We start from the raw sequence: 72089 nt of genomic DNA, 5'->3' as shown, positions 1-72089 counted from the left end.
ATAGCAAACCACTATACTATTTTTTTTCACCAAGAAAACCCCCAATGGGGTCATGAAGAGTTGGACATGACTGAAATGACTCATCAACCACAGCGATATGGAGAGGAGAGCTTGGATTTATCCTGCTTGGTCCCAAAGGGAAGAACTAGCAACAGTAGGCGGAAGTTGCAGTTGAATTTAGATTTGATAAAAGAAGAAAAATCTTCCTAACCATGTAATTTCCTTATCTAAAAGTGATTTAGGTTGCTTTGAAAGGTAGTAATTTCCCCTTCAAGATCTTTAAGCAAAAGCTTTTTAGTTGCACCATAGAGGGGATCTATTTTCAGGCATAGGTTAGACTACAGTCCCTTGAAATGCTATGATAAAAATAGTGTGATATGCCAACCCAAAGGTCAGAATTATTGGATTACATTAAGAAAGCCCTTGTGTCCAGAATGTGGGAGGCTGCAGTACTCTGACCTGATCAGAAGACATCTGATGTATTGTGTTCAGTACTCAGATATCAGTCCTTCTGCTTAGTTACAGAAGATAGGACTAGGAAGAAAAATGGATGGAAACTGGAGAGAAACAGATTTAGGCTTGACATATGAAAAAGAAAAGACTAAGGATTAGTGCTATCTGGAAAATGGAATGGGCTGTAATGGTAGGTAGAGTTCTCCAACTTGGGAGGTCTTCAAGCAGAAGCCAGAGGCACACTTCTCGAGGATGTTGTAAAGGTAATTTTTCTTTAGGTGCATGCTGAACTATATGGTCTTTGAACACTTTCAATTTTGGGGCTCCGTGATTCTGTGGATAATTCCCAAATGGCTATTCTCTACATTTTCGTGTGCCAATATCTTCAAAATGGCTGTCTCAGCTAACAACTACCACTTTTCAAATGACTTCATGTAGCTAAGAAAAAAAGCTACATGAAAGGAACGGCATTGTTTTTGGAACTAAGCATCAGGGCTGGCTTTTCAACTATCAACTACGTCTGATAGGCTGACAGGCACAATCCTTTTTTCAGCACCAAGCAGAGTGATTTATACATAAGTGGAGACTTATTGCATGTTGGTTGAATTGAGTTAGTGCCTTTCCTTCAGAACCAGTTTTGAGGTATTGTGGTTTAAAGAAATCCTGTGGCCTGCTTCTCCCTCCTGACTATGATTTTAAGATGGGATAGAAAAGATAAGGCAGCTCTAGAGATTTCAACTGCACTTGAGGTTAATCTCCAAAGGATAATATGATGGACATACCAATTTTTCCTGCCCCTCTCCGTAGGTTGTAATGAGAGTGTTGAAAATAATTAAAGATGCTGAAGATAAAAGAAGGTGTAAAAGATAAGATACACTCCCCTGTTTCCTTCTGCTATAATAAGGAATCAACAATACCAAAGAAAAAGAATATTGGGTTTATGTACACCATGTTGTACTCATATTTTCTCATTATTAAACCTTTCATCTTGCCACCACCTTTGGGGAAAGGAGAAATAAAAAACATCAATGAATGTTCTCTCTACTTTCTACTTTTCATTTTAATGAGTGCACAATATAATGTTATAGGGAACAAGTATATAAATGAGAGTAGATTAAGAATTAAAGTTCATTTGAAGCCCACACATTTAAATCAGGAGTTCTATTACTAAGAATAAGAATGTACAGTAATCTATTTCTTTTTCAACATTGTAACACTTTCTTGATGGGACCTTCCTTCTACTTGTGTTCTACTCCCAGCCATCCTAAAAATTTCTACCTGATTAAAAAATAATACTTCACAAGATCTGTGATTTTATAGATATGGATACTTACTCCATCAGTGCAGATTGCAACTCCCCCCATTTACCTACTCACCTACTGTGTAATTCTTGTCCAGATAATCCTATAGATCCTCAACAGATATTCTATTCATCATGATGGAGGCCTTTCTCTATATCTTTTACATCTCGTGGTTACCAGTGCAGCTACCCATCTATTATCCTACCTTGCTTTCAATTTCCTTAATAATATCATTTATAGTTATGTACCATCTTGTGCATGGGTCACTACTGAAATATGTTCTGGCCTACTTGCACATACATTATGTCTTTCCATTACTTTCTCAGTCACCTAAGTGTGAGGAGATTGTGGTATTCCAAGATTCACAATTAGATAGCACTACTGGGGTGGGTTGTTGATATTAGTATTAAAAGATGAATTTTTCACTCACAAGTAGGTTAGGATCATTAAAAGCACTTTACAATTTCCTATGTAACTCAGTCTACTTTTCCCCTTCTATTTTTTTTTTTGGGCTAGGCAATGGGGTTAAGTGACCTGCCCAGGATCACACAGCTAGTGTCAAGCATCTGAGGCTGAATTTGAACTCAGGCCCTCCTGACTCCAAGGCCAGAGCTCTATCCACTGCATCACCCAGCTGCCCCTTGAGAACCATATATTTTTTTTCCAGCCAAAGACAAGGCTTATTAGAATGTCCCTCATATTGGGCAGACTCTTAAGGAGTCTGAACATTAGTAAGCTATTGGCTAGATTTTAAGAATCTGAGCAATGGCTAGATTTTAGGAATCTGAGCCAAGAACCATATATTTTAACAATCTATTATGTTTAATAATTCCTTGAGAAAGGAAGGAGAATGACTTGGATGTTGGTCAAAGGATCAGGGGTTATTTGGCCTTAAGAAGCAAAGATTTAGGATGTCTCAACGTATTTGAAAAGGGATCCCATGGGATAGGAATTAGATTTTTACTGCTCGGCTCTGGAGGATAAAAATAGGAGGGTGAATGGAAATTGAAAAGAAGCAAATTTGTGTTTGATGTAAGAGAAAACAGTAAAGGGAGCTTTTCAATAGTGAAATGGGCTGTCTTGGGAAATAGTGGAGTTCCCTTCAATGGAAGGTTTCTAGTAAAGGCTGGATGGTCACTCATTTGGTATATTGTAAGAGAAGAATTCCTTTTTGAAGTATAGAATAGATGATTTTGGAATTTCCTTCTGACATTGAAATTCTATGACTTTTAAAAATTTAGTCAACTTGAGTAATCTCAACTGGATTCTTACTTAATTTTTCCTTTGCTCTCTCTCTCCTAAGACCTATAAATGAATAAGAAGGCAATGATTTTGACATCTAAATCATATTCCCCCAAATGCCAATGTCTCAGAGATCCATATTCTCACCCCCCCCCAATAAATAAACCAGAATGGTAAATAAGAGTTTACAGCAATCCCATCAAAAAGTCCATTGTGGCCCAAATGTTTTATTGAAGATTTGTATTTAGGGTAGAAATATCAGTTCCGTAATATTTGAAATACCATGATTTTATAATAATATAACACAGTTTTTATTAAGAATTGCTTGTTTCAAATGCTTGCTGACTAGATATGAGCTTGGACCAGAAGTTTTGGTCTCTCATTAAATAAGTATTCCTGAGTCCTTAGGTCAATTCCTGAACTTTTTTAGGTTTCTATTTTCTCATCTCCCAAATAAAGGAGTTAGACTAAAATGTGTCCAAGCTCTTGGCATCTCCCTCACTATAAAAATGCTGAAAAACCCAGTCCCTATGCTTCTGTTCTCTTTGGCCTAATTTTCTCCTCACAACTTTAGAATCTACAGATTGTGGACTAACTTTTTAATTTATGCTCATTTGTAAAGTGACATCTTAATATGGAAGAGTATCAACTTTTAGAATGCAACCAAATCTTCATGAATTTGCCTGCCGCATTGTGAGAAAAAACGAAAATAGACCCAAATTTGAGAACAACAATCTAGTAAAAAATTCTATGCATATCTAAGTTTTCTATAAAGGCTAATGGGTATGGATTTCTTAAAAAGGTAAAAGAAAAAAACCTGACAGCCCATAGTTTTGAAAAATAGGCTATAATTCTTGATCAATTTTGAAACTAATTCCTAAATTATTTTCATTTTTCCCCTCTGTCATAAAAGAACAACAAAGCAGAGGTTTTTTTTTTTTCTGATTTCATTCTTTTCTCTACAGATTCCCTTTAGGCATGGTCCCTGGAATTTACTGAGTACATAGCATTTTTTTTTTAAAAAGAATTATCATTGGTTCGGAATATAAAATATTCACTCAACTAGAATAAACCACAGAATCACAGAGGATCAAAACAATTAGAATTGTAAAGGACATGAGAGGTCATCTAGTCCAACCCTCTTGTTTTATAGATGAGAAAACTGGCTTCCAAGTATGGGAAGATTTTGCCTTAATATAAGTTTTTCTTTTGTGGAAGCTGATAAGTTACCATTATCTTTTTCAATATGATTATTAGTTTATAGAACAGACTAAATCAGCATTAGGAGCCACAATTTCTTAACTTACAGAGAAGATTTTAGGTCAGAGTTAGATAAATAACAATTTCAGAAGGATTAAACTGTTTATGGAGTCTTTGGGGAATTCATCAATTGGCTTTTGCAGGGTGACTTCACATTTCTGGGTAGTGAAGTTTTGAGCAGCCAATTTAATCATATGTTTCCCATAAACTGGAATCTTTCTTGTGTCATGTGACATCACTTCTCCTAAATGTTCCACCATTGAAAGTTCCATTCAATGCAAAATGGAACCTACCAATCTGCTTCATACGGGTAGTCTACCTCAGTTTCTTAATTAGTATCTTAGGGAACTTAGAAAATATCTTCAGTTTATCTGGGGCACCAATTTAGGAAATCCAAAGCATGATCTAATCCTGCCTTTTTTTTTGTCCCTTACATAAAGTAGATTCAAGAAAACAACTATTAGCTAGGCTTCAACCTGAAATGAGGGAGATGTTGCCAACAGAGTTACAAAACATTTAACCTAATAATGATTGGTCATTATATAATTGTTCACATTTATAGTGCTTTAAGGTTAGCAAAGTGTTTTACGAGCATTATACTATCATGCAGTACTCAGGATAACTGAGATAAATGCAGAGTTAAAAAAAGTTAAAGGCACTTTAGAGGCCATCCAGTTCAACCTCCTCAGTTTATGGAAGAGCAGTTGAGGCCCAGAGAGAAAAAATGATTTGCCCAAAGTCAGACAGGTAATAAGTAGCAGAGCAAGCATTCAAACCAAAGGGAAAGGAGCAAGAATTTATTAAATAACTACTCTGTTCTAGGCATCATTCTAAGCACTTGAGAAATACTACTTTATACCAAGGTCCTCTGACTTGAAATCCCATGTTGTTGCTTTTTTCTCCCCCTTGTCTCCAAGGAGTAAAATGGTCCTAGATAAGTTGGGACATAAGCTTAGAATGAGCTAAACTAACAATCAATGATAATTTTAAAATGGATATTTTTATTAGTGATATTGAGTCAAACATATAAAAGAAGGGGTAGGGCTATACTATTTAAAATGGATAGAATAATGATAATGGATGATGGAGAAAAGATGGAAAGGAATACTCAACTTTTTTTTTTCTACCAGAGCATTAAGATAGCTTCAGACCAGAGTGGAGAGAACAAAATTGAATAAAAGGGAATGACCTGAAATCCAGTAAAATAAGGAAATGATAACCAATCAATCAACAAGTATTTGTTCACTTCTACTATGTTCCAGACATTTTGCTAGATGTTAGGTATCCAAGCTCAAAGAATGAAACAATCTCTATTTATAGGGAGCTTACAGTCTAATGGGAGAGAAGTGAAACAAAATAAATAAATACATTGGCACAAAGATTATCATGAGTGAAGAAGGGAGAAGGCTAGCTTGTCTGTATTACAGAGTATGAAAAGGCTAGTAAATTCCAATGAGACTGGAATGTTAGGTTGGGCCAGGCTATGTAGGCCTCTATAAGTTAAATAGAAAAAGTTAAATTTGATCTAGAGGCAATAGGAAACCATGAGAGTTGATTGAAGAAGGTAGTCCCATACTCATACCTGCCTAAAGGAAAATTACTTTGGGTGCAGAGTGTAGAACAAATTGAAGTGTGAAGAGATTTGAAGCAGGAAGAACACTTCAGGGTCTATTACAACAGTTGAGGCAAGAGCCAATGAGGGCCTGAACTAAGGTAGTGCCTGAGTAAGTAGAGAGAAGGGATTAGATGTTAGAGATGTGAAGGTAGGGTGAGGGAGCATCAGGAGACCAGAGTAACACTGAGAGTTCAAGAAAATAAAACATATTTAGCCTGAAGAAGAGACATATTAAGGGCACATGATATCTATCTTTAAGTAATTGATAGGCTATTATGTAAGAAAAGAATTAAATTTATTTTGCTTGGCACAACTAGTAGCAATGGATGAAAGCTGCAGAAAGCAAGTTCTGTCATATGTATGATTATTATATTATGTTACATTACATGACATTACATGACTATATTATATCACATCATACCATGTCACATCACATCACATTATACTGTATTGTATGTGTATGTGTGTCTCTTTAGCTACATATATATTTATATTTACTTTCCTAATAATTATAGCTGCTGAAAGTGGTATGGTACACTTTCAAAGGTAATGAGCTCTCCATCACTGGGTGTCTGCAAGCAGAGGGATAGATGGTTGTTTATAGGAATGTTGTAGAGAGAAACTATGCTAGATAAATGTTTGAATAAATGACCTGTGATTTTCCTTCTGACTCCAAAATTCTATGATTTTATGATCTTAAATTTTTATCTGATAGCTGTAATTATATACATACATGCATACATACATATATCTATCTAGATATGTGTGTGTATGTATATTATATAGAGAGAGACCATTAAGATTGTGGTATATATATCTATATATCTATATATCTATATATATCTATACATGTGTATGTGTATATATATATATATATACATATATATATCTGTATGTATGTATATATGTGTTTATGTGTATATAAACTGACCATTAAGATTGATTAGGAATTACAAGGTTAGAAAGGAGGAAACAGAGCATTCCAGGTTGGAAGTCAAGTCATGAAACATTTATTAAAGACCTAGTATATGACAGGTAATAGAAAAACCATTGGGTATTCAAAGAAAGACAACAATAAAACAAAACAAAATCAGTCTCTGCTCTCAAGGAGCTCACAGTTTAATATAGGAGCCAACACACAAGCAACTATGTACAAACAAGATAGAGTAAATTGGTGTGAATCTTAGAGAGAAGGCACTATTATTCAGAGGAATCAGAAAAGGCTTCCTGCACAAGATGAAATTTTATCTGGGATCTGAAGGAAGTCGGGTAAGCCAAGAGATGGAGATGAAGAGGCAGGGTATTCCAAGAACATGGAACAGCGAGTGAAAATGCTCTGAGTCAGAGATGAGTGTCTTCTATCAAGAATAGCAAAGAGGCTACTGACACTGGATTACAGGGTACATGGTGGGGGAAGGTGTATAAAATGTAAGAAGACTGGAAAGCTAGGAAGGGCCTAGATTACGAATGGCTTTAAAATCAAAACAGAGGACTTTTTTTTTCTTGAAAGTAATAGGGAGCAAATGAAGGTCATTGAGTTGGGGAGAGAGGTAATGACATGGTCACACCTGTGCTTTAGGTAGATCCTTTTGATACTTTGGTAGAATGACTAGAGTAGGGAGAGATTTGAAGCAGGAAGGCTAGTCAATAAGCTATTGCATTAGGCCAAGTGTGAAGTGATCAGGGCCTTCACCAGGGTGGTAGTAGTGTCAGAGGAGAGAAGGAGTATTATGAAAGAAATATTATAAAGGCATAATCAATAATACTGGGTAATAGTTTGTCATAAGCAAAGACGTGTAGACAAGAAAGTGTAAACCTTTTTCAAGAGAATGTATGTAGACCAGTTAGATTAGAATGTGAGGGTTATATCGAGGGAGGTATAGAGAATTGATAAATCTGAAAGGATAGCTGGGCTCAGATTATTCAGGGACTTAAATGTCAACCTAAGGCAAGCAATTTCAGACTTTATTGTCTTGAAAATTGATTTTTACAAGCTTTTTTAAAAAATAGACTAATAATGTGATGAAAACAGTGTCTCAGGAAGATAATTTTAGATGCTATGCAGGATAACTGAAGGAGACTAGAGGTTATTAAGGAGGATATTGCAATTTGTTTAGGTTTGAAATTATAAAGTCCTGGAATGAAATGGTGACAGGGAAAATGATAAGGAAAATGAATGGAAAAGACATTATAAAGGAAGAATAAATAATTGTTAGGGCAAATGAGAGGGAAGAGGTAAATATTAATTCAGTAGATATTTATTCAAATATCTGTAAGTACAGAGTGAAGGGAATAAGCATGTATTGAGCACCTACTATGTGCCAAGTTCTATGCTAAACACTTTACAAATATTACATACCTGATCCTCACAACAATCCTGTAATGTAGATATCAGATTTCTCATTTTACAGTTGAGGAAACTGAGGCAGATAAGGATTAAGTGAATTGTCCAGATTCACAAAGTTATTAAATATCTGAAATGCATTTGAACTTACATTTTCCTGACTTCAGGCCTAGCCATGTAACCACTGTGTCACCTAGGGAAGTGCTCCTGCTTCTAGATAAGCACAGTATTAGGAGAAGGGAGATACAATTTTAGTCAATACATAGTCAAGCACTAAGTTTTGAAGTTAGCCAGTTGTTTAGTTGGAGCATTTGGATGGAGCATTAAATAAATGGCAAGAAGAAATGAGAGATAGGGGTGGAGTGCAGAAATCAGAGATAAGGCAAGAGACAAAGAAATTATAAATAAGCCTGGAGTGGTAGGCTGGTGCCTAGTTCTGGAGGGCTTTGAATTCTAGGCAGACTATTTGTTTTACTAAAAAGGCAAAAGAGGTAGATGCTCAATACATGCTTATTCCCTTCCCCTTCTACTTAAATTGAAAATTTTTGAATCAGATAAAGGACATAGTCAGACATACGTGTTAACAAGAGTATTCTTACACCATTATAAAGTACAGATTGGAGGGGAAAGAGTATAACAGTAGGAGGACCTGATTGGGAACTACCTCAAGCATCTGGGGTGATGACAATGAGGAACTAGACTACAGTAGCAGCGATGGGAATAGAAAGGAAGGAATGGTCACGAAACATGTTGCAGAAGTGGCATCAATAAGACTTAGTAACTAATTAGGCATGAGAGATGAAAGAGGGAAGAAACAAAGATAGCTCTAAGGTTATGAATATGGCAGTTGAAGTGAATGTTAATGCTACTGGGAAAAACTATGAAGCTCAGATCAGGCCTTATATTTCCCAGGAAGCCTTCTTTGATTACATCATCTGAAACTTTCTTTCTCTCTTCTTGAATTTTCCTAATACACTTTGTATAGACCTCTGTCCTTGCCACAACCTGCCTTCTATTATACTTATCTGTATACATAATATACTGTCCCCAGCAACATAGAAGACTGTAGCATAGTAGAAAGATTGCTAAACTTAAAATCAGGAGGCCAAGGGTGCAAAAACTACCTTAGAAAAGCCTTAACTAGGTGATCCTAGGACAGTCATAGCATCTGTGAGCCCTAGTGTTCTCATCTGTAAAATGATATTAGCACCTACCTCACAAGGTTGTGGTGAGAATCAAAAGAAATCTGGCTCTCACCTGCTTTTCCAGGCTTATTAAACACTCCCCATCACAGCTCTATGTTTCAGCCAAATTAGGCTTTTCATTATTTCTCATACATTTTATTTCCTGCCTCCCCTATCTATTCCATGACTGACTTGCACACCCCTTCTCCTCTATCTCTTCCGCTTTCAAAACACAGTCCAAGTGCCACATCCTATTTGATGTCTTTTCAGGTGCCCCGCCCCAGCTCCTAGGATCTCCCTCAAATTTCTTGGTGTTTATTGTGTATATGTTTTGTTTTTGTTTATCTTCATATTGTTTGCTCTAATAGAATAAAACTCCTGGAGGGGAAAGTGTGTTTCATGTTTGTCCTCATTTCACCAGTCTAGCACACTTCCTGGCACATAATAAATACTTTTTGAGTAAATGTATGTGTGTGTGTGTGTGTGTGTGTGTGTGTGTGTGTGTGTGTATGTGTGTGTGTGTATGTATACATATATATATATATATATATATATATACACACATATATATCTGTATTTATCCATGTATACCTATATGTGCTTTGAAAGTCTCTATTGAAGCACTATATAATGTTAGTATTATCTAAATTCTTTAAAAATCAGAGATTATGTAATTTTTTTGTCTTTGTATTCCCAGTATCTAACACAGTACCTTGCATGCAGTAGACATTTAATACATGTTTGTAACTTATTTAGCACACAGCTAGATGGTGCAGTGGACAAAGTGTTGGTCCTGGTGTCAGGAGGACCTGAGTTTAAATCCACGCTCAGCCACTTATTAGCTGTGTTATCTTGGGCAAGTGTCTTAACCTCTGTTTGCCTCAGTTTCCTCAACTGTAAAATGGGAGAAGGAAAGAGCAAATGACTCCAGTATCTTTACCAAGAAAACCCCATAAAAACAGGGTCACCAAGAATTGGGCATGACTGAATGACTTAACAACAAAAAAAAACTACTTAGCATTTAATCTGTTGTGATATTTAATAACCTGTCTAGTTACAAACATTTTCCTAATGCTAAATATAGGCTTCATGTTTTATAATTATATAGAATTGAAATGTGAAATATCAATAACATTTATAATCACATAAATATTTACAAGGAATGTTAGTCCCTTGTAAATGGTTCATAAATAAGTTGTTATAAGTTGACCTCCTATTTGAATACAAGTTAATGCTGGGAAAAATACTTTCAGTTCTCTGAAATAAATCATACTGAACACAATTTAAATTAGCTGATGTGAAACAAAGGGGCCCTTATATTTCTCATGATCTAAGAAAAGGTGAATTGTATTAGTACTATAAACATATGTAAGCAAGTCATCCTTCTCATGTTGTGGGCAAAATAAGTCTCTAGTAATTCCTGTTTTTATTTAATCCTCTCTTCAGAGAAATCCCAAGATAGACTAGTCTTATTATGTAATTTAAATTTGTATCATCTCTCTGAAATAAGGAAAGAGCATTGTTCATGTATCATCTATGGCCCAGAAAAATCCAGTGACTTTCGTAGGACAAAAACAAAATCAATCATTGAGGTAGGTCTTTTATAGTTATTCATCCCTCTCTGTGTTCATAATGTCTTGCCAAACACCAGAAAGTTATTTACATATATATATAATTTTCAGTGAAATTAAAATGAATCAGGTTCCAATATATCATGCAAATTTTCAGTCAACCTAAGTGTCCAAAATATAAGATATTGTTAGGCAGTACAGACTGAGTCAATGGGAAAACCTATTTTAAAGTACTTCTGTTTTTTTAGCATACATTAGAACACATTTCGCTGTGATTAAAATTCCAGATTGACAGAATAATAAAGGTGAAGGGAACCTGAAAAATGTGACCTACTTAAATCTTTTAATTTTCAAATGAGGAAATTAAAATCCTGAGTAAGCTGAGTGACTTGGCCAAGGTCATACAACTAGTGAGTAGTGATGGTGGAGCCAGGACTAAAACCCATGATTTTGACTTTCATTCAAATTTAGTTTCGTCTTCTATACAACATTTCCCCCCATTCCCTCAGTGAATAGAGAAAAGAATGATATGGAAAATGTGATAGGAAATGTGGTCGGAAAATGTTTTATTGGGGAGAAGGGGAGGCCTCAAGTTGCAGTACCCTTCTCTGGTACCACTTACACCTCAGCACTCGTGCTCCCAGATTGGAGTCCTCAGAAAGCAGCTGCTGCTCACTATTAGTGTTCTGGGGCTTAGCCTGAGGGACTTGGTTTTTGTACTCAGATCCCTTCTGGTGTGCTTCACACTAAGGTCTAGAGCCTCAATTAGCTTTTAGCAAAAGTACTAGGGTGGTATAGTCAGAATAGCTGGTACAAAATATTCTCTCCACATGGGTGACCCACTCTCCCCCAATACATACAAAGTTCCTGGGGAGAGTGGGTTCAAAATTTAAGCTCATTTATGGCAAACAAGTAATTCATAATTCCTGGTTAGTGGACTTCCTTTTTTCCCTTCACAGAGTCCTCATTCGTTTCCCTCTACTATGCTCTAAGGGTTAGTGCCTTTCCAAAGATGCCAGTAATTCCATCCACTGTGAGAAGGTCATGTTCCCTGAAACGGTTTCTTCCTTTATGTGGCTATTCTTCTGTGAATCTGCATCTGTGTCTCTTTATGTGTTTTTAGTGCTCTAGGCTGCATGTGTTGTCTGAAACTGGAGGGGAAGAAAATTGGGGATTATTAGGAGGATATTGCAAATTGTCTAGATGTAAGATCATAAGGTCCCGGAATAAGATGGTGGCAGTAAGAATGAGAGGGAAAGAATGGATGGAAAAGACATCGTAACAAAAGAATAAATAATTGGAAGGCAAGTGAGAGGGAGGAGGCAACTATATATTCAATATATATTTATTTATCACCTGGTATAAGTATAAGGGGAAGGGAAGAAGTATGTATTAAGCACCTAGCAGGTACTGTGCTAAATACAAATAGTATATATTTGATCCTCACAATTATCCTGTAATGTTGTAATATCTCTCCAATAGTACTATCAGTGAGAATGTTATACTCCCTTTGGATTCACTCTTCTATCTCCCTTCCCCGCCATTTGCTGTCCTGTGATACAGACTCAAGAGTCTCCCTCCTCAAGGTACTCCTGAGACTGTAGACCTTCCCTGGGCTGATGGCTTTGGGTCAGAAGCAACTGCTTAAATTCATGTTATTAGAGGAATTTTAATCACACCAAGGGGTGCGATTAGCTTGCTTGGTTAGTCAGTTCTGCTATTCCCTCCACAGCTCATAAAGAAATCACAGAATATAAGCTATCTTGGTCATAGATAGGTAGCACAGTGGATTGCATGCTAAAATTGAGTCAGGAAGAACTAAGTTTGAGTGCTGCCTTAAACATTTACTACCTATGTGACCCTGGGCAAGTCACTTAACCTCTTTCAGCCTCAGTTTCTTTATCTGTAAAATGGAAATTGTAGAAGCACCTATAAGTAGAATTATTGTGAGGATCAAACCAGATCATATATGTAAAGTGCTTTTCAAAATTTAAAAGGCCCTAAAAATGCTAGCTTTAATCATTATTATATAGCTATTTTCATAATTATTTAAAACTTCATCATTTGTGACTACCCTTTGGAATGAAAGATATCTTAGGCCTTTCACCCCATAAATCCTGTGGAGCAGGAGTTATATCCATCCTTTTAAATGTTTCCTAAAAAGTCACTTCTTGGCAGGAATGCTTGTGGGAAATGGGGAGAAAACATTGTGACTTGAATGTTTGTAATTCTACCTCTTTGCCTTTGCAAAGTCTGTCCGTCATACCTGGAATACATTCCTCTTCACCTTGGCCTTTGAAAATTTTTACATCCTAGACTTATTTTAGGTGCTCAAAGTTGTCCTTAAAACAATATTGATGTTACTATATACAACATTCTCTTGTTTCTGCTCATTTCACTCTTCATCATTTCATGCAAGTCCTTCCATGTTTTTTTCTAAAATCATTGAACTCATAATTTTTTATGACATGGAGTATTCCATCATAATCATACAGTACAACTTGTTCAGCCATTCTGTCATTTTATAGATAAGGAAATTGAGGTTACAAGAAGGGAAGTGTTTTGCCCAAAACTCTTATATGTATTAATAAGAGAGTTGAAACTAGTAAAACTAATAATAGTATTTATATAGCACCTATTATGTGTCAGGCAATCTCCTAAGTGTGTTATGAATCTCACTTGATCCTCACAACAACCCTGGGGTGGTAGGTGCTATGCTTATTCTCATTTTATAGGTGGGGAAACTGAGACAAGTAGAGGTGAAATGACTTGCCCAAGGTCACATAGCTAGTAAGTATCTGAAGTCGGATATAATCTTTGGTCTTCTTGACTCCAGGCCCAGAACTCTAACCATTGCACCATCTAGAAGCCTCTAGGACCCATGTCATGGGATCACAGGATTTATAGGGTGAAAGGCCTAAGATATCTTTCATTCCAAAGGTTTTTTAACTCATTTTGTATCATAGATCCCTTTGATAGTCTGGAGGAGGCTTTGGACCTCTTCTAATTATAATAATTCTTTTAGAAATAATTTAAGGAAATGATAAATTTTAAATAAAATTAGTGAAAATAAAGATAACTTTTTCTCATCCAAGTTCATAAATGCCCTCATCACCCTAAAATCACCTCATGGCTCCTTTGGAAATCTATGGACCCTCAGGGTAAATACCCCTGATCTAGTTCAATTCCTTCATTTTTAGGTAGGGAAACCGGGGCCCAAATAAAAGTTGTTGCTATAATCACCAATTAACGTTCTGACTTGACATGCAATTTCACAGATAGAGGGAGTTCCCAATGAGGAATTTCTCTATCAGTGATCAGCAACTCTCACACAATTTATAGACAAAAAGAATTTCTGAGAAGACCTGTGTTTAGACACCTTGACATGTATCAAATGCAAAGATGCTGGCATCTATTTGTCAAATACAAATGGGATGGGACACAGTCACTCTCTACTAGAATTAGAAAAGATTCAAGCCCTTGAGTACTGAAAATATTACAGCCAGAGGGTAGTCATTCAGGTGGTTCCAAGGTACTCAATGAAAGGAAAGGACAATGTGCTGAGGAAAGGAAATGGGACTTTTCTGACTCCTTTATACTTATCATTTTCTTCCTGTAATTCTGTGAAAAAAGTCTAGGCAAGAATAGGAAACCACATGGAGCTTGTCCAGGTAAAAGCCAAAGATTTCAGAGTATCCAGGTAGCTATTTCAACCTAAGTTAGTGCAGAGCCACTAGCAAGTACCTTGGACAGTGCTATGTAGCTGTCCCATTGACTTACATACCTATAATAAAGACTTACCTTTATATAGTACATTAAGGTTTGCAAAGCCCTTTCCTTGTAACTCTGTGAAGTGGGTAATGAATATGGTTATTTTACAGATAAAGTAAATGAGACTCACAGTTGATAGCAGTATCCAAACACAGGTTTTCTCACTCCATGTCCAGCCCCCTACCTATTATTTCCTGTTATCTTTTGACTACATGTACTAGTTTGTGTCATTTATGTGCAGACCTGGCAACTGTTGTCACTAGAGGGCAAGTAGGAGTGAAGGAATATAATGCAGGAATTCAATGTTTGTGTCGGGACAATCTTTCTGATGCAGTTGGTCAAAGTGTAATCAATTCCCAAAGAGAAGCAATGGGCATCTCATCTCTTAGAATTACTTTAAAATCACAAAAGCAAGAATAAAAATGTTCACAAGGGGACAGTTCTGCTTGGGGAGGGAGAGGGATGACCTGCTTTTTATTTGTAGATCTCTTTGATTTCTAAATTCCCTGTCTCAAGGTTGCAATTAACTTTACTTACAGGGAGCTGATTCCTGTCAAAAGTACACTCATTGCTGGTCCACTCCCTGCAAGGGATAATTTCTATTATTCAGTCTGCTATTCTTATTTCCTGTTTCACAAAGTTCTTAATTAAAGTTACTTAAATGTATCAAGTTTTCACATTCATTTTCACCTAATAATTTGCCTATCTTAGGCAAATCAGCTCCTTCTCTATATAAAAATAGTGCACTGTTTCCTTTGGGAGATAATTAGTATGGTCCAGTGATGGAGAGAAGTTGTACTGGCCAGAGTGAGAAAAGAAACAGGTGAAAATCTGGATATGGATTTGAGGAGGCAGTAATTCAGTATCATCTCTCACATGATTGCCATAGAAACAGAAGGACATAATATTCCCATGTTCAGGAACAAAATTGGTCATAATTTGCTATCAACAACTTGGGTTTTTTTTGTATCTAATTGACATTTTTACTTTAGTAACCTTCAAAAAAGAAGTACTAGAATCATAAGAGGGAGGCAAAAACTTGAATATAATTTTCTAAAGCTATAAATGCTCTCTTTCTGGAACAATGTTATATAAATTTATCCATATATTTCATACTATCTGCTTCCAGAGCACAACATAGTGAGTGAGAAAAGATTGTTCACAGAATCAGAATCATGGGTTTTACAATTGGAAGGGATTTTAGCAGCTATCTAATTCAATTTATACTCTGCACACCCAATACAATACACACTACAAGTGGTTATACACCATTGCCTTAAGATTTCCAGTGAGAGGAAACCTAGAAGTAGCATGGTAAAGAAACTTACATGTTTTCAACTAATACAAATTCTTAAGTGCACGTTGTATAATGAACCACCATACCCACAGCATTATATATCTGCAAATGTTTGCTCCTCAGACTTTTAAAGTAAATGGTTAAGTTTCAGATCTCACTTGTAATTTCATTGGGGTAAGGAATTCCCTGTACTAATGTAGATAGGCATCTCATCTGCAACTTATACTTTTAAAGAGTAGCATTGAGATTATGAGCTCAAGTGATTAGTCTAGGGTCACACAATCATCAAGTGTCAGAAGTGGGATTGAACCCAAGTTTTTGTGACTCTTAGACCAACTCTTTGTCCACTGTACTATACTACCTATTGTGTTCATTGTTCTTTGTGTTAATTATTATTGATAACAGTGGGTGAAGAAATTAACTTCATGCTTGAGTCAAAACATTTTCAGGGTAGAACCTAAGTTACCTTCTGTTCTCAGAGCCTACTTATGTTAAATGACTCCTGGGCCCCATGGGAAGCAGAGAGGACCTTAAGTCCTCTTAATTGATTTGCTATTAATGCCTTTTTGATTAATTATGTTGGGAATACTTGGCTAAGGTAATAAGTTTTATGTCTTTTCTGAGTTACCTTTTGAAATACAGTTGCCAATCTAGAAAAGTATCCTTTTTTTGTTGTTATGTTACTGACTCATAACTGAAGATTGTGAAGCTACCCATTACTCTGGTCACAGTGCTGTAGACAGAGAATCATAAAGATTCGATCCATTGTACTTCATATCCTAGAAAAGAATTACTGTCTGGCTAGACACTTATTTTTTTTTCTTCTGTAAGCTCTATTATGTATACTCTAAGAAGCATTTCCAGCTGGTGCTATCATAATGAGTTTTCTCCCTCTCTAAAAACCACTGTCTATTTTCACCCAGGTTTCAGAAGTGAATTTCAATATTGACAATGCACAAATATTCATTTTCATTTTTTTTAAAGTATGTGGACATTAAATGATCCTTTTGTGGCATATGCAAACCATAAATTCTAATTTATCTATGCTGAGAAAAGCAAGAAGAAGCATGGTTAAGTGAAAATAATGGGTTATTGAAAGGAACATCTATATTTGCTTTTGGATGGTAGACAGAAAAAACATATTGGCACACATTATCAGACATTTATCTGCTCTATGCTCTCCCTGATTGATCTGGCCTCACTCTTGCTGTTGGTTACCTTGGCATGAACCATAAGGCAAGAAGGAACATGAGTTGCCATGGCAATGCTCCAAGTCATACAACCTGTTCATGGATAATGAATAGTTGATTTTATTAACAAATAGCACTGAATTCCATAGGGAGTCATTACTTTTACCTTAGGAGTCTGCAGAACAGCCATCAACGTCATCCTTTAATTTAGTCATTTGCTTTCAGTCAGTCACTTTCTGTGCATTTCCCTTGAGGGGTTTCTGAGAGTAAAATGTGCCAGCAGACAGTCACATCTAAATATTAGCTGGCCTTAGCTACCCATGATAGTTCTGTCCACTGGTACTACTAATAAGTCTCAGTCCTTCTGTGATGTTAGATGTAAAAAAAAATGCAAAATGATTTAGAAATATAGAACTGAACAAAAAGGCGAAATTGATAAAAATAATTTAGGATTGTAAAATACCTTAGAGTTGTCCTAATTCAACTTAACATTTTCTTTGTTTTTGACATTTTGTAAGGTATTTGACAAAATCTCTTTTGATATCTTTATGGACAAGATGAGGAAAGGGGGACTGGGAAGATTATTTAAGTATGCAGGTTTACAGCTATATGAATAATTCTATAGACTGATGTCAACATGGAAGGAAATGATTCCTGGTATTCTTTGAGGTATTATTTGCATGGAATTATAGAATGCAACTTTGCAGGTGACAAATGACATTGATGGAGATATCTAATATATTGGTTACTTAAAGTTCAAAAATTATCTTTAACAAACCAAAATTACGGCCTGGTGCTAAATAAGATTAAGTTCAAATTAGTGGATAAATGTCCAATTATGCTTTGGGTTCAAAATGTTAATTATATAAGTGTGGGATGAGGTAGATATGGATTAAAAGCAAGTAAAAGAAAAAAAATGAGGGTTTTAGTTGGACATGGAATTTATGGCCCAGAGTTTATTTCCTATAAGGTCAGTTTCTCAATTTTCTTCATTGCCCCTACCTGTTTTTCTTCTAGGAAAATTTCCCAATATACTTATTTTTCATTACTCAATTTTCCCCAACTGTAGGTAAATGGCATCCTCAACTGTCATAAAGCTCTAAAGTTTTCAAATGCCTATCAGAGATATGATAGTCTTTATTTCAACACACAGAAATTACAAAAGACTTAACAAAACTCCTGGGAAGCTATAGAGAAAACATACAAAGCACTCAGCTAGCCTTCAGTTTTCCCCAGGAGAGAACTGAACTTGGGGTTGTTGTTGGGGGAAACCCTTTGCCCTTCTAGTGAGCCCGTCTTTTCCAAAGAATCCTTGAAAGTACTCCTAAGATTCATAGTTATGTTTGACTCTTCATGTTCCTATTTGGGGTTTTCTTGATAAAGATACTGGGGTGGTTTGCCATTTCCTTCTTCAGCTCATTTTACAGATGAGGCATCAAACTGAGGCAGAATTAGGTGACTTAGGGTCACACAGATAGTGTCTGAGGCCAGATCTGAACTCAGGAAAATAAGTTTTCCTGATTTCAGGCCTTGCATTCTATCCACTGTGCTACCTAGCTGCCCCAATTTTTAATTGATTAATTAATTATTATTATTCCTTTGTCATATAATTTGCGATGTGCTGTTGCTATGCCCCCTTCCTTGAATGGCATGGTCTTCTTTTTTAGAGATCACTATCACTAAGAATTAATTGAAAATTTACAAACAAAGCCTATAACAAATAAGCAATCAAAAGAAAAAACAATCCATACAATGGCTAGGTCCAAAAAAAGTATATCTCTTCCTGGAATCAAAGTCAAGTTCACCAACCTAAAGGCTGAAGAATTAAATCTTGTGCTTAAAAAATCAGGGCTTTTGCCAGCCGCTAGTCCAGTTTTATCTTTACTATTCTCCATGATTTTTCAGAAATGATTGTCATTGGATCGGCAGTCACATTTACAAATTACTTCAATACCTTCAAGCTAGGATGAGCCTAACTACAAATAACCACTTTTGTTCTATTCTACCCAAATTGAAGACATTTTTTCTCAGTAGAAAAAAAGGCACAAGAAAAAGTTGAGTAGTTTTACCTTCCCACTACCATCTGTTATCATTTCCCATACTTCCAAGGCCTTCCTAATGATGATGCCTTCCTAATCTTTATCTTGCTCCTAATATCACCTAAATAGCCTTAATAAACAAATGAAAATAATAGTCCTCAGCATTCATCAACTAGGTGGTGCAGTGGACAGAGCACTGGGCCAGGAATCAGGACAACCTGAGCTCAAATCTGGCCCAAGACACTTTCTAGCTGTGTGACCCTGGGCAAATCACTTAACCCTGTTTGCCTTAGTTTCCTCCTCCATAAAAATACACTGGAGAAGGAAATGGTAAACCATTCCAGTACCTTTGCCAAGAAGACCCCAAATGGAGTCACAGAGCTCGACACAACTGAAACGTTTGAACAGCATTCGTCATAGTTCCATTCTATATGTTAAAGTCTTTGATACTGTTCTTAGAGGCTCTTTGAACAACTCTATCACAAAATGACCATGAAAAAGTCGAAAAGGACTGCCACTTTTAGCTTACACACTGCATCAATTGTGTCTGCTACATGCTTAAGGACAAGGTCATTAAGAAGTTCATTATCCACAACATCAAACTGCTGCCATCAGGGACATCTTAGGCTAGGGTCTTTGATCCCTGTATGCTGCTCAGGCTGTAAATGAGTCTACATTACTGTGTGGGCTACATGATCCACAGTGATCCACAATCCTTGAAAATTTAAGAACAATGAATATTTTTCTCTTAGCTCAATGCTGACTGCTAAACTACTGACCTCCTATTATATTAAAGCAAGAGTGGGGGAAGCTACTCATCAAAGAGTCTGAGAAAATGGTCTGAAAATTGCTTGAGTGAAGAGGGGAGTTCTTTTAAATGTCTGCTTTTCTTTTGCGAAGAATGGATCCCTTGAGACATGTGGGTGCTGCTCCCAGGCCCCCTCCAAAGGACATGTAAAGAGCCATATGCCTTAGATGACTATGGAAACTCTTTTGACTTCTTCCTCAGCTTTCAGTCCTTGCTTCTATTTTCTGCACATGCTTTGAAAATCCTTCAATCTATAAAAATCTAGCGCATATGCCAAACTATTAATGGATTTCTTATTCTTATCACTTCCATAGATACTTCCTCCAACCATTTGCTCCATATTGGTCAAAATAAAATCTGTAGTAGCAGTTCCCCCTCCCTCACCCCTATCACTTCATCATCCTTTTCAAGAATGACACTATTATCAACACAAGTCAAGAATTCACTAGTCACACTGCTTTTTAACAGAGCTTTAGAAGATGTCTGGATACTTGAATTCCTTTACTATTTCTTTTTCATGCCTCTCTACAGCTTTGTGAGATGCTTTTGCAATTCATAACCCATTTCCTTCATCGTATTAGTAGTCTCTAATAAATCACCATCACAGGAGTTTCTTTGCTTCTCCCTCTTTTAGTATTCACTGAGATGGTCTCCATAATTCTTTCCCCTCTAATTCCTTTAGAGGTTAATTTGTTAATTTGTTCCTTTTAAATACATTATACTTTTTAGTGACAATGATTCAATTATAGATCAGTTTCCTACCACATCTGAATGATAAATAAGTCGAATTTACAATCTTGACCTATTTCATTTTTCTTATTTCTTACTCAAGAATTTGAAAGCCATCCTTTAAATCCCGATTCCTCCAAGTATCGACTTCTGATGCCTTGAGTTTTATTAATGTGCTTCTTCATGGATATCATCTCTTGTGAATTACTGGGCTTCTCACTAATACTCTTCTTATATTTTAACTATAATTTTCTATGGTGCATGATATAAGTGGCATAAGTAGATAGTTTTCTCCTTTTTGTTTCATCTTCAAATTATAGCCCCTTGAAATCAATGAAAGGACATACTATTGGATGAACTGAATTCTATCAGTCTTGACATTCTTACAATAAACAAAACCAGAAGGTAAAAAGAAAGCGCATATGAATAGAGTGAATAGACTACAACATATTTTCAGTGAAGAATTACACAGGCCAAGTAGTATAAAGGATGTTATCAGAGAGATGTATGCCAAAAAAGAAGATATACTAGTGATGTAGTAAGACTCAGTGATAAGAAATGGACAGACTGTGCCTTGTGATCATTGTAACCTATTCAATGTTAAGGGATACAAAGGAAAGGATTTTGAACATTGAGTGGACACCTGTGGAAAATTCGTTTGAGGACATGCACAAGAATCACAAGGAATGAAAAAAACATGAATAAGTTGGGAGTTGCATCATTGGAGGGAGTACCTACATTGATGAGCTCACAATATTCACTGAAGTATCAAAGTGTATACATTGAGAAGTAATTCTCAGTTCTCATTGAGAATTAGCTGATCTGGTTTTTTCAGCTTTCTTCAAATCCAATTTTATCATGACAGGGTAATATGGTTGCTTGTATGATAACTGATCATTTTAAAGAGTCACACTTAATCATATTTATTTATAGGAAAATGGCTAGTTTTGCTTGCCGTGTCATGGACACCAAATATCACAGAGTAGATATTGCTCATCTCATCAGTTTGATGGGTAAAATAGCGATTTAGTTATTGCAATGGCTTACAAGGCCTTCCAGGAATCTTTGTTGTATGATATTAGTGGGATGGACTCAAGATATCTAGGAGTAATTTATTCTAACATTGTCTATTTCCAATACATAGAAAAAGGTTGGACTTTTATCAAACTATTTTCTACCTGACTATAATAAGCAGAAGGAGGGGGAAAGCTCTTTATCTGAATAAAATCTGCTACTATATAATATATAGTCATTCTGGGAGCTTGTAGTTACAAATAAGTTAGTTGCCAAGGAACATTGCCAAAGGGTGGTAGGAAAACTGATGATATGAATTTCAGTGAACAACTTAACCATTCTTGGAGTGGTAGAGTTATAATGTAATAATGTTAAATGGTGCAGCAAATAGAGTGTTGAACTTGCAGTGTGGAAGACATGAGTTTGAATTCTGCCACTTACTAGCTATGTGATATGGGCTAGCTACCTAATCTCTCTTAGTCTCAGTTTCTTCATCTGATATGGAGTGAATGATAGCCTCTACCCCACAAAGTTGCTGTAAAGATCAAATAATATAACACATATAAAATAAGAATTTGCAAACTTTAAAGTGTTAGACAAATGCTAGCTATTATTGTTGTCATAAATTATCATCTTGTCTAACCTCATTTTATAGAAGCTGTCACAAAGAGGTTCAATGCCTAATGTTACACATTTTTCATGGAGCTACAATTTAGACTTTCCTGAAAGATCACTTGAACCCTGGAATTCACACCTCAGAAGTATCACTTTCCTTGTGCACCTCCCTCTAATAAGATGTCTTCTTCCAGAACCTCTATTTAAGGAAAGTGCCTAGGCCAGCCATTTCTTTATTCTCAGCAGGCTGAAATCATGACTTTGCCATTAGGCTCTGTATGAGTACCTTCCCCCTTTTTCATCTTCCTTTTAGGTATTGTTTTCACTCATTAGAATGTAAACTCATTGAAGGCAGGACTGTCTTTCTTTTCTGCTTGTATTTGTATTCCTAGTGCTTAGTATACTGCCTGACACATAGTAAACCCTTAATAAATGCTTGATGACTTGTTGTCTGATGATGTGGTTAGATAATAGGAGAATCAAAATAGAACCCAATCACTTGATCCATTGTTATTGGTTTTTCTTTTTCTCTTCTTTTCTTCTCTTTTCCTTTCTTTTCTTTTTTCTCTTCTTTCCCTTCCTTTCCTTTTCTTCTGCTGCTTTATTCTGTCTGTTTTAGGTTTACTTGTTTAAATCCTTCTGGAAACTATTGTTAGCTATGCTCCCATCAACAGCTCAGGATATTTCAGCTGACAGGTCTGTATCAGAAGCAGCCTGAGGTTTGAAAACATACATGCAGGTCAAAATAAACACAGCATTACACTGTGTGGCTGGGGTGATGCTCACTTACCTATTAGCACTCTCAATGGATCTATTAAAATTAAAACATATTAGGGAAATAAGGGTGTAGGCATGCATAATGGATTGGAAATTGTGTCACCTGTGTTTAGATTTGCTTATGCTGTTCATTAGTCACTGTCCCAATGAGAAGTAGTTCAACTAGATTCTTCGAAATTAACCTTTGTCAGGAAAGTTTCTGCTGTGTTGGGGATCTGATCGTGTCACCATCACCACCACTACTGCTATCAAAATTGGAGGCATTATGGAAGGACATGCACAAAAATCAAACAGGATGAAAAAGCATGGATGAGTTATGAATTGTGCCACTGAAGGAAGTATCTGCCTTGGTGAGATAGAATTCCTAACCCTAAAGAATCACTTATTGTGAAGTGATAACTAAGTTCCCATAGATCTGATACTTATTTTCATAAATTTCTATCTTTACTACTTTATCAAAATTACTTTGGTAAGGTTATCTTACCTACTAAATCTAACATCCTCTTCTTGGTCCTCAATGTCCTTGACCTCTTTGCTTTTTCATAGTTAACAATCCCATTCTTTCATATTCTTTTTCCTCTCTCAGCTTATGTGACATGATTCTCAACTGATTTTTCTCTTACAAACCTTCTCTTCTCTCTCCAGGCCTCCCCACTTCTCCCTTCCACTTTCTCAGCTGAGGACCTCATGTCTTACTTTGCAAGAAAATTGAGGTCTTTTGCCCCATGTTCTCACTTCTCCCTTACTGTTGCCATCTTTCTATTTCTGCTTCTACATTATCTCTCCCATTTGACTCTTCTATAGTCACACATATGCCACCCTAGTTCAGGCCTTCATCATTTCTTTCCTAGATTTTTCACAGTAGTATCCTACTCAATTTCTCTGCCTCAAGTTTCTGTTCTTCCCTGTCTAGTTTCCACATAGCTGTGAAAGTGTTTTTTCTCCTAAAATACAGATATGACCATGTCATTCCCCTACTCAACAAAATCCAGTGGCTTCTTATTGTCTATAAGATAAAACATAAACTCCTTTGTTATAAAACTGCTCGCAACCTAGACCAAACCTATCTTTCCAACCTCATTGTCTATTATTCTCCCTCTTGTGCTTGTCCTCATCACTTCTTGCTTATTGATCTTTATTCTTTATTGATCCTCCCTGTTTTTAGCATTTCTTTTCCTCAATTCGTGTTCCACAAAAGCTAACAAAAGCTGTCTTCCTAAGATACACATAAGCCCATGATATTACCCTGCTCAAAAATTTTGGTGGCTTTCTATTGTCTGCAGAAAAAAAATGCAGGCCAGCATTTAAAGCTGTCCACAATTCAATTCCAATCTACCTTTCTAGACTTATTTTATATCATTCCCCCTCATTTCTCTCTAGGCTGCACTTCTGACTTTCCCACCTGGGAGTACCACAACAGCTGTATTTTAGCTCTATCTCTATATCCAAAAATCTCACTAGCTTGTTTAAGTTTGAATGTGGCTATCTTTTAAACTTTTCTGATGAGCCAGCAGGCAGCACAAAATTGCCCATTTTGGGTATGTTGTAATGAGAATTCCTTTCCCAGTTGGACTAGATGGTTACTTGAAATCCTTTCCACCTCTGAAATTATGCGATTCTGTGATTTCTACCCAGTCAAACTTCCTGTCCTGTGTTTCAACCTTTTCAATCCATATATTTGAGGAAACAACTAAGTAATTTGACAAATCCATCTGGGCTAATAGTCCTGGAGAATAGTGAAGTGGTGAGTTTGTTGTTAATACCATACATTATCCTCTGTGTGTTCACCATCTTCCTCCGACCAGGTGCTACCATGCCCTCATGCTATCTCATGACTCTCCAAAGTTCCCCAGGTCATTTGGCACTCTGTGCTAGCTAGGGCACTGGGACCGCTTTTCCTTTCTACTGTTCTTTCTTCCCTTCTCCTTTGCCCCCCTTCCACATCCTGTCAAAACTTACTTTATAATGTTTCATTCCCTGGAGTACTGGTAAACAATCTACTCATCTAATTACCTAATTAAAAACAAATTTATTAAGGCTAGAGAGTGGATTGATGTACTTGATCCCTTTAAAAACCTTATATTTCAACAAATGATCTTATAGAATCATTCTAAACAGAGTGAATCTGAGAGCATCTGAAGTACTGTGATGAGCAGTACTTCTGTGGAAGGATGAAAGGAAGGGAGAGAAGAAGGAAATGAGGAATGGAGGGAGAAAGGAAGGAAGGGTGAAAGGAAGGGAGGGAGGGAGAATGGAAGGGAAAGTTGAAGGAAAGAATGAAGAAAGGAAGAAGGATGGAGGAAAGAAAGAAGGCAGGAAGATAGAGAGGGAGGGAAGGAAGGAAAGGAGGAATGGAGGGAGGAAGAAAGGAAGGAAGGAACAGAGGGAGGAAAAAAAGAAAAGAATGGGAGAGGGAGGAAAGGAAGGAATGGGGAAAAGAGGAAGGGAAGGAGGGAGGAAAGAAGGAATGAAGGGAGGGAGGGAAAAAGAGAGGGAGGGAGGGAAGGAGAGAAGTAAGGAATAGAGGAAGGAAGGGAAAGAGAAAGAGTGGGAGGGAGGAAAACATGGAAGGAGGGAGGGAAAGATGGAGGGAAAAGGAAGAAAGGAAGGAAAAAGAAAGTAATTAAAGAATGAAGCAAAGGAGGGAGGAAAGATAGAAGGGAAGAAGGGAAAGAGGAAGGAAGGGAGGGAGAAATGGAGGGAAGGAGACAAAAGGAAGGAAGGAAGGAAAGAAGAAAGAAAGGGAGATTAAAGAGTAAAGAAAGAAGGAAGGAAGGAAGAAGAAAGAAAGGAAAGGAGAAAGGAAGGAAGGAAGAATGAAGGAAGAAATGAAGGGAAGAATGAAGCAAAAAAGGCTCTTCACTTAAACCAGGACCTTTCTTTACCTTCTTTGGTACATATATGTGTTTCAACTATGGTTTTCAGTGCTGAAACTAGAGTGAAGCAAGAGGGACTTTGGCCCAGGGCGCAGAAATTTGGAGGGCACAGATACTTACAATAATGATTTTAAAAGACAGAATTGTAGATTTGTTATATTTATATTCCACAATATTTTTACTCCTTCAGAATAGAAATTAAAGAATAACAAAGAAACTTCTAAATGATGCTCATTCTCTTCCTGGCCATTGTACACCAGTTGAGTACTTCCTAAGACCCATCTTACTTTTTCACAGGCAGACACTCATCTCACCCTCCTACCATAGCCTAGAAGTGTCTCACAGTTCTCCTAACAGAAGTTGATGTTTCAAAGTCTCTGTCTCCTTTTTTCAAGGAGTGTTATCCTAGGGACATTTCTCTAATGGCACCAATGTCTAGAGTTTCTCCTCCAATGAGATGGTGTCCCCTGGTTTGCCCCATGGAGTCAGTGTTGGAATTTCCTTTCCCTGGATTGTCGATCTAAGGGTATGATTAGGCTGCTTCTTCTGGGTACCAAATTTGTTTTTATGCATTTGCTAGGATTCTCTAATTCTCCCCTCCTCTAATTTTGAGACTTTGGGGCTACAGAAGAGGGAATGATATTGACTCAGTAGGTTTGTTGGAAAATATCTGAAGGCAGATAGGAGACACAATATGGTACTACTGTATTGTGTATAAACAGAGATGGTTCTGCTCTAGCAGGTGTAAATTGGCTGGAGTAATCATTGTATGTAATCATATGAAAAAAAATAAACTGTCCTCCAACACAGCATTTACCTCTCAAAAGGTGATTTTACAAGTCCCAGACACCAATCATAGTTTCCCACAGGCTATTTATTTCAAGATGACTCCCCAAAGCCACAACTTACTTTTTCTAATATTCCAAAGTTATTATTTTACATAAAATCAGTATCCAAGTGTGACAGGACTGCTTTTGTCTTTGAATCAAATCTTCAAAGGTTTCTGGTGGTCTCTGGTATGGAAGAGAAAAGGTGCATAAACAACAAACACCAGAAGGGCTGCTCTGCCAGCAGATCTAGATATCTCTGTTTGCCTTTGGCTAATCCCACTTACCTGTTGGCACCTGCAAGTAGCCTCTGCAAATGCATTTCCCTCACCTGTTTTGTACTTCATGATATTGATTTGTGAGGAATATTCCCCTCTTCTCCTCATGGAAAATAATTATTAACTATATAATTAAAACTTCTGACTCTCTAAGAATGTTGCAAAAGGCATGAATGCAGTGATACGTAGAAAATTTACCTTAAAGTCAGAAAGATCTGGGATCAATTCCTACTTCTATCAAATACTAGCTTTGTGACCTTGGTCAAATCACTTAATTTCCTAGTGCCTATAAATTGCAGGAGACTGGCCGATCTGCATTGATGGAAGAAGCTTCCCAATAGGAGTCTGCTACATTGATGAAGTAAAAATTTTCTCCCCAGTACTCCTCCCTTTAAAAATATAATATCAAGAGCTTTGGGTAGAGTTCCATCCATTTCCTATGGCACTGAGTGGTGAGTCAGCAAAGAGAATCTGAGGAAGTGGTCAGGGCTGGTCATCTAAACCAATTGTCTTAGCAGGGAGTTTAAGACATATTAGTTGTTATATCTGAGAATGAATTGAGAGTTGGAAACATCTTTAAATAAAATAGAAGCTTAGTAGATGGCCCTAAAAGGAGGGCAGGTTTTCATTCATTTATATTCTGATGGGCTGAGAAGTTGAGGAATGAGAGCCTGGAACACAGGTCTACAATGTTGTCTTCCCAATATGGACTATTATTTAGCTAGATTAGATATCAAGAGATCAAGAAAAAGAGGTACATAACATGAATAGAGTACATAGGGTAAGCACTCCTTGAAACTTTTAAAATATTAGCAGAAGTCTACTCCAGATAAGGATTTTGTGAGCATCTATTAGAGCCCTCAGCACTGTGGAGGATTTTTTTAAAAAGTTTAAAATTCACATTTAAATACCTTTTTAAAAAACTTTATCAATGTTGCCTCATTTCATTCTCACAATAATCCCATGACGTATGTAGTGTAAGTCTCACTATTTTAAAGATGAAGCTCACAGAGATTGTGGAATGGCTAATAGAAAATTAGAAGCCTAATTTTTCTGACTCCAAATCCAGGACTTTTTCTATTAAATGTGGTCTTTGCTTCTAAGGAGTTTATAGTCTTGGGGAGACAAAATATAAATGCACTAAAAGATAAAGGATTAATAAGAATATTTATATAGAACTTTGAGGATTCCAAAGCACAATACTTCTATTCTCATTTGATCCTCACAACAACCCCAGGAAGGAGGTTTTATTTATATCCCCATTTTACAGATGAGGCATTTGAGGCTGAGAGAGGTTAAGTAATTTTCCAGGGGTCACAGCTTCTAAGTGTCCAAAACAGGTTTTGAATTCAGGTCTTCCTGACTCTCAGTCCAGGATACTACTGTGCTAAAAGCCTGTAGATTAGTTATCAAAATGACTAGTATAGAAATGTGCTTTAACATGAAAGCTATGCTTACAAGTTTCACAGAGATTAAAGTTCACATACAGGCAGAAGTTTTTAAAATCAGGCCAGAATGGGGCAGGATCAGGGCATTGCAGCCTGCTAGTTAGCCTTGACCCTTCTGAACAATAGGAATAAACAAGAAAGGTCAGACTCCAAAGTATACTTCAGACATTGGTGTTAGAATAGGCAGCTAATTAAAGGATTGATGCCTAGAGTGGGCAGAAAACAGGAAGGTTTTTTTTTCTTTTCCTCCAAGAAGAGATATGGCAAGCACAGAAATCCTGTTCTCGGCCTTCAAGGTTCTATACACCTTGAGGGCATTTATCTCCAAGCAACTTCAGGGACTGTTTGAACATAGCATACTGAGGTGAGCATTATTCCAGAGGGAGTGTACAACCACATGTCTTTGTCTCTGAAGCAAGGCACCTAGAGTTACAGTATTATGATCATAGAAGCACTCCAGAGTTGAGGCAATAACTTAATTATTACTATTTTGAGCATAGACCCTTGATTTTATTCCTTTCCATTTTTAGTGTTTATTATGTATGTTATAAAACTATATTTTGCCAAGGGGAAAAAAAGTTATTTGGTTTATACTCTTGAATTATCTAAATCCCACTCACTAGACCATAGGTCCAATGCTACCCATTAGGAGTGCAGTGTAATTATGACTTCTTCAAACCATAGAAACATGATCCCCAGGACTTAGAAAAAGTGTGAGAGATTGTATGGCATTTGTTGCACTCATATAGAATGACAGGGGGGGTGTATGGTGTCTTCAGGGAAGATTAGCATCTCTGGTGTGAGAGCTAGCTGAGCCTTTTTTGGGGCTGCTCATCTACCTTTGTTATCTACCTTCACCCAACTCTTACCTGTGGCTCCCATAATGAGCTGTAGCATGTGCAGAGGCCACACCCTGGTAAACCCTCTTGGAAGATGGGATAAACCAGGTTAAGAATATCTGGCAGGCCTCAAATCCATTAGTGAGTTAGGGGAATGTCTACCCCAAGCATGTGAAGACTCCCCCCAGGGGAATGGGAAGATGAGAACAATTTGTTCTAATGACCATGAAGGCTGAAGCATGTGGAATACTTATAGCTGGGTCAGACAATGGAGATGCCAAGGTCAGTCATCCATTGCATCCCAGGCCATCTCTAGTCATCCTGACTTTTGTCTTGCTACCACACTTCCATGACTCTGGAAAAGAGAGTGAAACTGACAACTTTGTGTACCTCTGCCTCATTTAAATCCAATTCAAATGCAAGTCAAGATATCATTGAACAATGTCAACTGGTCCTCTCCAAAAATGAAGGATAAACAAGAATAGAATGACAACAAAGTGGTAAAGTAAGCTATGTTCATCTGTGTCTCTTTATAAGATCCTGTTGAATGAAAAAAAGAGATCTCTTTTTTTCCTTCTCTGCCCACCCACCCCTTGCAGTCCATCCAGTTGCAGCAACAAGGACATTCCTAAGGGTTCCTCCCTACCTCCATATACATATCCTGGGGAAGATCACCTACTCATCATGGAATCTTCACTTCTCTTCCAAAAGGCCATTATCAACTAACCTCCAGGACATTTTCCAACCTTTCTTAATGACTTAAGCACCCATATGACAGTTTTTCTCTTTACTTTTATCTTTGGTGACCACAATATTCATGTCAATAAATCTGACTTTTCATTTCCTTAACCTTCTTAACTCTTATGATCCCTTTCCCTGCCTACTTTAAACACTCACCTACCCACTTACTTTAGATCGATGATCTCTCTAAACTACTCTAGCACTAAAGTCTTGAATCCAAAATTTAATTTCCTGTCTTCCATTCCTCTCACATGCTCACTTCTTCTTAAATTGCTATGTAATTTCATTATAAGCTATCCCTACTCCTGTCCACAAGCCTCTCTCATAGGACAAAGCTCTGGAGGCTCACATTCTTCCTTCATAGTCTTGACATTTTTTTGGTCAACCATTTCCATAATGCACTTCAGTTCTTGAATACTACTCTCATTATTCTTATTGAATTAATCCTCAATGCTTAGTAAACACGTCCTCATACCCTGCTTTCCCCCTCACCTTTACGACTCCTATTCCTAAGCTACTGGATGTTGCTGAAGAAGATAATAAAATAAGTTCTAGCTCCTGTGATTTTAACAAGTCACCTAGCTTCCATGGACTTCAGTATTCTCATCTATAAAATGAATCCCTGAGGTTCTGAAGGTGGCCTCTGGTGTCTTTTCTATTTCTAGATCTATGATCCTGTGACACCATTTTCTAGGATAGGTGACTGAGTCAGAAGATGATTTGGAAGACCCTGATCATGCCAATGCTATCACATACTATCATATCAGTGTCCTACAGGGCAAGAATCCAAAACACCACCAATAAAAAGCTCAATATTTTGAGGAATCAGATTGAATCAGATGGCCCCACTTAAACATTAATTTCATTTTAGTTTCTTGTTCTAGCATAGATTGCTCAGACTTTAATCTCTGCTTTTGCAAATGATTTTTGCCACTGTTAAGCATTATGGACCTCACCAGTCTGAACCCAACCAGCTTGATTTTTCTATTTAAAACTGCTCTTCTTCTGAATTGGACCTTGTATCCTCTATCCCAGGTGAAGCTGGTCCTTCCTGATACATGGGGGTTTGCCTAATCACTGACATTTGTTAACCCTGCTTCAGGTCAAATGCAATGGTAGCATCAAGCTGTTTTGTAGGATTCTCACCACCAAGCTCTGGGAACTTCAGTGCTGTGATGACAGTTGCCTCATATCGGATAATTTAGTGAATCTTTAAGAAGTATGAGACATGGAACTCAAACTCCTGATAAAGGCAATGCTTACATTCAGTACTTCTGGCTGCAAATAAGACCTGGATCTGTCACCAGTTTGTCTGCTTAATCATGATGTGATGGAGAGACTACTAGGTGGCTTCATTAGCTTAGCCTTATAATCATTACTAACTGACACCTTCTAGCTCTTTGAATGTGATAAGTTGTAGAATAACCCACTTTTCCCTTACTTGCTTCTACCTAATTCAAGAGTGGTCCTCAATAAGTTATGAATTGAGAAAGTGGCTTTATATCATAAATAGAGTAGGACTCCTTTAATTCAAAACTGTGGTCCACAATTAACCATGTGGGCTGAACTGAAGAGGTGATTTTTTATTCATTAATGGAACAGGACATCCTCAATTCCAAAATGACTTCTTGGTTGCAAAAGAAATACAACTTTCAATGGTTTTCATAGATGTTAAAGTTAAGAATGTAGGACATCAGATATATTGCTAGAGATTGAGATTGAAGAGCAAGAAAGCTCATGGCTAGGAACATACAATTTGGTGATCCACAGAAGCACATGGAACTTCAAGGTACAAAGTTTCCAGGGTATTTTTCCAATCTATCCTTCATACTGTTATGAAAGTAATTTTTCTAATGCATAATTGTGATCATATCATTCTTCTGCTGCCAAATGGAAGCAACTACCAAGTTCCTACCAGACAAAAAAGAACCTTCTTACCTAGACATACCTGGCACTTTGCAATCTGTTTCTGACTGAAGTTTCTCATCTTTTTTATCCTGACTTGTTGGCTGTTACATTATCTATCTTTGCCCTCTCATATCCAACATTGATAGGCATTTCTCATTTCTCATAGGTGAAAATGATTCCTACATAGCTTTAAGGTCCAACTGAGCTGCTACCTCTTCTGTAAAGCCTCCCTTGAGAGAGAGGCAATATAGAATAGTGGAAAAATATCTGGACTTGGACAAACAACCTGGGTTCAATTCCTGGGTGGCTTTATTACTGCCTCTTTTTTTTTGGCCTTTTATTTTTTTCCACATGAAACTGCAAATCTATCATGCACAACTTTCACTGTCTTTTAAATGTATAATAATTATCATGCAATTTTCTCTTTTTTTCCTCTTCCTCCCCTATCCTGGAGATGACTAACATTAGACACACACACACACATGCAAGCACGTGTGTGTGTAAATATATGTATGTATATATGTATATATATGTATATATAAATTCACACTGTACATATTTCTGTTTATCAATTCTTTCTCTGGATACAGATAGCATATTCATTCATAGATTCTTTATAGTTAATTTAAATATTTATAACCAAAGTGATTTGGTCACTCTTGATGTAGAGCAATTCACTTAAACATTTGGAGACTCAGATTTATAACACTTTTCTTCATCAGTTCATGTTGGACCTAGAGGACCTCTCATGTCCTTGAATTGAATCAAAATCAGAATTGAAATGATCAAATTAAATGGATTCTTCCCTTCTCTGAACTCCAAAGCCCTTTTAGTTTATACTTCATGATTTAATATTGCCTTATATTTTTCTCTAATTGCTTTATGTTTGTTCCTTTTATCTTTTCAGGTTTTTTTTTTTTGGTATCTCCAAAGCACCTAGCACTGTGTGAGTGTATAGTCAATGCATATGTATTGGCTGCTTGATTGGTTGGTATCTCTTTGTAATAATCAATAAACACATATTAAGTATCTACTATATACCAGACACTGTGATAAACACTGGAAGCACACACAAAAAAGTCAAAGGACAGTCCACGCCCTCAAGGAGCTTACAGTCTAATGGAGAAGACAACATGCAAACAAATATATACAAAAGCAAGCTATAGTCAGGATAAATAATAGATAATAAAGAGAAGGCACTAGAACTGAGGGTTTTGGGAAGGTTTCCTATCAAAGGTGGGATTTTAGTCGGGACTTAAAGAAAGTTAGGGAGGTCAGTAGGCAGAAGAGAGGAGGGAGAGTATTTGAGGCATTAGGACAGTCAGATAAAATGCCCAGAGGGAGAAATGGAACGTCTTGTTTATAGAATTGCTAGGAGTCCTGGGTCACTGGATCAAACAGTATATGTTAAGGAATAAGGTGCAAGAAGACCAGAAAGATAGAAAATGGCTGGATTATGAAGGGCTTTGAATGACAAGTAGAATATTTTGTATTTAATCCTGGAGGCAATAAGAAGGAACTGAAATTTAGTAAGTAGGGGAATAACGTGATCAGACCCGTGTTTTAAGAAAAATCATTTTAGTGGCTGAATGGAGGATGGCTTGGGAGTGGGAAGTGACTTGCCTCTTTTATGTGAAATAATTTACCCCATTCTACCCCTCTTTCTTTTTCTCACAGTACATTCCTCTTTCTCACCCCTTAATTTTATTTTTAAGATATCATTCCTTCATATTCAACTCACATCTGTGCCTTATGTCTATTATATACTCCTAACTGCCCTAATAATGAGAAAGATTTTTTATGAGTCACAAGTACCATCTTCCAATGTAGGAATGTAGAAATTTTAACCTTAATAAGTCCCTTATGATTTCCCTTTCTTGTTTACTTTTTAAAGCTTCTTTTGAGTCTTATATTGAAAGTCAAAATTTCTATTCAGCTCTGGTCTTTTCATCAAGAATGCTTGAAAGTCCTCTATTTCATTGAATATCCACTTTCCCCCCCAAAGGATTATACTCAGTTTTGCTGGGTTGGTGATTCTTGGTTGTAATCCTAACTTCTTTGCCGTCAGGATTTTCCAAGTCCTCTGATCCTTTAATGTAGAAGCTGCTAAAACTTGTATTGTCATGACTGTGGCTCTATAGTACTTGAATTGTTTCTTTCTAGCTACTTGGAATATTCTCTCCTTGACCTGAGAGCTCTACAATTTGGCTATAATATTCCTGGCAGTTTTCATTTTGGTATCTCCTTCAGGAGGTGATTGGTAGAATCTTTTAATTTCTATTTTACTTTCTGGTTCTAGAATATTCATTGACAATTTCTTGAAAGACGATGTCTAGGCACTAGATTTGATCATGGCCTTCAGGAAACCCAATAATTTTTAAATTATCTCTCCTGTATCTATTTTCCAGGTCTGTTGTTTTTCCAATGAGATATTTTGCCTTGTCTTCTATATTTTTTTCATTTTTGATTTTGTGTTATTGTTTCTTGATTTTTCAAAAAGTCACTAGCTTCCATTTGCTCAATTCTAAATTTAAGGAATTATTTTCTTCAGTGAACTTTTGGACCTCCTTTTCCATTTGGCCAATTCTACTTTTTGAAGAGGTTTTTTTTTTTCAGTGAATTTTTGTGCCTCTTTTTTAATTTGGTTAATTCTGCATTTCAAGGAATTCTTCCCCTCATTTGGCTTTTTGGGCCTCTTTTACTGTTTGGCCTATTCTGTTTTTAAGGTTTTATTTTCTTCAGTATTTTTTTTCTCCTTTACCAAGCTGTTTGCTCTTTTTCATGATTGTCTTGCATCATCTTCATTTCTCTTTTCAATTTTTCTCCATCTTTCTACTTGATTTTCAAAATCCTCTTTGAGCCCTTCCATGGCCTGAAACCAATTCATATTTTTCTTGGAGGCTTTGGCTGTAGGGGCTTTGACTTTGTTATCTTCTTCTGAGTGCATGTTTTGATCTTCCTTGTCACCATAGTAACTTTCTATGGTCAGAAATTTTTTCTGTTGTTTGCTCATTTTTCCAGACTATTTCTTGACTTTAAACTCTTTGTTAAAGTGGGTCTTTTCATTTTATTTTATATTTTAAAAAATTTTTAAAAATCACATTCTTGCTTTCCTACTCCTTACTCCTCCTACAAGAAACAGACATAGTTAAGGAGAACAAATTGCTACTTTTCCTATGGTCAAAAATGTATGCCTCATTTTTCATTCTGAGCATATTACCCCTTCTGGCAGGAGCTGGGTAGCATGCTTCATTTTTGTTCTTCTGGAATCATAGTTGGTCACTGCTTTCACCAGAGTTCTTAAAGCTTTCAAGAGTGTTTGTCTTTACAATGTTGTTGTAACCCTAGTTTTTTCCAAAGCTATGTTAGCTGATTGAAAGCTTTGACAGTCTTGCAAAGGCTTCTAGAATGGAGCCAGCATTGAATAATGTATTTGTTATACAAGCAACAACTTGGTTGGATTAAGAGAGCTAAAGGGTGATGGATTTTTCAGTCAAGACAGCTCTTGAAGGCATAAACCAATCCTTAGAGTTTTTATGATATACTACTGTATGGAAGGTCCTAACTGACTAAACAGGTAGGGAAACTGTAGCCTCTGTGAAGTTTGGATTCAGTCAAAGGGCAACACTTGAGGACCTACAGGGTTACATGTGGCCTTGAGGCTGCAGGTTCCTCACCCTAGCTAAACCCTAGATCCTTAAATTTTGCAGGAATAGGTAATTTAATAAATGTAAGTATTCCCAATAATAATAACAATAATAATTTACATTGAATAGCAGTTTCAGGTTTTCATAGCACGTTAACATACATTGTCTTATATAAAATCACCATGAGATAAGCAGGGCTTTTTGTTTTTGTTTTTTGTTTTGTTTTGTTTTACAGATATAACACTCATATTCTCCCACCTCTTGGGGTTTACTTGTCCTACTCATACCACCACTGGAAGGTTAGATTCCTAGAAGGTGGCTGCTGATATTCTCACAGTTCTAGAGCTCACCTTGTGGATAGCTATCTTCCTAAATTCTAGTTTATGAGCCCCCACTGGTGTGCCTTTCTTTAATCAGCTCATACACTCACTTCCCTAGCAAAAGCACATATATGTCTTCTGATGTCACAGTAAAGACAATAGTTACAAAGCATTCACCCTGCTCCCAAATCAAGGAGACATTCTTCCCCCAACATGCCTATAGTTAAGGAAGAGTGAGAATGAACTTAAAAGTACAATGGCAATGAATCACACATAGAGAAGACACACATGACCAAAGCAATTATTGACTTTGGTACCGCAGGGTTTCTCCAGTGGGTCCTCAAAAAGTTTACTATGAGTCACTCATCTATGTAAAGCTGGGATGGCTCTTTGCAGGGGTTGTTCTTTGTAGTAGGATAGTATCCTCCCTGGACCAGTGGTTCAGCTGCATTTGCTCTTGTTATGGTGAAATGTTTCAGCTGGATGGGCCAGCTAGCTGCTAGACTGTGTTAAGCAGGTCACTGAGTGGCTGCACTGGCTTTTTACCAGTTTCTATTGACATTTCCTGGGCTAGGCAAGTTGCCTAGTCCCTGTGGTCTTCTAAGATTGTGGCATCTACGCTGGACCATAGATTTGCAGATCTTAGATCATGCTGGGTTACTGGAAATCTTCAGTGCTTTTCTCACCTTTAGTCACTGAATAGGGAAGTTAGGTACTTGCTCTCTCAACTAAAGTCAGCTAGCTTTTTCACAGATCCTTCCTTGCTCAAAAGTCCTTTCCCTCCACAAAGCACTCCATGTAGCCTTAAGGTGATTAGTAATCTTCACCTCCATTTATATCTATAGGATCTTAGGCAGATGAGTGGATTAAGATGAGTGACTGAAATCTATGCCCTGGAGGCACATTTTTTTTTTGTCCTGCTAGCCTCTTATGTTAAGGCAGTCATCCCTCCTATACTTTTTAAGGGTGGGGAATGTCCATATTTCCAGCTAAAAGACTTTGTCTCTCAGTGTCTCCTTTTAGCTTTGATTACCCCCAGTTTTTGGATGAAGTTTTATTGGGACCATCGCTCTTGCATAAATCAGTATATTGAAACCCGGAGAGGTAGAATGATTTGCCCTAGATCACAGAGATAATGAGCGGTAATGTCAGGATGTAAGTCTAGGTCTTTAGGTTTTGACTTCAGTGCCCTTTATGTTACACCACATTGCCTCTCTGTGTGAAAACTAATAATAATAATTGCTTGGGAGATAGTGTAGTGGAAAGAGCACCAGACTTGTGGCAGGAGATTTTGGTTCAAATCCAAGCTCCAACACTTACTGTGCCAACTTAAGCTAGTTGTCACCACTTCTCTGACTTTTCCCATCTGTAAAATGAGAATAACATATCTTCTTGTAGGGCTGTTAAATGAGAAAATAATTCTATAAATCTTCAAGTACTATATAAATGTGTGTTTATTATCTGGAGATTTAACAATATCTGTTCTTGTTTAATGGCTGCTGTCTTTCACCATCACCTGGAATCAGTGTCTTCCCTCTGATGCAGGAAAATGTGCCTGGCAAGTTTTTTTTTTTAAATCAGTCACCTCAATCTTTACCATATTGGTTAAAATTAAATTCAATTTAAAGGTATATGAATAAATGCAAATGGCTATAGAATTTTAAAACAAGCCAAGACTGGTAATACGCTCAGAGACAGGCTATCAAGGGGATAGCTGTCACCTAAAATAATTTCATACCTTGGGATATTTTAAGCTGCCAGAGTAAGACATTGTTTTCCAAACTCTGGGTCTTCTAGAAGTCACAGTGTGGGAAAATATGTGTCACCCCAGGCAACCAGAAGCTCCATGATATTTTGAGACATGGCATTTCTGTGGTGGTGAGGTGTTTCATTGCTAATGATCCCAACAAGCAAACTGATCTCTATAGAAGTAGGGAAATGACATTCATGCTATAAACTAACAAGAGCCTTTATGTGTTGTCATTTATAGATGTATTTCAATAACACAATATAACTTTTGTTATTGCTAAATAATGTTTGTAAAGATCTACAAACACTTTCTCATTTTAGTTTGTGAAATTTTAAATACACACCTGCGAGTATCCATGTTGTGGAAAAATTAGGAAATTCTTTCATTTCAATAAAAACCCCTTTTTAGAATGTTTTTAATACAAGGGTGGTGGGTGGGCATGTGCCATACAATCTTACAGGTCCCCAAATGACCTGATTTGTTCTGTGTCAAGTTACTAGTTATGAATTTTCAGTGATTCCCTATTGGCTTTGGCAGGGGGGAGGGGGCACTGGATTCCAGTTTCCTCATCTTGGCATTTAAAACTCTTCACAATGTGGCTCCACTCTACTTTTCCAGACTTATTTCACATGATTCTCATTCCTGTATAATAGCCCAGCCAAGGAACAGATTAGGGTGGGGAATGAGAGAGAGGGCATATGCAAGGGAGGTCAAAGCACTGCCATTACCTTTACTCTTACTTCTCTTCAGATTTCAGTAGTTATAACCCAGAAATGTGTACCTAAGAGTCTCAAAAACAGTACCAATATGGTACCCATCCACCAGACCTTATTCTAGACTGGCCCCTATAGCCATTATGATGGGGGGGAACCCCTGTGGAGAAGGTTCCTTTTATCCTTGCTACCATCAGCACCAATCATCAACCAATTGCCATGAATGGGTTGGTAATCCCAAGGGCCCTAGGAATAAAAGAGTCCCCAGATCACCAGCCCTGCTCCCATGGTGACCTCTGCAATCATCATTCAGAGAAGCAACCCTTGTGGTGATAGGACCTGCCAGCAACTGCTACAGGTGCTGCAGTCCCTATCTTCTCGATAAGTATAGCCACAAAAGACCCAGAAGAGAAAGTTCTTGGCTCCAAATTCCTTTGCACCATCAAATGATTAATGAAACATGACTTATCAGTGCAGATGACCTTAAAGAAGATTCATTACCATTTGCTTTGATTCACAGCTGTATATGTTTTCTCCAGTCTTAGAAGATGAGCTTTTTAAAAGCAGTTGTCCTTTTGCTTTTCTATGTTTATCTCTAGCACTTAGTACAGGGCTGTGCACATAGTGAGCACTTAATGAATGCCTTTAAAATTACTTCATATATCTACATTATGAGCAAAGTAGCCTACTTGTCTCCTAACAGCCTCTTGTCTCCTGCTTCCCCTCTCTTTGCACAGGCTATTCTTGCATCCCTATTTTCATTACCTAGATGAATAGTTTCAAGGCTTGGCTCAGAGACTATGGCAACATTTCTTAATTGTCCTAGTTGTTAGTGGCCTCTCCTCCCCCAAATGGCAAAGTGTTAACTGTTGTATCCCCAATAGAATGTAAGTTCCTCAAGGACAGGACGTTTTTCATTTTTCTTTTCTCCCAGAGCTTAGCACAGTGCCATGGGCATAGTTGGTGATTAATAAATACTTGTTGACTTGATTTAACTTAAATGAAATTGAATAAATGATGATGGGAGTCCCAAAGACTCAGACATTTAAATGATAATTTTTTTTCTACATGGCTGCTCAAGGCCATTAAAATAATATGAACAGTACTTCACAATGTTTATATTGCAATTAGACTCACTCTTCCAGAGTAAGAAAAGCTATATTTCTCCCTCAGAGTTCAAGAGTTACCCCTGAGGGGCTAGAGGTGTGTATCTCTAATGCTATTGGCTCAATCCCTGATTTTGTTATGGTCCCCCCCCCACTGTTAACTATCAGTTAGTAACACCCCAGTTCCACTTAACCAATGAAAATCACTCAACTTTCACCAAGAAATATGTATTTTAGATATATAGCAAGATCAGAAGTACCAACATTTATCCTCCAATATTTTAGTGTCATGCTCCCCTCTAGTACCTTGATCCCTAGGGACAGTAGGTTCATAACATAGTTAAAATGTATCATAACACATACAGTAACACAGTTTCTACATAACACTGGTTCTAACAAGTTTACATCTAAATGTAGCACCAAGGTTGATTGAGTCCCTGTCTCAGCTACCAATGAGGTGAGTCCCAGAAGCCATATTTTGCTTCAGGGCCTTGCTTGATGCAGGACTGCCTGATTTAAAACACTGCACAAACTCCTCTCCAATAGCACAGGTGGCTTGCCCATGTGATTTCTTAAAGCTCACAAGGTCATAGTCAAATGAACAAATGCAGAGACAAAGAAACGTATTCACAGGCCACATTTTGGCCTCAGATGGGCAAGACCCAAGACATTCTATCTTATATAGCATTGTCTCTCCTTTCTCACTGGAATTCAAACAGGCAGAAAGGAGTTAGACCAAGAAGACTGGCTGTAGATGACTACTCCTTTTGAATGGACCACCATGTTCTAGCTGTATAATCAATCAAAAATACCAGACCAGTTACAGAATACCTGTGCATGCTCCAACTTTATTCAAGTCACTTCCATTCATCATCACCATGTCCTTTTGGAAGCAAGCTCCTCATCCATTTTCCATGTGGGAATTGTATCAGCTGAATATGCTGATAACTGCTTGCCTCAGATTACATTTATATACTGTCCTGCTTCATGTATTGTGAAATCACATATTTAGCTAAGTACTGAGGAAACTGAGGGGACAGCAAGTGGTTAATTGTGGGAATTGAGTGAACCACACTAACTTCATCCTGTGTCTCAGTTCTGGAGCTAGCTCAGTTCTCCTCTGATTCATTTATGAGTCTAGTCAAAATTCTGTCTTGTGAGCATTTTTTTTCAATTGTGGGAGTTAGGAGAAAATCCTGTTGCATTATTTGAATCTAATCCTGAATAGCTGGGAAATTGGACCACCTTTACTTGCTGTTTAGAGACCCTTAACTAAGGACCTAGGTTATGCTGACCAAAAACCCAGTCCGACCCAAAGAGTGGTGAAAGAAATTTTCTCACAATTATACATCTCAAACAATCCATCTATTTGATCTGAAAACTGGCTCCATACTGATCAACCAGTTATTATTTCCATGTTCTTTTGATTGTTTATGGACACTTGGGGGAGTGGGACACCTCTTTTTCTGATTTTAGGGAATTACGCCTGTTCACTCTCTTCCTCCAACTCAGAAAGTCCCTAATCTTTCATCTAATTAGAAATCAGATTACCTAATGTTTCATTGTTTCCTTTTAATTAATTGGTCTTATTTGATTAATAGTTCCTAATGTATAAAAGTCTGTCTCCCTCTGTATTTGGGTGCCAGTGCCAAACCTGAGGAAGGTGACTGGTCCCAATTTCTTGGGTAATTTCCATGAATTGCTAAATAAATCAGTATGCTGGGAAGTTTGGACTTTTGTTTCCTCATTTCATCTTTTACCTGCCATGGTACCACCTGGGCAAGGTGATATCCTAAGACTTGATTCTTTCATTTAGGGCAATAACGTAGATGAGTATAGCTAGCTCATCCGTCATCTGTGCTTGATTTCCTTTGTAAAAAGCAAGTTGGGAAAAATCCTATGATTTCAAAATATAAAACAGTTTTCAGAGACTGCAGGGCATTCCTATGCCCTTTCCCCTTCTAGAAAAATGCAAAAGTAGATGTTGGTCCAGAAGTCACTGTGGGTAATGTACAGTTGGACTCTAAGATAACTATGCCCTATAATTTACATGGTTGTTTCTTGTGTATGAAAAAAAGAGATGTTGAGGAGGAGTAGAATTATGGATATATATGTATGTGTATATACATGTGTGTGGGTGTGTATTATGTGGGTATGCATATATATAATATATAGTGTGTATATATGTATTGTGTATATAATATATAGTATATTTATATATATTGTATATAAATTCATATATATTACATATACAATATATATTGTATATATATTACATATATAAATATAATATGTATTTATTATATTATATATTATATAATATAAATACATACTGTATATATATATATTGTGTGTATATATATATATATTATATATATATATATATATATATATATATATATATATATACACTCACATGTGCACACATACAAGAGAAGGATAGACAGCAAAAGATTGAGAGGAGAAAATCACAAGTGAAAGCTAATTAAATCCACTCAAAACCTCCCATATTTGAATTTCATTTCACTGAGAAAATTTCCCAGAAAAGATGATTTTGAAGTATACCCTGGAAGAAGAAAAGGAGGCTACAGCAGTGGAGTGGGATCTAGGTACAGGAGATAATATATGAGATAACTTGGAAATTCACATTACAGAAACAGATGAGATAAGGTAGTTCTTAGAAGTATGTTTGATTAGGGCAAAGAGAAAAGCAAATCAAGGCTATAAGAGAAGATGTAAGAGCAAGATGATGATGGAGTCCTTTAATTAAAGTCTAGAGTGAGAAGGTTGAACTTGATGAGAGTATCATAGGGTGTCCTTGAAGGGTTTCAGCTCAGAGTAGTGAACAAGAATGATGGAATGATAATAAAATGACTAAGCAGAAACAATTTTGTTTTTGTTTTTCTGGGTTTTGTTGGAGAAGGGTTTCATTCCATTTTGTGTTTTGTTGGGATTTGTCATAACTACTAAAACTTAGAAATAATTAGAACCATGAAGTCACTTTTAATTGAATATTGCTATCCTGTTCTAGGACAAATATCTCATAATTTACGTTGAATGTTTCTTCTGAAGAGAGTAATGCATTTTGCATATTTTAAGATGCATTTATAAAACATAAAATGATTGTCTTATTAGCCCTCATTTTCATGGAGAATAGGCCTGTCCAGCACTAATTGAAGAGGCTAAGTGGAAATTAACCATACAATTTAGTCTGCACAGGCTAGCACTATCCAATGAATTCAATATTCTATAACTCTACCTTCAGAAGTATCCCCTCCAGTAAAAATGATGAATTATTTGTATATTGAATATACTATGCTCATCCTGGCCTCTTTCCTCATGCAGTTTCCTTCCCTGCTCTCCCAGTCTACTCCTTCCTTAGCCACACACTTCAACTCTGCTATGAATTTTGTTGTTATACTTCCTTTAGGGTCCAGCTTAAGCCCCATCTCCATATAGGTTTTCCTTATTATTCCAACTCTCTATGACTACATTCTCCTGTGAATTTCTTTAGTACTTATGCAGCATCCTCTCTGGGGTTATTCACCCAACCTGCATTGGATTGGCAGGCCAGGGTTCCAGAAAACAACTACTTCTTATCTCAGAGTTCACAGAGTAACCCGGAGAGGCTAAGGTTTCTAGTATTATTTTTCATGAACCTCCTGTCATGTGCCCATCTGGTATATACCCTGTTACTTATCCATGAATCTGAAATGTAGTTAAGGTGATAGTGATAGTTTAGGAGTCAGGGTTTGGGGTTTCTAGTACTATGTCTTCCAAGATCTTCTAGTTCATCTGGACTGACTGAAATTACTCTGGCCAAGAAGGTCTCTTATTTGCTAAATATTAGGGCTTTTTCTCCGTACTCAACCACCATATTCTCTATACAATTTTTGATGGTATTGACCATCAACTCCTTTGAGATGCTTTTTCTTCCCCTGGCTTCCATGATACTGTGCTCTCTTGGTTCCCTAAAAATTTGTGCAAGAACTCCTTCTTGATGTTTTCTGTTGGCTCACCATCCACCTTCTTCACACAAAACTTGACCACTCCTTCTCCCTCACTAAAGCTCTGTTTTTATTTTGTCTCTCATTTTAATCTCACATATATGTAATATATTATATATACTCATACACACACACACACACACACACCCATACATAAAATTGCCCTCCAAAACTCAAGCAAAATATTTTGGACATTTTAAATGTCCAAATGGCAAAATATTGGACTTTTTAAACTGGCTAGCCTATCCTATTGATATCTCAAATTCAATCTAATGAAAATAACACTCATTATCTGTTCCCACTCTTGCCCTACCATCATTCTCAAACCCAAACCTTTTTCAGATTTTCTTATTTCAGTCCAGGGCACCACCATCTTGATAACTTCATATCCTTGGCATCATCCTTAATTTTTCCTTGTCCCTTATATGCCACATCCTATTTATTAAGCATCTAGTACATCTTTTATTTACCCCCTTTACTTCATTCACATGTTGTATTATTCATCCACACAAGTAAACTGGTACTGTTTTTCCTTTTTAGTTGTACCCTTAGTATCTAGCTCAGTGCCTTGCACATAGTAGATACCTAATAACTATTTGTTTAATCAAATTGAAACTTTTCATTTTCCAAATGAAGATACTGAGCGCCTAGGATGTTAAGTGGTTTATCTAAGGTCATATTTGTAGTATCATTGAACCCCATTTCTCTGATGTTCTTTCCAATATACAGGTACGATGTAAAGATCAAATTGGATAATAGATTTGGAAAACTAAGAGATCCATACAAATCCAAGATATTATTTTTTTTTCAACAAGCTATTTAGTTAGTTTACTTTTTGGGCTTTTTTTTGCATATTTTATTAATTTATTTTGATTCATCAACAATCACTTCAACATGCTTTTGAGTTTAAAATTTTTTCCCCCTTCCTCCCCACCACCCTCCCCAAAATTGCACACAATCTGATATAGGCTATACATTTACATTCCGATTAAACATATTTTCACATTAGTAAAGTTGTAAGTAAAAAAAAAATGTTTCCTCAGAAAGAGGAAACAAAACTCAACAGAAGAGAAAAAAAAGATAGCAATTCAACTTTCACAGTTATGATTACTATTGATTTCTTTTTCTCCATCCTTTTTCCCCCTGTTTATGCTTTTCTTTCTCCTCTCTCCCTTCCCCCTTTCACCAGTACTTTGCTTTTGACCACCACCTGCTTCAGTCTCTCCTCCCTTCTATTACCCCCTCTTCCCCTTCCCCCCCAGCTTCTTCCCTCCCTTCCTCCCTCCTCCCTTTTCTTTCCTCCTTTCCCTCCTATTGCCCATAGGGCAAGTTAGATTTCCATACCTAACTGATTATGTTATTCCCTTCTTGAGCCAAATCTGATGAGAGCAAGGTTCAAACAATGCTCACCCCCCTCCCTTCTTTCCCTCTGCTGTAATAGGATTTTCTGTCTTTTCCTGTAATGTAATGTCTGTCTCCTCCTTTCTCAGTACATTTTCTAAGATCAGACTAATCCACTTACTTGGATCCATTTAACCCACTTGATTAGATTTTTTTTTATCATTACATCAAAGTCAACTAATATCCACCCCCTTTATGTATACTCCTTTAACATGGTGTAATAACAATACAGTTCTCAAGAGTTGCAAGTGTCATCTTCCCTTGTAGGGATGTAAACAGTCCCCCTTATTAACAACATTTTGTATCTTTCTGTCCCATTTACCTTTTTATGTCTTTCTTGAATCTTGACTTGAAGATCAAATTTTTTGTTGAGCTCTGGTCTTTTTATCAGGAAGGTTTGGAAGTCCCCTATTTCATTGAATATCCATCTTCTCCCTTGAAAAATCATGCTCATTTTTGCAGGGTAGTTGATCCTTGGCTGCAATCCAAGCTCCTTTGCCTTATGGAATATCATGTTCCATACCCTGTGGTCTTTTAATGTAGAAGCTGCAAGGTCCTGTGTAATCCTGACTGTGGTTCCATGATATTTAAATTTTTTTTCTGGCTGCTTGCAGCACCTCCTCTTTCATCTGGTAATTTTGGAATTTTGCTATTATATTCCTCGGCATTGTCAATTTGGGATCTCTTTCAGGTGGTAAGTGGTGTATTCTTTCTATGGTTATTTTACCTTCTGGTTCTAAGACTTCATGGCAGTTTTCCTTTAAGATTTCCTGAAAGATAGCCTCCTGGCTTTTTTTTTCATCATGATTTTCAGGTAGTCCAATAATTTTTAAATTGTCTCTCCTGGATGATTTTCCAGGTGGTTGTTTTACCAATGAGGTATTTTAGTTTTCATCTTTTTTTCATTTTTTTGTTTCTGTTTGACTGATTCTTGCTCTTTCATAGAGTCATTAGTTTCCATTTGTCCAATTCTAGTTTTTAACATATTGTTTTCTTCTGTTAGTTTTTGTACTTCCCTCTTCAATTGGCCAATTGTATTTTTAAGGAATTTGTTTCTTCAGTGTACTTTTTTTCCAGTTTGCCCTCACTGAGGCACTGGGAGGTCCAGGTGTTGGTGTTTGCCTGCTCTACCACCTGGGCTTCAGGATCTCCTCCTGATTGGCAGTTGGAATTGTCGGGTTGGAATCAGCAAGGCTGAGACTTTAGGAAGACTCCAGGTCGTTCTCTTCAGCTCCTTTCAGATGAATGTTGCAGGGTGCCTATCCACCTGGGGCCCTTTGAAGTGCTGCCTCCCCCATTTTTGCTGAGGCACTGGGAGACCTGTTTGCTGGGTTGCTGCACCCCTGTTCCCCATCTCTTCTCCACAGTTCAGCTGTTCCAGGGTTTTTTCCTAGGGTGATATTTTCTGGGTTTTCAGAGGTCGACAGGGGTGGGTGAGAGAGACTGCCTTTTCACTCTGCCATCTTGGCTCCCAGAAGCAGAAGTCCAAGATATTATTAATATAGAATTTATTTCACCACTCTCATCACTGAATCTGTACCTCTTTTCCATCTTATTACTATGCCTACAAATGAAAGGCTTTCAGCTGACTTGAATTCCATCTGTGGCAGTCTGGTAGCTTCAAGTGAAAAGTCATCACTTTACTCTTTCAGCTCTTGTTTATAGAATCATAGATTTAATGCTGGAAAGGGGCTTAGAAATACTTTAGTCCAACTTTCTAATTTTATAAATGGAGAAACCGACTGCCTGTAGAGTAATACTCCTCGTCCAAGGTCACTAGTCAGTGACAGAGCTAGGATTTGACCTCAGGTTATCCAACTTCTCTTTCCACTACACTACAAGCAACTTTCCTCATTAAGAGGTTCTGTGATTATCTATACCATTTATAGTATTTTCAACCTAGGCTCAGTTTAAAATACCATGATTGGTAGGCAATCAGGAAGCTTAGCATAAACAGTGCCTATATTTTCTTAATAATCACATGGTAATAAAATACAGGATTTTTTTTCTAAACAAAATAATTTTTTGACTTGCTGTAATTACGTAGTTTTTGGTTCAAACAGTAGGAGTCCTGTCAATGAAAAGATAGTTGCCTATACCATGCTGTAATTATACAGAGAAACAATTATAAGTCATAAGAATAAGAAATTGTTTTCATTTGGGCTTGAATGCAGCTTTACATCCAGAAATAAATTAGGCAAGAATCTTGGAAAAACATAGCCAATAGCTGACTAAGTAGTAATTTCAATCCACACCAAAAATAAATTGCTCCCAGTTAATGAAAAGTAATGTGCCCAATACATAGGCAATGGATAATCCAGAAATCATCCAGTAGTTTTGAAATGTTTGGACTCTATTTGATTACGTTCATATCTGGTGTTCTGAAATCCATAACATTTCAAATAAAATAAAAATCATTCCTTGATTCATTGTGATCAATCCTCAAAATTTCCTTTGAAGAAAGTTTCATGTAATAAAGGAGTTCTGTTAACTCAGGAAGAAACAGAAGATTAGTTTGCTTATTCTCCATCTGGTTCTATAGCCATCACTATTCATTCCATCTTAGACGTGGAAGTAATCATCTTTAAGAATGATATACATAACTCTGAATCACTATCTGTTTGATTTATGCCTTCTCTGAGTAAAAAAAAAGTGTAAAGGTAGAAATGAAGTTCATTAGTTTGTTTTAAGGCTTTCATTCAGTGGTGTTTAGAAATGAGGAGGAGGGGACAGTTAGGTGGTGTAGTGGATAGAGCTCTGGCCTTGGAGTCAGGAGGACCTGAGTTCAAATCTGGACTCAGACTCTTGACACTTAACTAGCTGTGTGACCCTGGGGAAGTCGCTTAACCCCAATTGCCTTAAAAAAAAGAAGAAAGAAATGAGGAAGGGGAAACTCTGTCTTTAGATTAAGAAAGCACTCCAAAATGTTTCAGGGTCTTGAGAATGCAGAGTAAGTCATTTTTGTATGGGCAAGTTAAAAAACATCATTTAATAATGGGCTATGTATTATTCATATCCTTATGACATTATAAGTTTATAACTGAAAAGATTTTATATAATGTTCACACAAATTACTAAAAGATATTTATTATGTATGGTTGGTAATTAAAAATGGTTATACTACCAAATTGCTAAATTTAGGACTCTAAGAACCAAATGACCAAAATGTAATTATATACAATTTGATAAAAAAAAATCACATAATTCCTTTGGAGGAACAAAAGGATTAGAATATCAAGTAAAATAATAAATAATAACAGGAATAAGAGGGTCATGGTAATCCCAGGTCCCAAACCAAATTATAATGCATCAATCATAAAACTCGTTAGTGCTGGTTAAAACAAGGAGAAGTAGAAGAGTGGAACTGACTAGATAAAAAAGATCCAAAAGTAATCAGAGACTGGTCCAGTGTTGAATGAAGATAACACAAACTACTAGAGCAGAGGTGAGTAGCCAGCAGCTTCAAGGCCACATGCAGCCCTCTAGGTCCTCAAGTGCGGCCCTTTGATTGAATCCAAACTTCACAGAATTCTGTGGCCTTGAGGATACAGGTTCCCCACCTTTGTGCTAGAGAAATAATCCTATTCTTTAAGAACAGTTTAGGAGAATTCAGGTTTAGCCCAACAATTTATTCCATTTATCATAAAATGCTACCAGAAGATGTTTTGGTGAAAATCATTAAGAGGGCACTTGCCAAAGACAGCCCAGTTCTTCTGATTATGCTATGGATACTCTGCTTGATATAATCTTCCCATATGGAGTTTGGAGTATATATGGGTATTCTATAACAGTTTCTTGGCCATTTGCCCCAAAGTCAAGAAAAGCCTTTTTATTGGCTACTGAGCCAGAACTCAGGGTGCAACTATTAACTAGCCAAATTTGTCTCTGTTTCCTGCCTGATGAAGGTGGAATCCTGTAAGCCTCTGTGTGGTTTTAAAGTCACATGGGGCCTCTATCAATTATGTCACTGTTGTATCTGTTCTTTCCTGCTCTTACATAAAGTAAAAAGTATTGTAGATGAAACAGTTTTGGGGATTTGAAAGTTTGAAAGACCAGAAGTCCAGTGACTAGAGTTTATACTAGGGGTTACTATTAGCCAAGCCTAGTGACAGTAAAATTCCAAGGAGTGATCTATGGGATGTAGTTCAGTAGTGGATGGAGAGAGTAGCAAAATACCAAGCTGTGCCACATTTGGAAGTAAATTTTGTGGTGCAAAATCTTTATGGCAACCACTTTGATTTTAAGCTCATTCTCTTCACATAGTGAGATGGTATGGGGAGAGTGTATCCTTGATTAGAGGTATTATATTAGTATTTCTGTTCTTGATACATCTTCTCAGCAAATATCTTTTTGTAAAAGTTAATTGATGTCAATTCGTTAATGATATTGAGGGGATAATCATTAGACCAATCAATGTTACGAGGAAGTTACAAGCCAAATATAGCAGATATCAGGATCAAGCCAATGGCATTAAAGAAAACCCCATAATTTCATAGAGTTATTCCTAGAGCTCTAAGAAGGATATTTAACCAGCTCTCTAGGTATGCGACTCAACAGTGGGTGTTCCATTTCTCCAGAGTACATATAGGCTACATTAGCAAAACAGTTTCCATTATCAGATCATTATCTAAATATTATTGTAAGATATCACATAAACATACACATATTCAGTGTTGCTATGCCTCATCTTGGAGTGAAGGCAGTTCTGAGTTTTAGAAGGCTATATCAGTAGAATACAAGCTCTGATAGGTTTACCAAGCAAGAAAAGTTATGAATGCATGCTCAGAAATGGATTGTAGATTGACTAAAAAGTGATACATTTCCATGAACATTGCTATTTAATAAGGTAATCTCCTAAGGTATGAGAGAGTTAAATGCTAAGACAGTTAAATGCTAGATAAAATACTCACACTAATCAAACCACACCCACCTACACCCTACACACACACACACACACACACACACACACACATTATGTTTATGTTCATATACAGGGACTGATGGATGTGTTGTGATTTGGTACTCAAGTGGGTATGTGATTTCATCAATGTGTATGTTGTCTTCACTGATACAGATTGGAATGTCTCCATGCTTTCTTAATCTCTCTGATTCTCCTCCCTACCCCCCTAAATTCTCATAAAGTGTATATTCAATATGCTGGAAGTCTTCCTTTTGATTAACATAACAATGGTTTATGCAGGTCACGTTTCATTGTTACTACATGATTGACACAATATATAATCTTGAGAACACATTAATAATATTCTAAAACCTACTTATATCAACTGTGTATTTCCATTGCCTTATGTATTATTTGTAGTTTTTTTAGCTCTTTTGAAATCCTGATATTTTGTATTCATAATCACAGAAAAAAAATACTGTTAGATTCTGGTTCCTAATTCTGCTATCTACTTCTGTTTAATGAGTGAATTTATCTCATTCACATTCATAATTATGATTGCTAATTGTGAATTTCCCTCCATTATATATTTTTTCTCTTTATTCCTCTTTCTTTTTCACTCTGCCCCTCCTCAAAAGTTTGTTTTTCCTTCTGACCAATGCCTCCGTTAATCCACCTTCATTTTAATCACCTCCCCTCCTTTCTCTTAGCCCATTCCCTTCCAGCTTCCCTGTTGGGTAAGATCGATTTTTGTAGCTGAGTATATCTTTATATTCTTCCTTCTTTGAACCAGTACAAATAAGAATGAAGTTCAAGCACTACCTACTCTACCTGCCTCCTTTTTTTTTACCTGCATTATGAAAGCTTGTTTCTTCATTCCTCTTTTATGTGAGATAATTTTCCCCATTCTTCTCCCATCCCCCTTCTCCCAGTACATACCTCTTTCTAAGTCTTCCATTTTCCTTTGGAGATCATCACAATATAATATAATCATACCTATACAGTCTGTCTAAGCAGAGTCCTTTTAACTGCTTTAATAATGATAAATTCTTGAAGATTACATCTCTCATCTTCCCTTTTGGGAATGTAAACAGTTTAACATTATCAAGTTCCTCAATGTTTTTCACTCATGTTTACTTTTATATGCCTCTCTCAAGTCTTGTGTTTGAATGTCAATTTTTCTATTCAGTTCTGATCTTTTCATCAGGAATTTCTGACACCCTTCTATTTCATTAAACATGCATATTTCCCCTCTAGGGATTACACTCAGTTTTGCTGGGTAGGTCCCTTTGTTGTAATCCCTTTGTTGCTTCCTTGACTTCTGGAATATTCCAAGCCCTCAACTGCTTTATGGGATGGTAACTGCTAAATCTTGAATGAACCTGATTGTAGGACTATGGTATTTGCATGGTTTATTTCTGCTGCTTGCAACATTTTCTGTTTGACCTGAGAGCTCTAGAATTTGGCTATTCCTGGGAGTTTTCATTTTGGTATTTCTTTCAGGAAGCAATCAGTGAATTCTTTCAATTTCTGTTTTGTCCTCTAGTTCTATTACATCTGGGCAGTTTTCCTTTATAACATCTTGAACTATGATGCTGAGGGTTGTTTTTTTTTGTAATTGTGGCTTTCAATAATTCTTAAATTATTTCTTCTTGATCTATTTTCAAGGTCAGTTGTTTTTCTGATGAGACATTTCACATTTTATTCTTTGCTTTGCTGTTTCTTAATGCCTCATGGAATCATTTGCTTCCACCTGGCCAATTCTAATTTTTAAGGAGTTATTTTCTTCAATATTTTCTGTGCCACTTTTACCAACCTGTTAATTCTTTTTTTACATTTTTACATAGTTCTCATCCCTGCTCCCCAATTTTTCCTCTATCACTCTTATTTGGTTTTTGAAATTTTTTTTTAAGTTTTAAAAATTGCTTTCTTTAGCTCTTTTAGGAATTCATGTTTGGCTTGTGCCCAATTTCTATTTTCCTTTGAGCCTTTGCTTATAAATATTTTCATGTTTTTGTGTTCTGAATTCTTGTGTTGAGCATCCCTGTCCCCATAGTGGTTTTATGGTCAATTTTTGTTGTTGTTGTTATTTGCTGTAGTCTATTTTTCTAGCTTATTTCTTGACTTTGAACTTTATGCTAGATTTGGTCTCTGCTTGGGGTGAAGGGCTGTCCCTCTCCCAAGATTTAGGCTTTTTTTCCCCTTCTGTTTTCACAGCTGGTTCTGGGGGGCCTGTAAGTTTTCAGTGTTTCCAAGGTAGTATGATCTGGGGAGAGGTTTGCTTACTGCACTGGTCTGCACTGTGGTCCTTATGCAGTTAGGGTGCTTTTACTTCAGGACCACAACTTCTCTCCTCTTAGGAACTGCAAACTAGAACTGGATAATAGGCAATGAAATTGTCAAATGTGCCCAGCTCTATTCCCGGTGATAGTACAGGGGTCCCCTGAAACTTCTTTTTGATCACTATTCAGTCCCCTTACCATATTTGGCATTGAGAGCTCTTAGTATAGCTGCTGCTGCTGCCGCCACCACTACCTCTAAGGCCCACAACTGTTATTGCTACTTCACTGAACTCAAGACTAGTCATCACCCCAGTGCCACATACTTTTCATTCTGACCTCCTAAGTTTTCCTGGGCTTGAAAAATGTCTGTTAGACCTGTTGTCTTATGCTGCTTTAGAATTCTATTTGACATATTATTTGAAAGTTATTGGCAGTGAGGGATGGCTGGAGGACAGCTAGACCAGCGCTGCTGATCCCACTGTAGTGTGGCCCCCAGCCATCCTCAAGGGTTGGTTCTAGGAGACCTGCAGCTAGTGGCGGGCCATGCCATGTGCCTGCAGGTGGATGAGCTGCTCCACCACCAGCGCTCCTACTAGCATGAGATCCTGGTCTGCTGCAGTAAGACAAAGGGCAATGTCCTGGTGCTAGATGGAGTCAACCAGTGCACAAAGAGAGATGAATTCTCACACCAGGAGATGATTGCCAATATGTCTTTCTGCAGCAATCTCAGCCCATGAAAGTGCTAATCATTGGTGGTGGGGATGGGAGCGTGCTTCCGGAAGTGGTGAATCATCCATCCGTGGAGGTCTGTAGTACAGCATGAGATTGACGAGGACGTGATCCAGGTCTCTAAGAAATACTTGCAAGACATCACCATCGGCTACTCCAGCCCAAAGCTGACCTTGAACATTAGAGATGGATTTGAATTCTGCAGCAGAACCTGGACACCTTTGATGTCATCATCACTGAGTCCTTGGACCCCATGGGTTCTGCCCAGAGTTTGTTTAAAGAGTCTTATTATCAGCTGATGAAGACAGTGCTGAAGGATGATGGGATCTTCTGTTGTTGGAGTGAGTGCCAATGGTTGCATCTGGATCTCATCAAGGAGATGCATCAATTCTGCAAGTCTCTGTTCCCTGTGGTGGAATTTGCCTACTGCACCATACCCACCTACCCCAGAGGCCAGATTGGTTTCATTCTCTGCAGCAAGACCCAGAGCACTAACTTCCTGGAATGAGTGCAGCAGCTGGCCCAAGAGCAAGTAGAAAAAATGAACCTCAAATACTACAATTCAGACATCCACTGCGTGGCCTTAGTGCTGCCCGAGTTTGCACTTAAAACCCTACAACGATATGTGAAGAGATCCATATTCCCATCTAGGCCTCTCTCAGAGACTTCAAGCCACAAGCACCCATTTTTGGATGCCCCTCTTTCTGCTTTGAGGGCATTGACTGGCATTTGGTAGTCCCTCCCAAATAAGGACTTGCCCCTCACCAGCCATCCTTCCAGTTGACCAAGTGTTATCAAACCCAGGACATGACTGAGGGGCTCCTCATGCCAAGCTCTGCTGCGCAGGTGGTGGGGGGAGAGTACAAGATGTCTGTCTGTCTCTGTCCAGTCTGGTCAATTAGCATCTCTTAATATTGATCATCTGTGTATAAAACGATCCTTCTCACCTCTAACAAGTTCCTTCACCAAACAGTGTATTTATAACTGAAAAAAAAAGTTATCTAGAGGGGAATATTGGGAGAGTTCAGCTGGAATGTTCCCTTTACTCTGGCCATTTTTGGCTCTACTACCTATTGTCTTCATTATCTGCCTATTACCTCTTAAAATTTTATCAATTAAAACTGGGGGTGGGGGAAATGACATAACTAAGTACTTCCTGATAACACCCAATTCTACTGTTCTCTCTGTGTGTCTCTCTATCCCTGTCTCTCTCTGTTTCTCTGTCTCTGTCTCTCACACACACAATCAAATTTGATTATAAAGAAAAAAAACTCATCAGTTTTGTGTTCATTGCCACACTCTTACTCTTCAATGCAATCTACATTTTGTAGATCATCATGGAGATGAACAGCTAAGTGAAGAATGCAACTATTGAGGAAGAAAATATATGCTGTGTGCAGGAATTGTGGTGGATTATGGCTATGTCTACATAATGCCAAAATATCTGGGTGAAAATGAAACAATACAGTCAGTCATTTCATTTTGTGTTATGTTGGTATTATCTCCTCCTGTCTTAAGACTAGATCAAAGCTGTTGTCTGGGAATCTTTAAGCAAAGGTTTTTTTTTTCTAGAAGAAGGGAATTTTTATCTCAGGAATATCAGAATGTGGGCCATTACTCTTCCTTTTTTGCTTCAAGTTAAATAAAATTTAACCTGGGTGGAAAGGATTTTTAAATGTATAAATCACAACAACTTCACTAAGTTTCTGAGCAGTTTGCTGAAAGGCTTAAGTTCTTGATTCTTCACTATAAATAGATGAAATTCAGTGCTACAAGAAAAGCATTCAAAGAATCTGTTTGTTATTGAAATTCTTTCCTTTCAATTGTTCACCTACATTTCCACTGGAATTTCCATGTTGTGTACCTTATCTTCTCCCCTACACTCCTAATTTTAATTTACACACCCTTCTAAATACCCCTCCCCCACACTGTTCTCTGGTTTTCTCACCTCTACAGGTTCAGAAGACTTCTATACCTCTCCAGATGTACACATTGTTTCCTCTTCAACCCAGATAAGAGTAAGATTCAATATCAAGTCTCTCTTTATTTAATTAAACCGACACATGCACATTTCTACATCCTAGTTAGAACGTCTTAAAAACATTATAAAATCAAAGAAACAGACATAGCCCAGAGATCCCTCTAATTTTGCTTACCCACACCCTTATAAGTAGAGCAACACTAAACATCAAGCAATGAATGGAAATTTGACTAAATTTTAGTTATATATTGTCAGCTTTAACCCCCCCTTTCCTATTTCTGTCTTCAGGGGAAGGAAATGGAAGGAAATCAGGATTTATAATCAATCCACAACTTTCTCAGGGATAACATTCCTAGAAAATGTCACAAAGGTAAAAAAAAAGGTTAGTACACTGAACCTATGGAAAATAGAGGATTAGGTTCCTGCAACCACCAAAAACTAATCTTTCATTAGAAATTGCTGAAAGTATACTTTTCTGCATGTAATTCTTTATAGTAAAATATTAATTCTGGTAATATCTCTTTTTCTAAACACAGTAACCATGAAATAACCCCTAAATTCAGTACACAAAACAAAATTGATAACATTCAAAAGTATTTTTTCTTGCTAGTAATTCCCAAGAATTCTGTGAACTTTTGTGTTAATATCTCAATTTAATAAAAATTATTTCAAACAAAATTCACTTTTCATTAAATCTAAAGTACCATAAATACTGTAATGAAAAAAAAATCTTCAAACTAAAACTTTTTTTTAACCTGAATCTAACCTTCTGCTGTGTCAGATGGCAGTGTGAGGACATTGTACTGTATAACATACTGCTGTTAACCTCTCTTCTTTGGCTGCCCTTTGAAAACCAAAGGAGAGGTTGTTCAGGTGGAAAACTGATAATTTCTTAAAATGACAGCATGTTTGTTTCAACTTGTATTTTACAGTTCAAGAGATACATACAGAACCTAACTAGTATGGAACAAACTGAGCTTTGTTCCAGGGTGCCAGATTTAACCAAAGGAGCATACATCCTCCCGGGGATGCTGTTCCTACCCATAGTGGGTGCTACTTCTGTCCCTTAACATGCAGGTCCTTGAGTAGCACAGATCACAACACCCCACCCCCTAAATTGCTACCTTCAGGGCCCCATTGCCCTCCTGAAATGCTCCTAAACTGTCCTCCTTAATCTCTGTATGTGTTAGGCTTTGGACTCTGGTAGACTTATGAACACTAACTGATAAAACCATACTCATGATGGGATTGCCATGTGTACCTCTCCATCCACTGCACCAGTTACCACATTCTTCCCTACCCACAACCCAAATGTTGTTTTGCTAGTTATGGCTCTGAGTATATATAATTTTTAAGTTTTGTTTTATGTGTTTGCAAAGAGACTTTCTAATTAAAAAGGATCAAGGAGACCGTACGTATCATCTGAACGTTTTAATAAAGCCTTTCAAATACTTTTCAAGGACCCCTCCAATTCTATTTCTGAAGACAAATGAGAAAGTGGGGTCATTGAGTTTTTGGACCTGGAAGGTGCCTTGGAGATGATCTAGTTCCATCTTTTTATTTTATAGAGAAGGAAATTGAGGACCCAAGATGTGAAAACATTTGCCCAAGGCCATACAGGTAGTTCATAATAGGACAAAAATTTTTATTCAGGTTTCTTGACCCTCAGACTACTGTACTTTCCCCAGATGGCTAGCCTTGAATAAGAAATTGGATGTTATTTGAGAGATAGATTTAATAGAACAACTGTTTCCAATATGATTCCCCTTTCTATTTTAAAGGAGTGCTGTGATTTTCCTCCTCCATCTGCAACATTGTAACAGCTATTAAACCTCAGGGCCAATGCCCTCCCATATTAGAAATAATAACAAACAGAGTGAATGTCCCCTGATTTGCTCCTCTCCTTGAAGTTAGGAAGTTATTAATCATATGACTCTGAGCTGTTTCTACTTTCAGAAGAATATTATATATCCAGAAGTGAGCTCAGAACAATGGTATTCATTTCTTTTCCTCCTAAAAATTTTGTGGGACTGCACTGTGGCAGTAGAAAATGACATTTTTATCTGTTGTAGGCTCTCCTCCTAATAGTATTGGAGGACCACAGATTGAGGACTGGAAAAGAACTTAAAAGTCACTTAATTAAAAAAAAAGATATTTAATCCAACCACTTCATTTTATAAGTGAGGAAACTGAGGCTCAGAGAGGATAAATGACTTACTCAAGGTGACTGAGGTAGAAGGAAACAGAGCTGGGATGGAGAATAAGAGGGCACAGCTCCCTGTTTAACCTACAGGCAAGGCAAATTATGCACCATTTTTATCCAGTTATAGAACATAGATAGGTGGATAGATAGATGTAGGTGTAGATATAGATATGGATATAGATATAGGTATAGACATGAATGCATATTTTGAGTTACATTAACTTCTAGTTATAAAACTACTGTTGGTCCAAAAAATACTACCAGGACTTTTAATCTCTGTCATTAAAATGTTAAATATACACAAAGTTGATCTTTAGAGTTATTTGATCAATAGGAGAGAGTTTTGCTTCCTGTGTATTTTTACCCATTGGTAGAAATGCATTGTGCACAAATTGAGAAAGGCCAAGAGATAATTGGTTAGAAAAACACATTTATATAGTTTTCATGTGTGTCTTTAACAGATTAAAGTAAAAAATGATTTTTGGATGGAATTTTTTTTTGTATACAACTATATACAGAGGACTTTGAATTCATAATAAAATAATTACAATTAGTATTTATATAGTGTTTTAAGGTAGGTTTCCAAAGCATTTTATATGTGCTATCTCATTTGATATTCAAAACCCTATAAGGTGGGTGTCCCCATTATTATCCCCATTTTACACATCAGAAAACTAAAGCCAGAAAAAGATTAAAATACTTTCTAAGGATCACAGAGCTACTAAGCATCTGAGGCAGTATTTAAACTTGGTCTTCCTGACTCTAAGTCCAGGACTATCTGCCTTGCATCTATGGAAGGCAGGAAGGAAGAAAGGAAGGAAGGAAGAAAGGAAGGAAGGAAGGAAGGAAGGAAGGAAGGAAGGAAGGAAGGAAGGAAGGAAGGAAGGAAAGATAATTTATTGAGCACTCACTATATTCTAGGCATTGTGCTAAGATCTAGGGATACAGATAAAAGCAAATAAAAAAATTAAAAAATTTCAGGTTAATGGCTTTATACTACTTAAGGAGAAGAAGAATGCTGAGCATGATGTGGTGAAAAGATAGATGACATTGACCTGTTTCTGACAACTTTGTCTGCTACTCACAATTTATATGCCCCTGAGCAAATTACTTTGTGTTTGTTTGTTTGTTTGTTTGTTTGTTTTGCTGGCCCTTGATTTCCTTAGTAAACAGTTTCTAAAGCCCCCTTCAACACTAAATCTTCTGAATCCCCCTCCCACAACCTAAAGCAAACCCAAAGAAAGAAAAACAGAAATGAAAGTTATAGAGTTATACATTGTTGATAATGAATTATGCTGCAAAGCACTTAAGTTAGACTATTTTGTTTAATGAAATTTTCTCTATCAAATTTTATTGGGATCATTATTAATATCAGCTAATGTGATTTCATCAGTGTGGGACTCCTTCCACTGATGCAGATCACAACCTGACCAATCAATCAATCCATAATCATATATTAAGTGCACACTACTTGCCAAAGTAACATACTAAATTCTAGACAAAGAAAGACAAAGTGAAACAATTCCTCCCCTCAACAAGCTTGGAACTGTTGTAATACTCTGCTGGTGGGTCTGTCTGCTCCAAATCTCTTCCCAACTTCAATCCATCCTTCATTCATCCACTAAAATGATTTTCCTAAAACCAAGGCAGATCATGTCATCCCCCCACACCTACTCAATAAACTCCAGTGGCTCCCTATTGCCTCCAGGATCAAATACAAAATGCTTTGTTTGGCATTCAAAGTCCTTTATAACCTAGTTACTCCCTACTTTTCAGGCTTCTTATACCTTACTTCCTACCATGTACTCTTCAATCTCATGACCCTGGCTCCTTGGCTGTTCCATAAACAAAACAGTCCATTTCTTACTCTGAGTATTTTCTCTGGCTCTCTCCCATTTCTGTCTGTGTTACCTGTTGACTTTCCTGGCTTCCTTTAAATCTCAACTAAAATCTCACTCTTAATAGAAAGTCTTCACCAGCCCCTCTTAATTCTAGTGCCTTCTCTGCTAATTAGTTCTGATTTATTCTGTATATAGCTTGATTTGTATATAATTGTTTGCATGTGGTCTCCCCCACTAGATTTTAAGCTCTTTGAGGTCAGGGACTGTCTTTTGCCTGCTTTTGTATTCCTAGAACAAGCACCTACCTTGGAATGTAGTAGGAATTTAATAAATGTCTTAAATAAATTGATTGATTGATTGAAGTGCATTTAGGTGCTTGAACCTGGAGGCAAGAAGACCCTATGTGCAGCTTAAAAAAATGTTCTCACAAATTACTGTATCCTTATTGTTAAATACTGAGTACCCACAAGGTGGTAAATGCTCTGGGATTTGTTAAGTTTAGATCTTTACATATATAAAAAAACTTAAATGATTGGAAGAGATACATAGATTGTTAAGTTTAACAAACACATATGTGATGAGTAAGTGAACTTTAAGAAAACCTGAAAAGCCAAAGCTACAGGACAGATCAGTTAGAGACTGATTAATCACATCACCAAAGGATGCTTTGCTCTGAGTACTAGGGAGCTTTTAAATGCAGGTTCCTTGGTATTTTTATGGTGCTAACTTACAAGTAATCACCTGATAAAGAAGCCCAGGCAAGTAAACAGAGCTAATGTGTCAGCAGCCATTGATAGCTGAAAAATCAGTTTAAATCATGATAAATGAGAGAAGGCTTGAGGTTGCATTACCAGAGCTAGCTCAGTGTTTGGGAGGCTCCAAAGGAAATTGTGGGAGAGAAGTGTCAGAAGACTGACTACCAGACTAAATGTGTACAGAGCCATTGTGCTGACCTCATTGTTGTATGCCTGTGAAACCTGGACAGTATATCAGTACCATGCCAGGAAATAGAATCTCTTCCATTTGAATTATCTTGGGAAGATTCTGAAGATCATCTGGCAGGATAAGATACCAGACACTGAGGTCCTTTCTCAAACTAAACTGCCAAGTATTCAAACTCTAGTGCAGAGAGCACAACTGGCCAAGTTGTTCAAATGCCAAAATGTGCATATGTCAAAAAGATTATTATATGGAGAACTCACACAGGGCAAGTGCTCACATGGTGGTCAGAAAAAGTGATAAAAGGATACTCTCAAGGTCTCTCTTAGGAACTTCGGAATTGATTGTATGACATGGGAGACACAGGTACAGGACTGCTCAGCATGATGTGCCCTCAACAGAGAAGATGCTGTGCTCTATAAGCAAAACAGAATTGAAGAAGCTCAAAGAAACTCAAGATGCACAAATTTAGATAATTTACCCCAAATGTTCCCACAGACTATTTGTGCTCTACCAATGGTAGAGCATTCTGAGTTAGTATTGGTCTGATCAGCCACAGTTGGATATACTGTAACTTGACTCTAACATAGTGTTGTCATTTTGGTCCTTCAGGAATGAAGGATGACAACCTACCTGGTTATAGATAGATCCGCCTTAATCATGGAAGGCTTCTTATCAGGCAGCTAGGTGATTCAGTGGATAGAGCATTGAGCTTGGAATGAGGAAGAGGAGTTCAGAAAGAGCCTTAGACTCTTCCTAGCTATGTGACCTTGGGCAAGTCACTTAATGTCTCTCTGCCTCAGATCTTCAATTGCAAAATTAGTGTCATGATAGCATCTACTTCACAGGGCTGTTAGGAGGAAAAAATTAGAAAATTATTTTAATGTGCTTAGCATAGTGGTACACAGGAGGCACTATATCAATGCTTATTCTCTTCCTTCCCTCCTTCTTTTCCAGTGGAAAGATTGATGAATTTGAAATTAAATGACCTAGGTTCAAATCCTGGGTCTGTCATACACTAGCAGTGTGGTCTCGGGAAAGTTCAATAAATTTGGTAATTAATAGATCTTAAGTAACTTTGAAGGGAGTAGTTTGAGTTGAATGATGAGGTCAGAATCCAGACTGCAAAGAGTGAGAGGAAAGGAGGTAGGAGACATTGTAGACAGATTTCTCAAGGATTTTAGCCACAGAGGGAAAAGAGAGAAGGGGTAATAACTAGTGGGGATGGACACATTATATGAGGGTTTTTTTTAAAGGATGAGACAGACATGGGCATGTTTGCAGACAGTAGGGAAGCAGCCAGTAGACAGGCAGTGATTGAAAATAAGAGACTGGGGATACAAAAGAGAGCAATCTGCTGGCAAAGTCAGGTTACAATGAAATCACTTGGACATGTAGAGGAGTTTGCCTTGGAAAACTTAATGGAGACAGAGATGAAGGAGGAAATAATGACCAAATACATCTGAGTGACTTGGAGTAAGGAGTCAAGGAGAAGAGAGCATTTGCAGCAAATGGCCTCAGTATTTTTTTTTCCAGTGGTGGAGGAGAGCCATAGGGAAGTTTGAGAAGGGATGAAAATGTTTGGATGATTCCAAAGCATTGGTGGATAGGGTAGTGAGTTGCACTAATTCCAAGGAGATCCTTTGGGTAACATATGGTTGTCATACTTGCCAATAACAATGTTAGCTAGCACACTGAATGACAAGATGTCATTCAGTGTAAATCCCCAAAGCTCTCAATTAGGGAGAATGGTGGGACAATTAATATGACAATTTTATAGGTAAAAATGCAAAGACCTTCACCTGAGTTAAAAAAAAAATCAAGGTCACAAGTGTAGGATGGGAAAGATATGGCTAGACAGGAGTTTATATTGAAAAGATATGGGACACTAATAGGGCAGCTAGATGGCATAGTGGATAGAGTGCCAGGCCTGAAGTCAGGAAGACTCATTCATCTTCCCGAGTTCAAATCTTACCTCAAACATTTACTAGCTATGTGACCCTGGAAAAGTAATTTAATCCTGTTTACTTTACTTTCCTCATCTGTAAAATGAGCTGGAGAAGGAAAGGGCAAACTGTTCAAATATCTTTGCCAAGAAAACCCTAAATGGGATCACAAAGAATCAGACTTGACTGGAAATGACTGGACAAGCAAGGGACATTAATGTATTGTAAAGCAGACATTTCATTGATATGATAACTGACAAAGCTAATGCAACCCTAGATTAAATTAGTGCCTAGAATACATAAGATGTTTATCTCATTTTACTCTTTCCTGGTGAGGCTACATATGAAGCAGTTCTAGATAACATGTTTTAGGGAAGATATCCATAAGATAGAAAGCATATGAGAAAACAACCAGGATGATGATAGTACTGGAGACCAAGTCAGTCAAAGAGCAATACTTCCAGTTCCAGTAGCTTCTACTTGTTAAGATCATATAGGGGATAAAGTGTTGGACTTGAGATCAAGTCCAGCTTCAGATACTAACTACCTCTGGGCAAGTAGCACATAGTAGGTGCTGTTCATGAGATTATCACGATTATTCTATTTCCTTCTCCTTCCCCCTCCCCCAAACAATGCTCTTATCTTCATACTACAGCATGAGGGTAGTACATCTGGTGATGTTTAGTAGAGAAAGTGAAGTAGGTCAAGCTACTTTAGGATAGATGGGTTTGACCTCACTAGAGATATGTGAAGTTTATATGATGAAATTCCAGTTATTGTAGAAAGGATTCCTTTTTCAGGTATGGGTTGGATTTATCGATCTCTGAGTTTATGTTTTTTTTTTCTAGCCCTAAGAGTCTGTCATTAAGTTTGTTATCTATAAAATGGAGAGGGTAATACTTGTACTACTAGCCTCAAAGGGTTCTTTTTGAGAAAATGTTTGTAGATTTGAGGAGTTATTATAACTCAAACCTCCATCCCATGTTACAATGAAGTGAAATCATGTTATCATCATCCTGCATTTATTGAGTGCTGCTTGCTGTGCAGACCTTGGGTCTCCTCCACCCTTCTTCCCTCTCTTTGACTAGAAAAGGATCTTGTCAACTTTGAAGGGTCCTGAGAATTTAGCATCCCCAGATCAGCTGACAACACTGTCTGAATTGGGAGTCGAGGACAAATTGAGTACAGATGCATGGTTCAATAAGGAGCCCAGAAAATAAATTATATCGAAAGTCTTAAGCATTCCACAAATCAGATAAGGGCTTCCAGCAGTCAAAGGCTGTTTGCTACTCCTTTACCACATATATTCTCTAAGCTTGATCTATTTTTCCCTGGACTCTATATATGCTTATGGAGAGTATGCTTACCCATCAGGGAGAAATCATCAGAGACCATACTTTGAGAAGGATGTTTTTAAACAACCTTTCTTACTGTACCACCTTAGTCAATACCCATTCCAAATACTACTTAATTCTGGCTGACTAGATTGATTGTCAACTGATTGTCTTTCAGGAGAGACTACATTGGGATTGAGCTGATGGCATTGGGGAATCAACTCTAGTCTTTAGGGGTCCCTCTAGAATCGTGCAACTTTGTGAAAACCTGACTCTTCAGTGGGGGTGAGAGCTGGGATAAAGATTCTCAGAACTTACGTGAGCTATATATAGTTGGAGAAGTTGAGGCTCAGAGAGACTGTGATATGTCTAAGGTGATTGGAAGTGAAAAGGCTGGGAAGTGAATGAAAGTTTAGTGACTCTAGAGCAAGTGGTCTTTCCTTCACAGAGGGTTCAAGCTGCATCTCTTTTTTCCCTCTAAAGATATTTTCATGTCAGACTCCCTAGTTTCTTCAGCATTATTCTGAGTCCATTAATTTAATCACATAACCTGTGGACACAGGGTTCTTCAAAGGCCCTTCATCCCATGTGGAATAAATTTCCATTTACTCAGAGACTAAAACTGTGCTAATTGTTCTGAGTTCTCCCTGGTGACTTCTAGGAAACACAGATGGATCACAACTGTCATACAAAAGCCAGTGAAAAGTTATCCTGCATAATTCAGTCCCTATTGTGAGAACAACAGCCACACAGTGGGATTGAAGCCTTTTTACTTTATAGTTCCTTCTTAAGAAATGATCATGAAGAATTTTAGGGTAGCCTTGGTTCTATTTTGGAGAAATAGCAGCACAGCCCAAGATTTACATTAAAAAACATTTTTTCAATGTCTTGCAAGGGACTTAGTTGCAGTAACTGGCAAAGTGACCTTCAAAATAGTGATTACTCATTTTTATTGTTCCAATGATGCAAAGTACTCACAATGTTACAGCATTACCTGTCAGGGAGGGGCCAAATCATCTGCTTAAGCTGAGATGTAGGGAGTTCTGAAATTTTTCCACTTTGTGGAACGCATTGAATTCTGATAAGTCTAATTAAGGTAATTGCTGTTTTGAATACTCAGTTCTAGATGCTAGTACAAGATGGGTGCCTAATACAAATAATAGGACATCATGCCCTATTAGTAATAGCAAGCCAGAACTGCCCCCTCTGGGAAAGTGAGGCAGAGAATTAAGGCAATTGTAGGATCCAGAGAAGAATGAATAATTTTAAGTTGGGGCGTCCAGAAGAATTGGTGCCCAAAGAGGACATCCTGAGATCAAGAATAAGAACAAAATTCCAAGCTAGCCAGAGAGTGTTAGCTGTATGCAGGTGGGGCTAGATGAGCTAGGAGATGTTAACCCTTTTAGTTCATTGTCATTTATCTTATGTTCTTACCAGGGAATTTTCTCAAGTTCTTTGGAGAGGCATACTTGTTAAACAAGGGGTCTGATGAATGTGGGCAAAAAATAGGAGGCAAAGAGAAAAGCAAAGAAATTTATTATCATGCTAAGAAATGCTTCTCTCAATAGCAGATTCAGATCTCTAGGGTACAATTGGTTTTTATAACCTTTCAGGCCCCACGTAGAGTACACTGCCAATCAGCAGCATTCTAGGCCAACTAAGGATAGATAAGAAAAGCATTTCACAGGAGAGGGAGAGGGAGAGAAAGGCAAAGGAGAAAAGGGGAGTATTTGGAATGTAACAGGCATGATTTATTGTGGGAATAAAAAAACACTCTATCTTTAAGGGCAGGTGACAAAGAGAAATGACCATATACTTTTACAATTGTGAATGAAGTCCTTTTAGACCAAACTGTCAGATCTCTTGTCCAAGGACAACAAATAGTTGTGGCAACAGTGAATGAGAATCAGGAGAACATTGTACACAGTAATAGCAACATTGTGGGATGATCAACTATGATGGACTTGGCTCTCCACAGTAATACAATGATGCAAGACAATTCCAAAAGACTTATGATGGAAAATGCTATACATATCCAGAGAAAGAACTATGGAGTCTGAATGCAGACTGGAGCACACTATTTTTAATCTTTTTTTTTTTATTAATTTCTTCCTGATTTTCCCCCTATTATTCTGATTCTTCTTTCTTTCACAACTAATGTGGAAATATATTTAACATGATTTGTACATGTATAGCCTATATCAGATTTCTTGCCATCTTGAAGAAGGGGAAAGGGAGAGAGGGAGAAAAGTTTGGAACTCAAAATCTTACAAAAATAAATGTTGAAAACTATATTTACATGTAATTGGAAAAATGAAATTCTATTTAAAAAAAAGTAAATGAGACCATTAGCTTTGTTAGCTTCACCATGTCTTTGCATAGTATGTTAGTATTTTATTTCTCCTTCAATACAGGTTGGGGACTTTCTAATATTCAACCTATATGTAGTTGAGGGATTAGTACACCAAAATGTGGCAAAATAATTATGGTTCCTATTTCTACCAACACACTCTTCATGGTAAAACCCGATGGTAAGAATAGGGGAAGGAAATAGTTCAGTATTACACCCCCAAATCATCCATCATTGCTAGGCATATAACCTAAAGTGGTAGAGAATAGAGGAAAAGGGCCCACGTGTGCAAAATATATTTATATATTTTTGCATTAATGAGATTTATTGGAAACAAAATGGATGTGGAACTATTGAGGACTGACTAAAATTGTAGTATATGAATATAGTGGGATATTTTTGTGCAGCAAAAAATGATGAATGTTGGATTAAGAAATTTAGGAAGATTTATATGAATTGATGCAGAGTGAAATGAACAGAAGCAGAGGAAAATTTACAGCTTTAACACAATAATGTAAAGGAAAATAACCATGAAGAATTTCAGAATTCTAATCAATTCTAACCAATGCTGTGACAAATTATGACTTGAGAAAACTAGTGATGATGTATACCTCTTATTTAGTAGACTGGAAATACTGAACGAGACATGCATTTGCAGACATGGCCAATATGTTGATTTGTTTTGCTCAACTTTTCTCCCATTAGGATGTAATGTCTTTAAAAGTTATAATTGTTTCATCCTTTGTACTTGTATGCCCAGTGCCTAGTATAGCGCTTGTCATATAGTTAGCAATTAGTAAATGCTTATTGAATTCATTGATTGATTGACTATAATTTTTGTTATAAAGGAGAACTTCTTTTTGAGGGGGACATGAGTTAATGAGTAATGACAGAGATGAAAACTTTTTTTAAAGCAAAGAACAATAAAACATTACAAAACAGAAAAAAACCACAGAAGTTCAAAGGGGAACTGAAATAGGTCAATTTTGTTAACACCTTATAAATTTATTATACTTTTAAAAATATATGTAGCAGAAATTCACAATGTTTATATTTCTGACTACAAATACCATATAGAAGAGTTTATATTTTATTTTAAATTCAAGAAGGAGCCACTGAAGTTTTTTGAGCAGGGAAGTGACATGGAAAACCCATACTTGAGGAACACCAATTTTGTGGCTATGTGAGGGATGGATTAGAGATAATGACTCCAGGCATGAATGGTTTTGCCTGAAATATCCAACTAAAATCCATGGTATTCACATATATTAAGAAACTGACATACTTTAAAAAAACTTTTATGCTTTGTTGTTATTGTTTGTTCCTTCATTTTCAAAGAGTACCGATAACATCACAGGGTGATATCTTGACTTGTGCATGAATTAGATTTAAGTGAGTCAGAGTTACACAAAGCGGTAAGCTTCATTCTCTTCAAGAGTCATCAAAGTCCAGTGGCAAGACAATATTCAAGATGCATGGCCTGGAAGCTCTCAGCACTCCACAGTGCTCTCTTCAACTACTTTCAGGGCCATTAGAACAAATTATTCTCATCCTCTCATTCCATCAGGGGAAGCCTTCACATGCTAACTCACCAAGGGATTTGAGGTCTTTCAGTTACCCTAAACCTGGTTTAGCCCATCTACCCAGAAAGTTTGCTAGGGGTGTGGCTACTATGCATGCTACAACCTATTGGAGCCACAGGTGAGAGTTGAATGCCAGGTAGACATCAAAGGTGGATGAGCAGCCCTGAAAAGGGCTTGGCAAGCCCTCACACTAAAGATGCCAGTACTACTTGAAGAACTCATACATCCTTTGTAGAATCACAGACCACACACCTTTTGTAGAATCTGCTGAGTATAATGGATGCCAGTGCTTCTTAGCACAAAATGAAGCAAAAGTGCCCTGTTTTCTCTTCAGTTATTAAAGGAAATTGGTTGGAAGATCTTTAAAGATTTTTCTTGAACGATCCAATAATTCATTAAAAAATTAGTAATTATGTACTAATAATAGACTATCACTATGAGTGTAACCCTGAAGTAGACTCTTCAAGATGTGACAATTTATAGCACACAGTGATTAGAGCCCTGTGAAGCTCTGTGAAGTAGTCACTTTTAAAAATCTAAAGTGAAAAAGAGACTTTGTAGGAGAAACATGGATAGAATTGTCAGATCTCAGAATAAATGTACTACCCAGAAAGAATGAACAGAAGACAGGTGACATTCAGGGGCAGTCTGGTAGGGAGAATGGAAGGAAATAAGCATTAATTAAGCACTTTCTATTTTCCAGGCACTGTGCACTTTGCACTTTGCAAATATTTTCTCTTTTGATCCTCATCATAACCCTGAGAGGTAGGTGCTCTTATTATCTCCATTTTACAGTTGAGGAAACTGAGGCAAATAAAATTGAATGACTTGCCAGGAGTGCAAAGCTAATATCTCAGGCTGGATTTGAACCTAAGTTCCAAGTTAGTAACACTTTTGACTTCAGAGCAAGTTCTCTATCCATTGCATTGTAATATTATACATGCATAATTACACATATACAGCATTACTATAATTAGCTTGTTTTAAGCCCAAGGGATGACATAATGTCTCCTAAGGGCCATGTAGTTCCTTCCTCTTCACCTTTTGGGAGTTTATTTTAGATGAAAGTTTTTTGAATTATTTCTTGCCTTCCATTTAAGAGATTATAAAGTACATCCCTCTTAACTACTGAACAAGATAAATAATTCAAATAATATTGTCTCTATTTTACAGATGATAAAACTGAGGCTCAAAGAAATTAAATGATTTTCCCATTAAAAGAGTGGATCCCTAATTCTAGTTCAGGTATTTAATATCCCCTCCTCTTTCACCTCCTCTCCAAATTACTAAAATCCTTAATCCATTTGTTGAGATAAATATGTAACCCAATTAGCAAGTTTTTGCCATGACAACAAACAAAGACCTAGATAGTAGTCATACAAATAAGATTAATAGAAGAAAAAAGAAAAAGAGTCAGTCAGAAATTGGCATGTGAGGATAGGTTTTGATTTGTATCACTAAAGAAAACACACAAATTTATGAGATCACAGGTTCATGGAAGCATCAAATTAGAAGAAATAAATGAATGCTGTAAAATTCAAAGAATCATATTGCTATTTGAACTTCAGACCCTTTCTTCTATGCACACTGCATTACATAAATTAGCATTCAGTTACATATTGTCCATTGTTGTGTAATGTTTCTCAAATATTTATCTTGTCCCCCTAACTTTATTATAAATGCATGTGGTCAGAGGCCATATTTTTTCCAAACAGCACACTTGACACAATACTAGGTATGTAGTAGATACACAGGAAATAATTAATTCAGAAATGATGGTTGATAAATTGATTATCAACCTAAAATGTGAAAGATAATTTGAGTTAAGAGTAAAAGCTTTCCATATGTAGCCCATTTAAGCCATAATAATCTTATCCAAACTTCTCTAAAGATGATTCTCAGGCCCTAGATCAAGGCCATATCCCTCAACCTCCCCTCCCCAGTGTTCTAAGGCTGCAACTGAGAGAATCTCAGGAGAGATTCTGTAATGTTGTCATGTCAAGCTCACACATGTATATTCTCCCTTCTCTCCCTCCCCCAAGACTATCAGTTGAGAATAGATTTATCCATCTATCCTTTAGTAGTTTTTACAAAGTGATATCTCTTAAGCCTAAATTGAAACAACAAGATTTGGTATAAAACATCCAGGTGGAGATCTGTGACATACATTCCTACGAGTACATGCATAGACTAGGGAAAAGTGGGCTTAAGCTTAAAAATATATTTTCCTGATTGCTGAAAGGCCTTTTTTCTCATCTGTGAGATGTGTAAGTATGGTATAGTTTATTCTCTGGGCTCCTTGTAAAGCTAGGAGTTTATGTCCAATCTTTCTTTGGCTCCCAATACATACACAACTAAGAACTGCTGCTGAAATCAGGAATAATGAGGGGATGCAAATGAGATATCCAAAATCATCCAGACCCATCAAAATGCTCAAGGTCTTCAGACCTGGCCAAGGCTAACGCTTAGGCCTCTCTTTTCCTCTAAGGCAATTGCTCCTAAGGAAGTGTGATGGAAAAAATACTTACTCCAATTTCTAAAAATCAATCCCTTTTCACTTCTGTTGACAATTTTTAGATTATCCCTTGGCCCTGGTCAAGTTTTCTTAACTTATCTAAACAGGATTCTTGACCAATACTGTAGTGCAAAGGGCTTTTTCGTACTTGGTCTAAGGTCCATGAATAATTAATTGATTGAGATACATTCTCATCTAGGTATCAAGGCTAAAATGTAGTAGTGTGATTTTAGCTCTACTCTTACATATACTTGTAAAATAATGACAGCAACAGGAATGGCATTAAGTACTGTGACTTTTAGGGGAAAAATGTCTAGAAATATTAGGTACTTTTTATCAGCAGTATGAGTAATATACATCGTGTTAAAATTAAACCACAGAAGTAAGATATCATTGAAATTTAATTTTAAATAGTCAATTAACAAGAAAATTCCAAGTCATTAGAATGACAGTTACCATGGCAATTTTCAGAGATAAAAGAATTTCCAAGTTCCTTAAGGAAAGAAAATTGTTTTGCATCACTAACAGTAATTTATGTGGCAGAATGTCTGACTAATTAGAAAGAATAGTATTGATGTTTACATGTAGTGACTGAAATTGAAGAAATTAAAAAGCCCAGAAAAGATCAGACTTCAACATTACTTCTTTGGCTTTATCAAAGTGGTATCTGTCTATAAATATTACGCTAATCCAGGGGTTCTTAACTTTTTGTGTGTGTGTTGTGGACCCTCAGCAGTCTGGTAGAACCAATTATATTATAATAAAGATGTACTTTCTTTCGACCTAAGTTCATTGAAATCATGCTGTAATCCAAAGGTACAAAAAGTATAAAGCAAATATGTAAACTACTGTATGCTAAAAACACATCTCGAGTAGAATCATTAGTCTGACAGTATCAAGGCCTGCATCCCATTACTTTTCAACTGAGCTCCCGAACTTAATTTTTGAAATGCCATCAGACTGAAATTTCTGATATTGCCCAGGGGCAAGTGTTTCTGATCCTGTCATTTTAAAAGAATTCCTCTCCTAGAGACAAAAATTAGAAAGGAGGAAAAATTTTACTGAGAAATGTCCAGGCCTTATATAAATTAAATATGACTCAATAAAAAAAAATTTCTTTTGAGTTTTTAAAAGCCACTTGATTGCATTGCCATAATTATAATTCCAATGATTAATATTTTCTTGCTTGGCATAATTGATTATATATGTGTGTGTGTGTGTGTGTGTGTGTGTGTGTGTGTGTGTGTGTGTGTAACTATAGACACACTTACTAATCAGTGAATGATCATACCATAGAAATGCCAAATAGCAATGAACCCATACTCTGCTATTTTGTAAGCTATTCCCTGAGAGGAAATCACATGTTTACAGCTGCCATAGCATAGATTTTCAAGATGGGAAAAAAAAAATCTTAAAGTTGATCTGCTCTAATCCCTTCATTTTGCAGATGAAGAAACTGAGGTCTAGTGAAGTTAAATGAATTAACCAGTGTCACATAGGTAGTAAAAGGCAGAGCTGGAATCCAAATTCAGGCTTTCCAATCCAGCAATTTTTCCAGTCACTTATATATAAATTTAAAGTACGCCCAACTTGGATGGGTAATCGGGTAACTGAGTGGGTAATTATGTGTGTGTGTGTGTGTGTGTGTGTGTGTGTGTGTGTGTGTGTGTGTGTAATTTAAATACATTTGCATTTTAATTGTGTTACTATATTGCCTTGCTCAAAAACTGTGGTGGCTTCTCATTGCCACTAAGATGAGGTCTTAACTTCTCAGCTTGTTGTTAAAAAACCTTTCACAATTTCTTACTTTATATGACCTTTCACATTACATCCTTCATATTCTACATTCCAGTTTAACTAGTCAGTTAGACTCTGCCTTAAGAGCATAGATTTTTTTTTTTGCCTGTCTTTGTATTGTACAATGCCTGGAACATAGTACTTGGAACTTAGGAGTTGCTTAATAAATACTTATTGATTTGACTTGCCTTGACTATTTGTTTTTCAAACATGATGTTCTGACTTCCACCTCTGTACCTTTATATAGGCTGTGTTCCATGCTCAGAATGCATGCTTCTTTCCTCACCTCTTTCTCCTATATTCCTAGCTTCCTTCAAGACCCATGTCAGGGTCCCATTTTCTTTTGTTAAGGCTTTCTTGATTTACCTAGTTTTAAGTATTCTTTGTCTCTTCAAATTATTTTGTATTTACTGATGTTTCCATGTGATATCCCATAGTCCACTGTAAGATCCTTGAAGATAAGCACTGTTTTCACTTTTGTCTTTATGCCATGGGCTCCTAGCATAGTATCTTGTACAGAGCAGGTACTTAATAAATCTTTGTAATTGTTGCTAGAACGTAGGCTTGCCACTATTAGTGACATCTATATACATTTAATCAGTAATGTAATAAGTTTAA

The 72089-nt window shown here is 37.0% G+C and overlaps 1 pseudogene; it reads left to right on the top strand.

Moving 5' to 3' along the window:
* The first annotated feature begins 37239 nt into the window (after positions 1-37239).
* LOC110221386 (spermidine synthase pseudogene) lies at positions 37240-53718 on the top strand (annotated as a pseudogene).
* The last annotated feature ends 18371 nt before the right edge of the window (positions 53719-72089 follow it).

The sequence above is a fragment of the Phascolarctos cinereus genome, unplaced genomic scaffold (genome assembly GCF_003287225.1).
Source record: "Phascolarctos cinereus isolate Bilbo 61053 unplaced genomic scaffold, phaCin_HiC Scaffold_4;HRSCAF=312, whole genome shotgun sequence".
Lineage (NCBI taxonomy): Eukaryota > Metazoa > Chordata > Mammalia > Diprotodontia > Phascolarctidae > Phascolarctos > Phascolarctos cinereus.
Note: the sequence above shows the minus strand (reverse complement) of the source record. Positions and strands in the feature narration are given on the sequence as shown.